This window comes from Miniopterus schreibersii (genome assembly GCF_964146895.1).
Source record: "Miniopterus schreibersii genome assembly, chromosome: 6".
Taxonomy (NCBI): domain Eukaryota; kingdom Metazoa; phylum Chordata; class Mammalia; order Chiroptera; family Miniopteridae; genus Miniopterus; species Miniopterus schreibersii.
In genome coordinates, this window is record NC_138107.1 from 12,447,297 (window position 1) to 12,516,816 (window position 69,520).

The 69,520-nt window shown below is 55.0% G+C and overlaps 1 protein-coding gene across 4 annotated transcripts; it reads left to right on the forward strand.

The window, feature by feature from the left end:
• The first annotated feature begins 5,925 nt into the window (after positions 1 to 5,925).
• FOXP4 (forkhead box P4) lies at positions 5,926 to 57,323 on the forward strand. 4 transcript variants are annotated; one of them, XM_081140306.1, is made up of 17 exons: positions 5,926 to 6,431; positions 24,116 to 24,335; positions 36,881 to 36,976; positions 42,998 to 43,120; positions 43,630 to 43,716; positions 45,231 to 45,378; positions 45,521 to 45,734; positions 45,998 to 46,102; positions 46,850 to 46,937; positions 47,988 to 48,071; positions 48,179 to 48,386; positions 48,467 to 48,543; positions 49,324 to 49,425; positions 52,854 to 52,975; positions 54,300 to 54,366; positions 54,904 to 55,073; positions 55,459 to 57,323. In XM_081140306.1, the coding sequence occupies exons 2-17, from the start codon at positions 24,132 to 24,134 to the stop codon at positions 55,604 to 55,606; spliced, it is 2,043 nt and encodes a 680-aa protein (XP_080996432.1). In that variant the 5' UTR covers positions 5,926 to 6,431; positions 24,116 to 24,131; the 3' UTR covers positions 55,607 to 57,323. The 4 variants fall into 4 exon arrangements, with proteins under 4 accessions (XP_080996432.1, XP_080996434.1, XP_080996433.1 ...); XM_081140308.1 differs by having other exon boundaries at positions 5,927 to 6,431; positions 48,215 to 48,386; XM_081140307.1 differs by having other exon boundaries at positions 5,927 to 6,431; positions 45,524 to 45,734.
• Positions 57,324 to 69,520: the final 12,197 nt, after the last annotated feature.

Here is a 69,520-nt window from a genome sequence, read left to right on the forward strand (position 1 = left end):
CCTCTGGTGGGAGGAGATGGCTCCAGGGAGGGAGGCTGCCGCCTTGTCCCATTTTCTATCCAAGTTCCCCTCCCCTTGACCCCCAACTCTTTCCATCCAATCACTGAAGACGCAGTTATTACATAATTAAGTCCTACGCCCCCCAGCTGATACCTGCAGGGCACCAACTTTGCTATTATTTTTAAACTTTGCTCTAAATTATCAAGTCATAAATCAAATCAACATGCATTAACTGTGCACTTACTATGCAAAACGCACAATGCTGCGTGCAACAGAAAATCCCAAAATGACTAAAATTGTGGGCCCCTGTCTCAGTTTATTATCTAGTTAGAGGGACGAGGCATAGATGGGTTAACAGTTAACAATACAATGTATATAAAGTTAGAGGTGCTTATTAAAGAAAGGTCAGCTAACAAAACATTGTAGCGGCAACGTGTGTGCTAAAGGAGAGGGAAAGAGGTGGGAGTGGGCTCAGGTGACCAAGAAATAATGACAGCAGCCCGACTGAGGTCTCCTCCTACTCACCGCCTCTCCGCCAGACCCTTATTTTTCTCCCCATTCTGTAGTTGAAGGAACTGAGATTAAGCCCCTTGCTACAGGATTTCAGGTGTGAGAGCGACAGAATTGGGATTTAAATCCAGGAGTCTTCACGAGGGAGGAAGACCTGGGGTAACTCTCAGAGGAGCAACTCCGCCGAGGCAGGAGGGGTCTCTCCCTGAGCCTGCTGGATCCCTGGCCTTTCCCTGCCGCCCGCCGCCCCTTCCTCAGGGGATGGCTGGGCGAGCTGCAGGGAGGGGGAAGGGTGCTGGGCCTGCTGTGTGTGTCCTGCTCTCTCCCTGCATGGAAATCCCTCCACGGAGGGGTCCCGTTTGACCCAAAGACGCAGTGTTCTAATTAATGAAAAACTGTCCACTGCTTGTCAGGTTATTGTTCATTTCCTGATCCTTAATGACTGATTTTCCACCAATCAGCCCAGAGTTCTGTGCCCACAACCCTGAGGATAAGGGCTGGGTCTCTCTCTGAGTCCCTAAAAGGGATGGGGGGGGGGGCATGCAAACAGGGCTGGGGCACCCGGAAGGGCAACGGGGACACCTCCCCCCGCTGGTGCCCTCCCCTCCACTGCCCCCTGGGCCAGCACCCCGCACTGCATGGTCCTCTATTCAGGGCAATGTGGTAAGCTGATAAGCCTCCCCGCTAGGAGTCAGGGCCCCCCTTAAAAAGGGGGAGTCTGGAGAGTGCCTTGAAGGTTCCTGGCACAGTTCATTAAGATATCAACCCTTAATGAAATATTTCTTTGTCTAAATCGTCATTTATCTTGGGGAACAGGGGCCTTTGTGGCAAAGGAAAAAGCTGCCCCTTTCTACCCCTCCCCCACCTTCCCCCTGCGCAGACCCTGGGTCTTTCTGAGTCAGAAAGATTGGGAAGCAGGCTGGGGAGGAACAGCTGGGAGATATGGGGAGGGCAGAAGATTCCAGAATAGGGGGACCGCAGGGGAAAGGGGGGACAACTTGGCTGAACACTAGGCAATAGAGAGTGAAACGAAAAGCCCTTGAAGCCCTCCCCCCTCAAGGAAACCCACTATGGCAGTGTGACCACAATGGCCAAACATCACCGGGAGGCGGGTAAAGAAACCGGGGCACACTGTGTGATGCATGGCTCTCCAGAAGCCTCTTCAATTCACGCCCTAGAGATACATGTAGCAAACCTGAATTAACCTCAGCAACATGAAGTTGAGTAAAAAAAACAACAAAAAGTAAAAGCAAGGAGCAGAATGATATCTTTCATTTAAAATTTCAAGATGGCCAAGCCATACTAAATAAGAGCATAAAACTTACTTGGGAAGGCTACCTACCAACTTCAGGAAACTGGCTACCTCTGGAAGGGAAGGGTGGAGAAAGAGAGGGGGGGATAGGAAAGGTCCTCAACAAGATCAGCAACCATTTTCAAGCCTTTTATTTTTGTATTTATGCATAAAGATGCACAAATCATAAGTGTACATACAGCTCAATTAATTTCCACAAAGTACGCACACCCATGTAACCAAATTTTAAAAAACCCACATTCCCAGCCACCCAGGAAACCCCCCATGCCCCTCCCAGTCACTCCCCCACCCAGAGTAGCCACTCTCCTGAGTTGTAAGGCCATCAATTAGTTTGACTGATTTTTGAATTTCAGATAAATGAAATCATACTGTGTGTTTTCTCAGGTGTCTGGCTTTTATGCTCAACATTCTGAGATTTCTCCATGTTGATGTGTGTGGTAATCGTTCGTTCATTCTCATTGCCAAGTACTAGCTCATGTATGCGAATACCATGATTTATTCAGAAAATTCCACTGTTGATGGCTATTGGTCATAGTGCTGCTAAGAACAGTCTAATGTATGTCTTTGGGTGAACACATATATGTATGCATTTCTGTCGGTACATACGTAGGAGTGGAGCTGCTGTGTTATACTGATAAAGTTTTATTCCTTAATAATTAAAAAAAGGCTTTGGGCCTGGCCAGACGTGGCTCAGTGGTTGAGCGTTGACCTAGGATCCAGGCGATCGGGGTTCGACTCCCGGTCAGAGCACATGCCTGGGGTTGTGGGCTCGATCAATGGCTCTCTCATCATTGATGTTTCTGTCTCTGTCTCTCCCTCTCCTTTCCTCTCTCTGAAATCAATAAAGATACATTAAAAAAAAAAAAAGGCTTTGAGGGTTGGGGGAAAGGTAAAATTCAAACAGCCAGATGAATGGAAACAAAATATCTGTGTAGGGACTGTGGGAATGAGGAGATTAATGTTTCAGAACACATAGCCCCGAGTGCCCAGTGCCGGGCCTGGTGCTCCGAACAAGCTCGCCCATTAGCCCACTTCATCCCCATCGCAGGGAGGCAGCTGACCCTCGGAAAGGGCATCTGCTTCAGAGCAAGAAGACCAGGAACAAGTCCTTGCTGCACCACCTCTTAGCTGTGTGACCCGGGGTTAGTTGCTTGACCTCTCTGAGCCTCAAGTTCCTCACCTACAAGATGAGAAGAGCCACCACGCTGAACAGCACATGAATGAAGTGCCCGGCACACAGCAGGCGTTTAATAAGTATAAACTGTAGTTGTATGCATAATTTGCAGTTTTGTGAGTCTTTGTTCCTCATTTTGGGTGAGGAGACTGGGGCTCACGAAAGGGAAAGTGAATTTATGGAAAGCACTCGATGAACAGGCCAAGGAGCCAGACTTTGCGCATACTTTTTCAGGCTATCTTCCAACCACCCTGGGACACACCCTCCTAATTTTTGTAGATGAAGAAACTGAGGCTCAGATATCATGTAACTTGTCCAAGTCACACAGCTGGAAAGTCACGGAGGCTGAAGTTCAAACCCAGGATACCTCACCCTAGCCCCTGTGCTCTTAACCATGGCCTCCTAGTAGGGTCCTGGTTGCTGCCACAGCCAAAGCCCCTGACCCTGGGCCCTTTGAAGGAACAAGAACAGAAAGGGAACCTCCTGACAGTTCCCGTCCCTCTGCCTGGGGAACCGAGGGCTATTCTTTTGAAGCTTCAGACAGAGCTCCTGCTCCAGAAGAAAGACCTTTGGACTGGCTGCTTTGATTTGGGGGTGTTTGCTCTGTGCCTTTCTTTGGTGAGGCCTTGTTTTCTTACGAAAATGCCCTTTAGGTGAAGACAAGATAGGGTCTTTTGCAGCCCTTGGGCTCCCCCCACCCCCACCGTGACTCACAGGGTGCTGGGAAGTGAGCTGGCCTGGAGGTGAGGAGTAAAGGAAATGAGAGCCAAAGCATTCCCAGGAAATCCCTTTGGGCAAGTAGGCCCACATGTGAGGTAAGGAGGGCTGCTGCAGGAAGGTGATGGAAAAGAAAAGAGCCAGAAAAGAGCTGGAGAAGCCCACTGGAGGTCACCTCACTCTATCTCCCCTGCAGAAACCCACCCACCTCAAGCCTCTGCAGGAAGGGCGGGGAGAGGTGATAGTCCAGCTGGGTTTACACAAGGGCCTGCCAACTCCAGGCCTGGCCCAGGCCTGGCCCCACAACCTGACTCCCACCGGGGCTGGTTCTCCATAGAAGATAAATCTGATTACATGACTGAGGGCTTCCTTCCCCCAAACTGTACTCCTCGGGGAGCCCAGCACAGCCCTCCCCCTGTAGGGCGTTAGAGATCTCTGTGAGCTCTTCCCTGTCCCCACTGATGTGGCTCTGGTTAGAATCCTGCTTCATCACTTACCAGCTGTGTAAGCCTGGGAAAGTGATTTCATCTTTCAGTTTCCACCTTTGTAAATGCAGATAATAGTACTATCTACATCCTAGGGTTATTGTGCGGATGAAACGAGTCCTCGGCCTGGCAGGTGCTACGACTCCAAAGTTAGCTGCTATTTTGTTCTTACTGCTACTGCTATCGCAAATACATAGAATCTGGACCTGGGCAGGTATCACCAACATTACAACTACTTCTGGCTATTTGCACCCACAGAAAAGAGATGGAATAAGTGATGGAAAGGACATTTTCCAATAATAGTATCCAAATAAATGGTACTTAGGGTCCTTCCCCCAACAGTTTCACATATAGATATCTGAAAGGTTCCAGCAGGACCTAAGTATGCCTGTGACACCCACCCAAGAGGGCAAATACATAGAATCTGGACCTGGACAGGTATCACCGTTACAACTACTTCTGGCTATTTGCACCCACAGAAAAGAAATGGAGTAAGTGATGGAGAACAACCCAAGAGGGAGCCTCCTCTCCCAAGACCCTTTCCTTCCAAGCCCCATTGGAAAGGCCTTCTGGAACAAGGAATCCTCTCCCCAGGCCATAGCACTGACACACCCTGAGCACCAATCCCTGAAGCCCCCCCCCCCCAGCTCACATTCCACAGGAGCAACAAGTGCCTGCCCGTCCCCCGCCGGGCTCCGGTGATCTGGGCCAGGACAGCCTTCAAGAGCCACTGCCTTCTTGCCCCCACCCCACAGTGGGGTCCCCCCTTGGTCCCGGGCACTCCTCTGGGATCCCTGAGGCCTCCCCCAGCTCTCCCCGCCCCAACACACAGCGCCGGATGGGAGGTGTTTGGGTGGCGGAGGGTGGCACGGGTCACTAAGTGGGGCATCTGTTACCAGCACAGCCCGCCCCCTGGGATCCTGGGCCTTTCCTCACCCGGACTTCCCCCTCCCAACCCAAACACACACCACTGCCGCCACCACAATCCCCTCCGTTCTCGGGGCAAATGACGTTGAGTTCTGTTTACAGTCTAACTGACTCTACTTTGCACTTCTCTAGGCCGCGTGGATCCGGCTTTGGGCCCCTTCTTCGCCGGTTCGCAGAGCACTTCAAGGGAAATTCCCCTTCCGGAGACGGAGGCAGCGATCGCCGGGGGTGACCGTGCACAAAGCCCTGAAGAAGCCTCCTCATAACCCCCCACACCCCGGCTCGAAACCCCACCCCCAACCGCGCGCAATGGAGAACAGGAGCGAGGCGAGGAAGGGCACGGACCCGGCGCCGGCTCCGGGGCCCCGGCCACTCCCCGCGTCGAGCGCAGCCCGCCGGGAGCCAGCGAACCATGTGGGAGCAGGGCTTGGCCGTGCCTCCAGGCTCCAGAGAAGGGCTGGGGTTTGCCAAGCACGTCATAGCATTCAAGAGGCCAGGGTGAATTCCTGGGGTCTCTCCACCTCCCCCCTTTTTCAGATCCGCAGTCCCACGTCTTTTCCCGGTGTGCCCACTTTTCTTCCCCTAAAGTTTGGTCCACGTGGTCTTCTCTCGCTCCCGGCCCGCAGCCTAGCCTGGTGAAAGTTGCTGCACCTGCTTTAGGCGAATTATGGTAGCGCTAGAAGTTGGTCTCCCCTCCCTCCCTCCGCCGCTAGCTCGCTCGCTCCCTCCCTCCGCCCAGGCTCTCGGCGCGCTCCCTCCTTCCCCCTCCACCCGCCTCCCCGCCTCCGCCCGCCCCGCCTGCGCACCGCCCGCTCGCAGCCACTCGCAGCCCGGGCTCAGTCGCAGCCCCTCGGAGTCCGGAGCCGGTCGCCCCTGCGGACCGGACAGTGCGACCGGCGGCCCGGACGGAGCCCCCATCCTGCGAGGAGGGCGCGGCGCAGGCGGCGGCGGCGCGGCGGGGAGGAGCCCGGGCCGGAACCAGGGCTGGGCCGGGGGCGGGGACGCCGGGGTCCGGGAGCCCCGGAGCCGGAGCGAGCGAACCAGCGTCGCGGGAAGACCGGGAAGGAGGAGCACGGCCGGAGCCAGCCGAGCTGCCCACAAAGTGCGATGCCCCGGCGGGGCTAGGGCGCGCGGCGGCAGGCGCGGCGCGGCGCGGAGGGAGGACGCTCCGGAGCTGCGCGGCGCTGGGCGGCGCGGAGGGGCAGCCCCAGCGGGCGGCGGCGGGCCCGGGCTGCGACCCGAGCGAGCCCCATGCCCCGCGCGGGCTGACGGGCCGGAGCCCGCACGGAGCGGCCGGGCCGGACAGGTAGGTGGCGGGCTGAGCCTGGGGACGAGGGGTGGGGGCTGGGCCGGCGACCAGACCAACTCCCGAGCTCGCGCACTCTCTCGCCCGCTCCCTGGCTCACTTTGTGTTTGCAAACTGCCCGCCGGAGCCGCGCCGGGAGGAGCCGGGCCCAGGCCGGCACACTTTGTTCCAGCCAGGGCCGGCTGCTGCGCCCTGACCCCGCGCAGCCGCGACACCCCGCCCGGGGCCGGGCCCTCGCGGCCCCAAGCCGCGTTGGGAACAGGTGGGGGCTCCGGCGCGGCGGCGGCGGCGGCGGCGGGGGGGGGGGGCAGCCGGAGGTCGGCCGGAGGGGGTGCTGGAAAGGGCTACCGAGGCCCGCCCTTCCCCAAGAATCCGGGCTCCGCCCCCTCCCGGCCTGACCGCTGGGAATGGGGTGTAAGGGGGCGCGACACCCCCGCCCGCCCCGAGTCAGACAAAGAATACTTCCCGGCCCCGACTTTCCTGAGCTGGGGAGGGAAGTGGGGAAGTGAGTTTCCCCAGCCCCAGTCTGCCCAGGACTCCCCACGACTGGCCGAGGCAGATGGGGGGCTGCGGTCCTAACGGCCGCGTCGCCTCGGGTGCGGAGCGGGACTCGTTTTGCTGGGGTCGCGCCTGGGAGGTTGCGGGGCCAGTCTCTTTCCTCCCCCCCGTTCCTCCGTCAGCTCGGAGACAGAGGGGAAAACTTCTGGGGGACTTGAGAGCCCTTGGAACCCACCCCTGTGATTTTGTGCGCTCTTTGTGGAGCCGGGGACCGATCAGGCCGATACCTTTATTCACCCCATCCGAGGAGAGCCCCTGCCTCACCGCGTGTGGGGGCGGCAGGGCTCGGAGGCCACCGGGAAAGTGCCCCGGAGTGACCAGCGGGACCTCCATCCGGGCTGAGGACTGTAGTGTCTCCTTCGGACAGCCCCCCACAGGCACCTCTCTCTGACCCGCAGTCAGCCCCGCTCCAGCCTGGGGCTCCCCTTTCACACCAAACAAACTAACTTGGACTGAGCCCCGGCAGAGCCTGTTACGTTAGAAGGTGGGGCGCCCTGAGCGACATGGGGTCCCGGCCTCCCCGGCGAAGGACCGTGTGATTTCGTGGGACGCGGATTCTGAGGCTGCGGCCCTGAGGGTTGCAGATTCCTTCTCTCCAACTGGGGCGACCTCGTGAACACTCAGGCACCCCACTCGGACGCTCTGGGTTGGGAGAAGAGGGTAGGGGATCGCGGAGGAGCGCCCGAGCTCGGGGAGCACCTGGCCCGGCCCCCGCACCTTCGTCTCTCCAACCCCGGCTTGGCCGATTTCCTCCCTCGCTCGGCGCCTGGGCTTTAGGGCGTCTGGAGATCACCGCGCGTCTGGCACCCCAGCCCCGGGTCTCCCCGCTGGTTGACCTCGGAGCCTGGAGCTGGACTTGGGGGTGGGGGACGGCTGAGCAAGCTGGAGTCTGAAACTGGCCTCCCCATGATTCCTAAAAAAGCCCAGGAGCATTTTGGCCAATGCGGGTTTTTACTTGGACTTCAGCATCTTCACACGTTTTAAAGCCCCTGCCTGGACTGTCCCACAGTGAGCTGTGTTGGGTCTGGGATTGAGGGCCGTGGGAGTGAAGCTTGAGGGGCAACCGAGGTTGGGGCCTGAGGCTGGGCCGGGTGCCCGCTGCTCCCACACCGAAAGCAGCAGCAGTGGGGTGCTCTATGCGGCCTGCAGCCTCCCGAGGGTCTAACCAGTCCCATGGAACTTGGTAATGGAAACCAGCACACTGAGAATTGGAACCCAGAAACTCACTTTCCTTGGAGAGTGGGGACTGAACCCTGTGGATGGTGGGCATTTCAAGCCCCTCACGGTCCTATTGAGCCGTTGTGCGGGTGTAGGGGCCCCAAAGGGCAGAAGGCAGGGCCGTCCCTGCCCAGGTTGGGGAAGGAGAGTCACTTGCCTCAGACAACCCCTGCCCAACCCAGGCCACTGCTGGGAAGGGGAAGTTTGGAGGCTTGTGTTTTTTTGTTTGTTTGTTTGTTTTAAACTTGAGAAACTTTGTCTTGCCGGGGCTCTGGGGCTCTTTGTCACCTGGCAGACAGGAGGAAGGGCTGAGAACTGCTGTGAGCAACCTGGACAGCTTGCTCTGCACCGCACAGTAGATTTAAGTCTCCCAAAAGCAGGGCTGTGCCTGGTGGGGGGCTCCCCATCTGGTATCACTCCCACTCTGGTCAGTGGGACAAAGTGGCATGGGGAGGAAGTGGTACTGTGGGTGCCCTGTCCCCCATGCATACCAAGGACCCCACCAAGATCTGAATCATTCCTTCTGGACCCTTCAATCACTAGATCACTACTTTGCCCTGGCCCCAGCCTTGGTCCTAAGTTGTGGGAGACCATGGGAGCCTTCTCTCCTGGCACTGAGGGCTGGGCCCCTGGGTGGGGTTTTCTGTCCTCCCAGTCCTGGGCAGGCTTCCCAGGAGTTATGGAGTTGGGGAACCCCTGAGCCCTAGGGAGAGAAAGGCCTGACAGCAATGCTGGGGAATGCCCGGGCAGGGCAGGTTGGGCCCAACTTACAGAAGGACCTGCCGCTGTATTTTTTTTTTCTGTGTAGGTGCCTTTCTTACACCTGGACACCCCCACCCCCTTTCCTCCGCCTCTGGCCAGAAACTTCCTTTCTGGCTGCTGGCAGGTAGGTCCCTTCTTGCCAGGAATGTGCATATCCTGCTGGGCTCCTACTCCAAACATACCTCTTCCTTAGTGGGGGAGAAAAGCAGGGGGACTTGGGGGGGCTTCCTTTGATCCAGTGATTCCCCAAATGTTTGCTGAGCCCCTACTCTGTTTGGGCAAGTACCAGGCTGGGCACTAGAGTGCCCAAGCAGTGAAGGCTAGGGTCTGCTCTCTGGACCTCGCATTGTCAGGGTAGGAGAGACACATAAGATATCACATAGGGAGAGGAAGGTGGGAGCAGGGTGCCTGTCTTGTGTATTTATTTATTTATGATTAATCCTCACCTGAGGATATTTTTTTTCCCCATTGATTTTTTAGAGAGAGTGGAGGGGCGGGAGAGAGAGAGAGAAAGAAACATGATGTTAGAGAGACACATTGATTGGTTGTTTCCTGCACCCCTCCCACCCGGGGCTGGGGATCGCACCTGCAACCCAGGCATGTGTCCTTGACCAGAATTCAAACCTGCGACCCTTTGGTGTATGGACCGACACTCTAACCACTGAACCACCGAGCCAACCAAGCCAAGGCAGGGTGTCTGTTTTAGAAGAGAGGTGTGAGGTGCAAGGGGAGGAAGGGGTCATCTCCCCAAGAAGGCTTCCCTGCTCTGCCATACCTGGAGCTGCACTCTCCTTACCTACATCCTAACTCATCAAAGCCCCACTGCCTTGGTGGTTTTTCTCTCTCCAGCCTAAATGCAGGCCCCTCCACTCTTTATCCCACGCAGGCACAATGTCTTTACTTTTCTAATAGTCCAAACTGCAAAATAAGCATTTCTTTACCCAAGGAGCTTGGCATAGTTCCCCTTCATGATCTTACAACTAACTCTCGGAGCTTCCCAGACCAAGGCAGGGCAGGTAACATTTGTAATAGGATTCCGAGGCTCCTTTGGCTGAAATGCCTTACTCTCGCTAGGTTCCAGAACTCTGGAACCCAGGGCCAGGAACTCGGGCCTCCCCAAGGCAGAACATGGGTCAGAATGGAAAAGGCTTTGGAACTTGCTGGTAGTGATGGGACTCTGGGGAACTTAATTAAGCTCTTGGAACCTCAGTCTTCTTACATGTAAAGTAGGTCAATAATACCCATTTAGAGCCCATTTGGGAGTTGAATGGGAGAGCAGATGTAAAGTACCTAGCACAGTGCCTGGCACATGGTAGTGCTGACCAAGAGGTAGCTTTTATTATTAGAGTCCCAGCACTGCCAAGGCCACATGATGGACTGAATACTCCATTTTATGGTGTGTGAAGATGTAGCCCCGAGAGAAGCAACTTGACTGAGGGTGCACAGCTAGTCAGTGTTAGAGCAGGGACTAAAACGTGGCACTCCTAACTCCCAGTGCAACAGTGGGGCTTGAGACTTTGCTGGCGGGGGAGGGAGAAAGGGAAGGGGAGGACCCCTTCCCCCTCCCTTCACAAGCTCAGATATAGGCCACCCCTCTGGCCATGACCCTGGAATGTGCAGTTGTCCCCTCTCTCCCAGGCCTAAGGTGTTTGTGGAGAAAAATAAAAGTGGGAGGGATAGTTCCCCAGAACACAGAGGAGAGAAAATGGCTGGCTGGCAGCACCACCTCTCCAAAAAGAGAGACTACTCTGGTTTGAAACCCTAGCGTCACAACCTCATGGAATACAAGTCTGGCAGCCAGTCTCAGATCAGTTTGGTACCTGCCTTTGGATGGATCATCTCAAAAGAGCAAAAAGAAACTTCCCTTAAGCCTGAACTTGCTGGCTCTTTCAGGATTGCCTTCCTGGATTCTCTTCGGAAAGGAAAATGCATACCTCTTTCCACTGCCAGTCCCGCCATGCTGGGATCAGAGCTGGAAACTACTCCAAACCTTGTGGCTTGCTGTGCAGTGGTGATGCAGTGGGTGGCCCTGAGGGGGCCCCATGTGGAGCCTGGACTCAGGGCACACTTGAGCTAGACGTCAAGAGCCCTTAGCACAATAGGTGCACATTTGGAAAGGGCCGCAGGAGCTGGGCCACGGAGTCAAAGCTTCCAGTGCCTCTAGGAAGCCATCCTGGCCTGAGCCCCAGGACGCCCTCCCTTCCCTTGATTCCTGTCCCAGGACTCCCTCCTAACTTTCGGGGGGGGGGGTCTTTGCCTTTGCTGGGCTGTCCCTCCCTCCAGTGCAGCCTTGCATCTTTCCTCTCCCTAGCCCTGGCCATATTCATTCGACCTGTGCTCCCAATCTCAGCAGCTCTGCCAACCTCCCTGGGGGCCCCACCCTCTGCCCAACTGGAGCCTCCGAGCGGGACCTGAGGGTGAGTGGGACCATTGGTCCTGCAGGACAGGGGTAAATACTGTCTCTCCCTCTTGTAGTTTCTTATGGCACCTGGGCTACCGTGCAAAGGCAGGTGGGTGGGGGCCCGAGATGGTGGGTTTTCCTCAGACATTTAACAAAGTGGGGTGTGTGGAATAGTGACTCTGGCATTTGTCCAAGGTATGCAGGGTGGGCAGGAAGAACTTACCCAGAATTCCCACCACAGTGAAGGAGAGACAAGTGATGGCCTCTGGACCTCAGGGTGGCGCAGGGAATGGGACAGGGTCTCCTCTTCATTCCACAAACATTGTGGAGCTTAGTGTGCGCAGTGGCCCTGTGAGCTTTGGGCGAAGAGCTTTACCACGGGGTGGCTGGCTAAAACTTGGAGAAATTAGAGATGGAGCAGGTGCCCCAGTGCGCCACTGGAGTCGGGCTCTGGTGCGGACCCTCCCCAGCCGGGACAGGACGCCCGCGCTGCCCCTGGGGGCCCTCTGGAGGGCTGGGCTGTGGGAGGGAACACGGGCGCGTGGGCGGGTGAGGGGGAGGTCTCTGTTCTTGTTTCCTTGACCGGGAGGTTCCCCAGCGAAGCCCACACTTCCAGGAGACCCATCCCTAAAAGAAGTTGGTCCAGAAGAGGGACCGGTATATTTCTTCAAGGGTTCCTCAGGCAGATGTACGTCTGCACCCTGGAAGGAAAGGGCACTTGCGGCTGGGCAGAAATTTTGGGAGATGGGAATGTGGGGGTTTGCAGGGGACGGAGGGAGTGGCGGCGGCCGTGACCGGTCGGGGAGCAAAGCCCTGAGCGGAGAGACCCCCGTAGCTCCCGGAGGCTTGCGCGTCTCTAGAGGAGCGTCGGAAGGTCGGCGGGAGGTGTTGAGGGTGCGGAGTCGGCGGCACCGGAGAACCCCTCCTTTCGGAAGCCTCCGGGTTCCCCCGAGAGCCGGGGCGGCGGTTCTCCCCGAGCTGAGCGCTCGCTGCGGGCTGCTGGCCCGCCCCGGTTCCCTGCGCCTCCGCGAGCGCAGCGGCGACGGGCGCGAGGCTCCTGGATCCTGACACCTGAACCCACAGAGGCCGTGAGAAAATGCCACGGACGACCCTGCCGGGGGGGGGGGGGGGGCGCGGGGCCGCTGGAAGAGGGGCGGCGGGACTGCGTGGCCTCTGCCCTTGGCCGCGCGCAGGGTCCCCCGCGCCGTCGGCTGCCCGCTGCGCTGGGGGTCCCTGCGCGAGTCTGGGCTTCGGGTGACCCGGGAGGGGCACGGTCGGCGCCGCACCCACTTCCCCATTCGCTCCGCGACCTTAGGCACGTCCGTCCCCTCTCGGGGCCTGGGTTTTCCTTTCTGCACAGTTGGCGACGGAGCAGCCACTCGCCCCCTCCCCGGCCCCTTCCTGCGGCCCAGCCCCGGGCGTCGCCGTCGCGAAGGTCTGGGCGCGCGTCCCCTTTGTCCCGCCGCGGCCGGAGCCCTCGGCCTCCGCGACGTATCTGGAAAGGGGCTCGGGGCGCGTGACCCCGTGGCCCACGCAAGTCTCCTCCTCCCCAATTAGGCAGCGCAGCCTGATTAAAGGGGCGCTAGCCGACCCCTCCCGCCGGATCCCCATCGAAGAGATTTCCCTTCATCAGGATCTCACATCCTCCAGAAATTAATTTGATGCCTCTTGTTATCAATTAATTGAATCTCGTTGGGAGAGAGAGCTCAGCCAGGCGGCTTCGCTTGGCCCTTGTGTGCCGCTGTTCCGCCCTCCCCCCTCACACCAGGACGGCCTCTCCCCCTCCCCATTTCTCTCTTTCTGCCTTGCTTTTAATTTCACATATTTTCTAATATAAAAACCACTGCTATTGGGCCCCTTTTCCCAATCGATTTGGATGAAGACCCATGGGCTGGGCACTGCCTGCGATTCACCCTTCCTCTCCCCTGGGCCCTGTTTGATCCTTAAGTCAACAAAACCTCACCCCTGGGAATTTAGCCCTGACCCTGACCCTGACCCTGACCCTGACCCTGACCCTGACCCTGTGTGCTGCAGGGGCCGCTGCTCAGAAACTTGAAGAGCAAGACTGGGGGAAGCAGGTCTGGGGACAGACTCCAAAGAGCCCCCCCCCTTCACACACGCACACACCCTAGCTGGGGAAAGGGGACACTGAAGGACCAGGCTAGGGACCTGTCCGCCGTCAGGATTTTTGTGAAAGTCCTATGTTTTCTAGACGAGACATTTAGGAGCTGTTGCCCTTGCCAGGGCTAATCGGTTAAATGTTGGGGAGAGGGCACAGGTGTGTGGTACCTCCTAGCTGCCTAGCAGCCAGGTCAGGCATCGGCAGAGTCAAGCCCTCAGCATTTCCAAGGACACTTGGGAGCCCAGATTCTGCCTCCTGCATGGAAGACGGAGGAGGAAGGTTCTAGAAGACATTCCAGTCTGGGAGGAGATTGTGGCAGGTATAGAGTAGAACTAGGTGGTCACCAGTCCCTGAATGAGGAACTGTGCTTTCCCAGTTCACATACCTCCTTGTTCCAATAGTGTTATTTATTACTCTCATTTGATAGGTGAAGGACCCAGGCCCAAAGAGGTGATATAACTTGTCCAGGGTCACACAGGTAACTGGATCCCTCTGGAATGCTGGCCGTAAGGGCTGAGGTCACAAATTGACTAAGTTCACCCCTTATGAGTTTTGTTGACCCACACAAAATTTATTACAATGGTAAATTTCACATAAACATCCCCACTTGGCTCCTTTTTAAAAATCCACACACTGAGCCTACATTTCTACGTGGTTAAGGATAGACTGGGATCGAGTGCCCCCCATTTCTCCCTTGGCCTCCTAGGGGACCAGCCTAGCCTCTGGGGGCATTTTGGTTAGCAACTCTGTCATGGAGATTGCACCTGTCGAATGTGGGGCCTGTACAGGAGCTCAGAGGAGACCTTTAAATACTCCGAAACCTAAGCATATACATTCTTTTTTACAGGCAAAAGGAAAGAAACCATTATTTGTATAGTTGATCCTGGAAAATATATGGAGTTTGTATGATGCTGTCTTTTAAATGCCGTCTTTTAAAGGTTAAGGACATTTCCTGACCCAACCTGATTCTCACACAGCTTCTTAAGAACGGGTGGTGGTCTATAGTTGTTTTTCTTTCTTTTTACCATGGAGAGAATTATAGGGGCCTGTTCCATGCTGAAACCAGCCCATCCCTGTCCAAGTGAATCAATCCCTCTAGCCTGTCCCAAATTTACGTACTTTTTGTTGTGGGTTGGGGAGACTTTCTTCTAAGAATAGAAGCACAGGTTGGGGCTCTGTAAGAACTGGGCAGAGGTCACCCTTTCGGAACTCATCTTGGAACAGGCAGAAAGAGATGTGGGAGGATGCTGAAGCTTGCATATTCAGATGTGGATGCGTTTTGGATTGCCCTAAGTTGGTACCCAAGATCTCTGTGAAAACCGCACCTAGATATCATTGCAGAGACAAAGGGAAGGGCCAGGGCATGTCAGGCAGGCTGGCCAGAGCAGCCAGGGCCCCAGGGAGGGCCAGTCCCAGTGATCTGGCCCAAGCTGGCTGGAGCCCCTCCTGTGTCCGCAGGAGCCCCCCCCCTCCGTTCCAAGGGCACTATCAGAACCAGGCTCCAGATGGCTACTCAAGCCATGGGTGAGTAGCCCCCATCCCTTAACCAGCAGCCCCCCCACAAAAGACGGCACTATTTAATTAGCCATCTCTGATTAACCAAACTTGGCATTCGGCTCCTCTTGCCCTCATCTTTCCCAGCTCCGAATCAATGGCTTTGATATGCTAATTAGGGAGTAATTTAATTTCAAAAGGCCGCAATTAACAAGGGTGTTGTGGACATGCTGTAGTTAAGCGGAGTAATCTAATTTGCATTAGTAACAAGCAGGGACTAATTAGAAGCTTAATTAGACACTTAGATGGCTCTTATGTTTACTTTCTTAACGAGATGGAGTGGGGTCTTTGGTTCTTTTTCTTTTTTTTCTTATTGTTAATTTTTCCTTTTGGTCATTGTACTAGGAAGGAGTGTTGAGGAGGCCACCTTGCTAGGGCCCGGTGGGAGGATTTTGGGGCTGGAGCCAGTGAAAGTGAACTGAGGGATGGAGGTGGTGAGGAAAGGTTCAGATTCCAGGGACATTCCAGAGTCACCACCCTCAGGGCTTTGCCACCTCTTGGGGGGGAGGGGGAGGCCGGAGCACTGGTTTGGGAATTGGAAGAACCCGAGTTTCAGTTTGGCTCAGCCTCTTAGCAGCCAGGTGGCTTTGTCAAGACATCTTCAAAGGGTAGTTCCTTCTTCATCTGTCAAAGTGAGTGCTAGGCTGTGTGAAGAGAGGAGGGGATAGGGTATGGGAAAGGACTATCAAGGACTCTCTGAGTGGAATGGTTATTATTAGGAATAAAATATATTCACAAATTGTGTGCTTGGGCTTCACTTCCTAATGACTCAGCTCAGAAGTTACCTCCTACAGGAAGCCTTCCCAGAGCATCCCCATTCCCTCTACACACCCATAGCTCCCCAAAGTCTATTGAACAGAACACTTATAAAGTCTGTATGTTGTGTAGGAAAGAGTTCTCAACCCTGGCTGCACTTGAGGTTTGGAATACTTTGAAAGCTTTTTAAATTATCCACTCCTGGGTCCCACTCCTCAAACAGTCCAATTTAATTGACCCAGGTTGGAGCGAAGGTCTGGATATTTTTGCTAACGCTTGTTTTTGCCCATGTGTCTCTCTCCTCCACCAAAGTGTAAGCACCCAAGAGCAAGGACTGTGTTTTACTCACCTTAGTATGCCCCAGACCTCAGTAATCAGTATCCGTTGCAGGCAAAGGCCCACCGCCCAGCTGTGTGCCTTGTAAACCTGTCCAGATCTGAAAGGGTCTATAGTGTTGGATTTTGAATGCCTTATGCAGGATCTGAGAATCTTCTGAGGATGAGAATGGAGGTGAATCTCTAAAAAGCCGGGTGACTTTTGAGTCTTCTGGGACATGGCACATTGCCGAAGGGAGAGCAAAACTGGTACAACTTTTATGACATCAATTAGGGAATAAATGTATCAAGAGCCTTAACAATATGCAATTCTGCCTTTCAAACGCATACGCTAAGTAAATAATCGGAAATGTAGTGTGTTCTGTTCGCATAGGGTGTTTATTGCAGAGTCATAGTAAAGACCTAGGGAACGGTCTGGATGTCCAGCTCTCGGGGATTGGCTAAATCAATTCTGGAACACGCAGCCCATTCGAGCAACTATGTGACCACTAAAAACTGTTGCTTAAAATATTTGATGTCATGTGGAAATGGTTATGATAGTAAGTGGTGAGTGGAAAAATAGGAAAATTCAAACCACGTACAGATTATGACCCCAGTTTCACTTTTTAAATGTTTATAAGCTGAAAGAGAGTGAAAGTGGACTGACTGGAAGGGGCGGAGCCACAGGGCTAGCTCCCTGGGTGGTAGAATTATGGGCACTGTTTCTTTTATTTTTTCTTCGAAAATTTCTACCAAGATGTTTTTACTTTTATGATTAGCAAATAGTTATTTGAAACTTGGGAGAGAACCTGGAACCGACAGCACAGGATGTGGCCCACCTTCCAAAGCCGCCTGTTGCAGCCTTTGAGAGAGACTGTCCTCACCTGCCACCTGCACTGAGCTCCTCACGCCCTGACATTTTGTGCTAAGAAGACTCCTTAGATGGGCCCTAGAGTTGAGACAGGTAGCTCCTAGGGTGTCATTTAGGGAGAATGTCAGGAGAAGTGGGAGTAGAGAGGAAGCTTAGGGTGCTAGCCTCCAACCCACACAAGGGAGAGTCCCCAAGTACCAAGGCAGGCAGGGGTTGGAGAGGGATAAGCTGCTTCTGGGACTCAGGGGGCCCCATCTGCTTGGGGAGAGCCACTGGCCTGCTCAGAAAGCTAAATAGTCCTGTCACTCATGACCCTGCTCTGGTTTGGGGTCCTCTTTTGGAGCCGTAGAGACATTCTAACCCTCGGGTCCTGCTTCATTTTCCTCAAGTGCTGAACCAAGGGCTGGGGTCAGTTTTAAACCATAGCCCACTGAGACTTGGGTTGTAGCAGGATCTCCTGAGCCCCCATAATTATAGTAACCATGCTTTCCTGAACACCGTCACACAATGTGTTTTGACACCAGAGCTCCCCTGAAAGGAAGGTTTATTGGTATTAGCCCCATATGACAAATAAGGAACCCAAGGCTCCGACTGGTGACCTCACTGCTCAGTGCTCTCATTACAAAGGTAATGAGAGACCAGAGAAGGGGCAGCAGGTAGGATGGCAAATGAGTGGCTGGCTAAGGAAGGCCAAGAGAGGCTGCTTCCTGAGCCCTCCCCTCACCTGGCAGCCTGCAGGCAGTGGGCCTTTGGGGCCTGAGCTGAATGGGGGTGCCTGGGACTTTGGATGACAGATTGGGAGGCATCGTTCAGTTACTTGTAAGGCCAGTACTTACTGTTCTGAAAAGCCCTCTGCTTTATGTCCCTTCACACAAGATCTGATCGCAGGATAGCTAGAAAGAAAGGAAAAGGAAAAGAGAAAGAAAATATGTGACAAATTCATGCTCTGTTCTATGTGTGCCCACATGTGTGCCCTGAAAAAGTCTTAAAACTGGCAAGCTTGTGTAAAGTAAGGGCTTTTGCATATGCAGTTTCTCCTGTGTTGAGTGGACACTGCCTGGCCAATACCTTCTTACCCTTCATTTCTAAGCATAAATGCCATTTCCTCAAAAAGAAGGCCTGCCCTGCCCTCTCCGTTTAAATTAGAACCCTCTGTTTATTCTCTGTACTCACATTTAATAGAATTTATTTTATTTGAGCTTATCTACTTACTGGTGTCCTTATTTGTCACCAACCCCTGGAAGCATAAGCTTCAGGAGAGCAGGGCCTATGTCCTGGTCTGTTCAGGTCTGCATACACAGAGCCTGGCACACTGTAGGTGCTTAAAGATTTGTGAACCAATGAATGGATGAAGGGTCATTGCTGGTGAAATATGCTCCTGGCCAGCCATTGGAAGAGAGTAAAATGACTTTGTTCACAGCCCAAACTACTAGTGGCTAAACTTTAAAATGCTAGATTTACTCAGAGAAAAAAAAAGGAGGGGGAATAGACCCCCATTATTACCAGTTGCCCTCAAAGCATTTAGGATACTACTGCACTGGGTTTTTTGGGGGGGGGGTACTTGATTTTAGGGAAAGAGAAACATCAATTTGTTCCACTAATTTATGCATCATTTGTTGGTTCTTGTATGTGCCCTGACCAGGGATCGAACCCACAACCTTGGTGTATTGGGTCGATACTCTAACAAACTGAACTACCGGCCAGGGCTGTACTGGCTTCTTTGAGTTTTGTAAGCCTGTATAAGGCAGGGGTCCCTTTTCAATTTCCTGTAAATAGATCCTCAAGGCTTGGCTTAATTAGGCACCCAATCCATGTTGAATAAATGAGTAGCCTTGGAGATGGATCACCTGGTTTTGGCCATCCGGAGGCCCGTAACTAGTCAGTACTGGTCCTTGGAGCCCCGTTGCCTTGGGCAAGCAGTATCAGCATCACCTGGGAACTTTTTAAAATGACAGTTCTCAGGCCCACTCCAGACCTGTTGAATCAAACTCCAGGCCTGGGGCCCAGCAGTCTGTGTTTTAACAAGCTCTCCAAGGTGATTCTGATGCGCTCAAGTTTGACATTCTCTGGCTTAAGGTTTTAGTCCATTTACTCTCCCTTCCTACCACCCCATGGTAATATATTTTAAGAATCTTTATCTGTCTTTTATGGCAGTCTGCTGCCCAGTCTTTTTTTGGCAGTTGATAGGGGTATACATTATAAATAGCTACATCTAGTCCAGTTTTCCCCAATATCCAGAGGAGAGAAGCAGGGAGTTAACTTGGCCCAAGTCGCACAGCAAGTTGGTGATAAAGCTGGGGCTGCTAGATGCCAGGTTTTCCAACTTCTAGTCTCGCCTGGGCTTTCAACTAGCTCCACAGCTAGATCATAGGTTTCTTTTCTGGAGGGCTCCTAATTTCAACTCAAACCACCACCATTGCTCTGGGTACAGGTTACCTGTAGTCACACCCTCATCCTCCATGCTTCCCAAAGAACTGGGGGTGCGCCCCTTGCAGCTGCGCGCGTGCACGTGCGCGCCTGGCTCCACTCGCCCCGAGAGCGCGCTGTGGGCTGCCCCGCCCCTCCCTTCCCCCCCTCCACGGGTGAACTCCAGGCATCCATCAGTCTGTTAATTGCACTAATTAGAGATCGCGGAGGTGTTAATTGGAAAACCCTGGTATTGTGCCTGTTTGGGGAAGAAAACGTCAATAAAAATTAATTGATGAGTTAGCAGGGCGGGCGGCGCGGGTTCGCGGTGAGGCGCAGGGTGTCGTGGCAAATGTTATGGCTCAGATTAAGCGATTGTTAATTAAAAAGCTACGGTAATTAATATCTCTTAACACCATATGGGCCGCGGAAAAGGCACAAAGGTTTCTCCATGTGTAGGACTCCCCATCTTTTTTCCCCTCCCCCGAAAGCACCCTAGCCCTTGGGTCGTCCCTTTGGTCCCAAGGTAAGTGGAACTCATCACTTAGGGCCAGGGAGGGGACTAGGAGGACCAGAGGAGTTCCGAGGGGCCCCCTACTGCGCGCCCTGCGGGGTTCTTAGAAGGGCCAGGAGCCTCTGGGGAAGTGGGAGCCCCAGCGCCCGCAGACTCCCCCAGGGCGGAAGAGGCGGCTGTGGCTTTGACCCAGCTTCCTTCCCTCTGAAGGCCAGGGCGTCTGCAGGAGCTTCGGGGCCAGGCCCAAGGCTCTGAGGTGCCCTGGCTCCCTAAGGGGAACCCTGCACGGAAGGGAGACTAGGACCTGTCTAAGGGCGGGGTCAGAGACCCAGACAGAAATCCTAGACCACCTGAAATAACTCCCCAACAGGTGGTAGCAGAGGGATCTGGGAAGACTGGAGTGGGGGGGGCGAGGGCCTCAATTTATTGAATCCTAGAAAAACCTAATCCCCCCTATACTTTTTGTATAACGGCAGCAAAGAACAACCCATTAACTTGGGTAAAGGATAGTGACTTGAAACCAGGTAGTCTAATTCCCAGAGCTTCTCTCCTTGTCTTCTGTGAATGTTCAGCTGCTCCTTGCTGAGGATATGGGTGGCTGGGTGCGGAGCATAAGGAGAGAGGTGGAAGGGCAGAATGAAGGGACCCCCCCCCCAAGTGCCTGAAGGAAGCTCAAGCCTACATTGAGTAGAGCCCTTTGAGAAAGGAACCACAGCTGTGACTCAAGTGGACCCTCGCTGGCTCCTTCCAGCCACTAGAACAGTGTGGCTTCATGTCCACATGCTGGACCAGGGAATTTCACTCCTGGAGCTTCCAAGTCAGAAGAGGCCTTCAAGACCATCTCTCCATGGAGAGTGGGGAAGCTGAGACTCAGAAAAGGAGGAAGGCCAAGTATTCACAGCTGGCTGTGGCTGAGCTATGGCTGCCTGACACCCAGGCCACTTCCTTCTCCTCTAGACGGTCAACATTCTCATGGACACCAGCTTCCTCTGCTACGCCCCACACCCTTGGACTTACAGGGCACTGATATCAAGGCCTACCTCCAGCACCCTATCCCATCCCAACCCTGGCAGGCAGGGCCCAGGCACCCAGAGCATGCTCACCCACAGTGCAGGGAACACCCCAGTGCTATTGCAACACCCTGTGGAGAGGTGGGCAGGAGGTCTGAGGCCGCCGATGTGCTCATCCTCAGAGGGCCTGTGTCCCAGGACATAGGTGAGGGTTCGGAGATTGCCTGGGAGCATCAGCCATGCAGGTTTCAGTGGGTGTTGGTGGGCTGGCTGGAGCACGGAAGGAGGTAAAATTCCTAGGAGGGGGCAGAGCGTGCCACAGGGGAATTAATGCCATTCATACACCCTGCGGAAATGACTTTTCAAATGCATATAATCTCAAGCATGCAAATGAGAGGCTTGCTTCACCCTGTTTAATATGAATGATCGGCCCTTGAATAGCTATTATTACACGCCACATTGCAGCAATTATGTTGTTCACTGGGTGTCGCTATGTACCCCCCCATTAAAAAAAGTAAAGAAAGGGACATCTCTGTTTCCATGCTACTTTTTTCTCCCTTTCTCCAAACTTGCTGTCTGAGCTACAACTTTATGGTGTGTGTATGTGTGTGAGTGTTGGAAGCGGGGCACTCATTCTTACCCCAGGAAAGTAACTGCTGGATTCTCTTTCCTTTCTCCTGTGCACACACACCCCTGAGGCTCTGGTCTTTGTCCCCTGGGGCCCAGAGTTCTCAGATCTCTGAGAAGCTAGACTTGGAATCAGGGCAGGCAGCTGCTCTCCACCCCCAGCAGGGCCAGTGTTGGGGGAGAGGGAGACTAGAGAGGGCCCCTGCTGTCTCCCCATCCCCCTCTTGTAGCTGGGGCCCAGGCTGGAGTGGGGGAAGGTGCTCTGTCGGCTGCTGGGAGGGATCGGGGTGGGTGGTTGGGGGAAGGGGGTTTGGAGCCCTGTGCTCGGGCGGGTGGAGGATGGCGCCCACCCCATCCATCATGTGGCAGCCACTGGCCCTCTGGCTGACACAGCCATTAAGGCCTGAGACCGAGTGCTCAATCTCTTCCGAACCATCGCCTCCAACCTCGCCCTCGCCCTCGCCCCTGGCCCAGCTCCTCAGGACCCAGGAGTGGGAGCTGCAGCTGGGGTGGGGGAACAGAGAGAAATGCGCAAACATGGGACACTCCAGCAGCACAGGTTCACGTGGGCAGCCACACAGGTCCACTAAGAGACACCCAAAGTCACCGATGGAGAGGGGCCTTAAGAGAAGGAATGTGGCACACATGTGAATTGGTGGGCTCCTCATGGACTCTTAGCAGCTCTTTGTCCCACCCCCCAATACCTTCACTTCCACTGGTTCTGCTTCCAGCAGGGAGAAAACAGCATGTGGCCCAGTGAGTGAGGGGAAAGAGTTCTCCCTGTGGTGCAAGGAGAGAATTTGGGGGCAGGAGAGAGGTACTCTTGGGAGCTGCCATTTTGAGGAGGAAGCAGAGAAATAATCCAGTCTCTTCCAGCAGATTCTCTAATCTGCTACCTGCAAGGCCCTTGTTCACGTTTTGGGTCAGGGAAACCATGTGTTTGTGGGGTCTGCTTAGGCCAAAAGGGAATCAAGAAGGGAGGAAAAAACACTGGCTGACTTCCCCGGACGCCACTAGCTGCTCCCGTGGCTTCTGCCCCTTGACCTCTGTGTGACCTGGGCCGTCTTTGACCTCTCTGAGCCTCAGTCTTCTCCCTTACAAATTCCACAGACGAAAAAGGGCTAGATTGAAGCTTACTCTCCTAGGTGGTTTGTATGTGTTGTTTTATTTACTCCTTACAGGACTCTAGGAGGCATGTGTTGAAGGCCTGGCCGTTGTGGTTCAGTTGGTTCCACACCGTATTGTGCACCGAAAGATCACCGGTTCAGTTCCCCGTCGGGGCACATGCCCAGGTTGCGGGTTCAGTCCCCAGATCGGGGTGTGTGTGGGAGGCAGCCGATGGACCCTTCTCTCTCTCATTGATGTGTGTGTGTGTCTCTCTCTTCTTCCTCTTCCTTTCTTTCTCTCTCAAGTCAATAAAAACATATATATTTTAAAAAGACATGTTGAAGATCAGTGATGGATACCAGCCATGTCCTGTTTTCCTGACATCCATGTGTCTCTCAAGGGACTTAGGAGGATAGTTGGAGACGTCTCCGACTTTGAGAACAGCTCATGCTAAGGTTGCCCCATCACAGTGTGTATAGAAGCCCCGGAGATAGTGGGACCTCCATAAGGTGTAGAAGAAGGAAGCTCAGGCCTGCTCAGGCCTCATGACCCTTCACACGGCCCAACAGCCCCCCTCTCTTTCTGCGGGGATGTTTCCACCGCTCCTTGGGAGGCAGGTGGGAGGGAGACGGCATGGGATTCAGGTCTTGACTCTGCCCCTGTAAATCCCCCAACTCTGGACCCTCAGCTGTCCCATCTGTTAAATCAGGGTGATAAAAAAAACCCTCACAATTCCTGTGATTAGGAATCATGTAGAGACAAAAGATAATCGAGTGTCTACTTTTGGCCACCCTGTAGACTGCAGCTTTGAACGGCAGGTCAGAGGCGGACCACTCCGCCTTCAATGCACAGCTCCACCGAGCTGTGTCTGGCTCCCGGTGGGTGCTGGGCAAATGGCAACCATTTTTGCTGTGGAACAAACATTGATTGAAGCCTCTGGGCCCTGGGGAAAGACTAAGGAGGCCCCTGCCCTGGGGAACTCCCCATCTATAGGCGCAGTGGCCATTACAGGTATTTGTGCCAAAGGGGAAGAGGCGATATAGTGAGTCCCAGTGAAGAGCTCATCTGCTTTTAAGTCCTTGCAGAACCCTCGCCCCTCCCCTCTCACGTCCCCGCGCCCCCCCATGCCCTGGCCTGGAGGGAGAGGCCAGAACAGATTTGGGGGGGGGGGGGAAGGCAGCACTTCGCCCCATTTGCCCTGCAGAGGTCGTCTTGAAATCAAGTTGAGGAAAAGTTGGGGGAGGGAGCAGCTGCAGTCTGGAGGTGCCCCTTACCTGGGCCTTGGGGGAGGCTGTACCCCAAGAGGGGTCCCAGGAGCAGTCCCCAGGAAGTTGAAGGGAAGACACCCCAGGACTGGGGTGGGGGTATTGGTGTGGGTAGGGGTGTTGAGGGGCATTGGTTGCTGGCACCTGCCCTGCCCATTCTGGAGCCTCAGCCCCTCCCCATGTCTCTCCTCCCCTCCAGGTCCCAGTAGAGCGACATGATGGTGGAATCTGCCTCGGAGACAATCAGGTCAGCCCCCTCTGGTCAGAACGGCGTGGGCAGCCTCTCAGGGCAGGCTGATGGCGGCGGTGCTGGGGCTGCAGGCACTGCTGGAGGCAGTGCGGGCAGGGACACAGTGGCGGGCGCAGACAGCAACGGCGAGATGAGCCCTGCGGATCTGCTGCACTTCCAGCAGCAACAGGTAGGAGCTGGCGCCCCTCCTCCTCTGCTGGGGACAGGGAGAGGGGCACACCACTCCACCCTGGTCACCAGCTTTACTTTAACATTCTTGGGAAGGTCCAGCCTCTAGGGACTCCCTCTGCGCCTTCCCATTCTAGGGGCCACCTTAACACAGGGGGAGAGCTGTGCTTTCAAGAGAAAGAAATGAGACTGGGGTCCTCCTGAGATCATGGAGCTTTGAACAGTTTCAGAAATGCCCACCAGGACAGACAGACCAGGGAGGCAGGCCTGAGGGGTGTATGCCTTGGATGGACTGGCGCCTGGCTCTCCTGTACACAGGGTTGGGGGAAGGAGACCCTCCCTTTAGAAGTGTGTTCATTAGGGCAATGGGGCCATGCACATAGGGTATGTCCACTTTACTTGTATTGTAAAATACCCCCGTCCCCAATCTCTACCTGGGCCCTCTGGCCCAAGCTGCAGAGAGATTAAACTTCCAGCCACCAGAGGCCAAAGCTGCTGGGAAAAGACCAAGAGCTAGAGGCAAAGGCAGGCCTCCATTTTTAGGGCTCAGACTGGGAACCCCTGTCCGCATCCATTTTTCAGTCTTCCCCTCCATCCTTCCCACCCTTCAGTGCAGAGTTCAGGAGTTCAAGATGAGCCTTTCTGCTGATCAAGGGGCCCTAGGGTGGGGAGCCTGGTTGGGTGATGACAGAACAGGGGCCCCAGGCCCCAGCCCCACTTTGGAGACAGTAAGAATCGTGCTTGACAAGTTCAGGAGAACCAGCCCAGCCAGCCCTGGCCTTGAGATTCTCCTTTGCTTATTTGACTCCCTGCTCCTTGAACCACGGCTGGCGGCACTAGCCCTTGGGGGCTCTGCTGGGAATAAGGAAAATTCAGGTCCTGCCTGCCCCTCCCGCCCGCATCCCCACCCCTGCCTTATGCACACGGGCTGACATGTGTACATCGCAGTCATGCTTTCTCCCAGATTTACTCTGGGGCTCCTCCCCCCACTCCATAGCCCCTAGGGGGCCCTTTCCCACCACTTGCCTTGGAGCCGGAGGTCAGACTGGAAGGATCCTGGTCAGAAGCTGGGCACCCTGCCCTGAGCTGGTCAGCCAGTACTAACACAGGGATGGAACAAACCCCGGTTAGTCCTAGCCTGCCCCTTCGTGTGACCTTGGCCAAGTCTGGGGCCTTGCTGAGCCTTGGCCTCCTTGGTGCCTGAAGTGCAGGGTTGTTAGAATCAGATGCAGTTTGGGTGTGAAACCCCTGTGCACTTGGGGTGTGGGTGTGAACGGAACCAAGGCCTTTAAAAATCACTTCCTCTTAGAAGCAGTGGCGGCTTGGGTGGAAAGGGACTGTCTCCGTTCCCCAGGAGATGGTCCTTGGGAGTTTTCTGGCATCTCCCAAGCCTTCCTAAGCAGGATCTCTGGGGGAGAGACTCACAGCGCCTGTGCCATCTACTGGGGACAGAGGTCAAAGGGCAAAATCCTACCCTTTATCAAAATAATGACAAAGCACACCCCACCAGAGGGCTCTAAGGCCACCCATTTTGCATGGCCAGCTTTCTCTCCCACACTTCCATGCAGACAGCAGTGAGAAATTTTGAATTGGGGGTGGTGCGAGAGGTGGGCAGGAGAAATACTGAAACGGAATGTCTTTTAAAATTGTTTAAAGTGAAGACTGAACACATATCTGGATGTAGGGGAGATGCGTGGGGGGCACTGTCTGTACTGATCAGGTTACTCCATTCTGCACACACGCTGTGCTTTACCATCTATATTCCATGTTCCAGTAATTCCTGTTTGTTTTGGGGAATATCCCAAAGTCCTGGAAAATCCTATATCTGTTTCACAAATAAACTGGGGTGGAGATTTGGAGGCAGGCGCAGGGCTGTTTTATCCATTTGGGCTCACTATGGGCGTAGTGCCTGAGGCCAAGGAAAATATTTGAGACTTAAAAAGGTTTTGTTGGCTCCAAACTATGAAAAGAGCCCTGCAAAATTAAAAATACAAAATTTTCAATTAAAAATGAAACCTGCCTGCAGGCCCTCCTTCCACCCCCCAATATATGTGAGTGAAGTTTGGGGGGACGTTTCAGGGGTAACACTTTCTGGCCCCCCAACAACAAATGTTCCTAACTATTCGTGGGCTAAACCAACTATAGGAAAGAAAGCCTGGCTCGTTGGGCTCCCCTCCCTCTCAATCCCAACCAGGAAGTCCTTCAAACAAACAAATGCCCGTGTCTGTTTGGTGCTTTGGGTCTTTCACATAGGTTGTGTCATTTAATTGTGGATATTATCCCCATTTCACAAGTGAGGGGGCAGCAAGAGGTGGCACTGACTTGTCCATGTGACATGGTAAAGGCTGCAGCTAGACCTCAGGTCTCCCAGTTCCTAGTTCAGGGCTCAGCACAGCCTCCTTTTTGCTCCTGCCACTCACGCAGTCCCCTGCAGGAAATGGAGGGAGCGAGGCCTGCAACATAGTAGGTGCTAAATAAACGTCTGTTGATGGGTGATTGAGAGCACTCCATTCCCAAGCTAAAAGTCTCTTAAAACAAACAAACAGAAGCAGCACTGTCCACTGGCCCTAAGTAGCCACTCCAGAGGAAGGAGGTTGAGGTCGGGGAGTCTGGGCGGTGCACTGGTCCTTCCTCTAGTGCCTCCAAGCCCCTCTCCCTCTGTCCTCTGTCTGTTGGTCCCTGTCCCTCTGCTCTGGGTAAACAAATCCTGGAAATGCAAGCTTGGCCTTTGGGAGTAATGAGTTGACAGAGGGGAGAGAGAGAGATAAACAGGGCGAGTCAGAAGTCAGACTGGTGACAGGACTTTAGGCTGAAACAAACAGTGCTGAAGAGGGCAGCCACGTCACTTCGGAGTAAGAGCAGGCGCCTGTTTCCATGCAACAGCAGGCCCGAGCTTGTTTAGACAGGCTGGGGTGGGGGCGGGGGTGACATAGCTTGGCTGCCAGGCCCCTCTGATGGAGAGAGGGTCCCTGGCTGGCTGCCCCATTGCAGCAGTCAAGGCCCCAGCTTCCCACTCCCCGCTCCCCGCTCCCAGCACCCTCATCGGTGAGTGACAGAGCCATGCCACGTCCACTCTGCCCCTGGGCTTTCACTGAGTCTCCAGTCTCACTCTCACGGAGAATCCACCCTGAGAAACAGGCGGGGGGCGGGGGGCAGGCCTTGGCGCGCGTTCATTCAGCAGGCAGGCACTGCACCTTAGTTTGCTGGGGGACCCTGTGGGCCAGCTGGAGTTGGTGATTCCCTAGCTGCTGTTAAAGGATACCCTGGACCCAGCACACATGCCAGCTGCCCATCAGTCCCCTTCCTCCATCAAGGCAGAGTCCTTCCTCATCTCCCCCCCACCATAGTTCCCCACTGATGGCTTTTTCTTTGCAGGTTGCTCTTGCATTTTATCCTAATCTGATTTCACCCGTGTGAAAATGTTCATATAGGAACTGCATGAAGACCCTTTGGGCTCTCTGTTAGGGGGCAGTAAGAGCCCGGAAAAGTGTGACAGGTTTTGAGAAGTAGAGGGCCTGGGCAGGTCTTGGGGGCCAGACTGGGCACTCTGGCCCAGGAGAGCTGGACTTGGGGCAGGAGGGCTGAGCAGGCCCAGTGGGGGCCGGCGGAGCTGCTGGCCGCTGCGCTGAAAGGCGTCCTGGGCCTCCTGGGCCTCCAGAGCCGTGAGCCGCACTCCTATTGTCCTCAGGTTGTGGGGGTGACAGGTCAGCGAGGGTCACAGGAGGGTTGCTTAGCGTCTGGGAACTCCTACTGCAGTTGCTGTGGCAACCGGGCCAAATCCCACCCTGTCACATCCTGTGAGGAGATTCAAAAGGGTTGGGGGGGGGCTCTGTACTTTAATGGGCTTTTAACTCACCCCCCTCCAAAGAGATGGGGGGGTCAGGGAATTGGGTGAGTGGGAAAAGAATGGAAGAGATTTTTGTTTTCCTTCCCCATCTGGCTCTCCTCTGCCCAAGCTACTTAGGGGGATGGGGTGGAAAGGGGAGGCCTCAAAGGTGATTTAGCACCCCCCCACACACATTGTCTGCAGTTGTCTTTAGTTTTAGGTCTGGGCCCACTTCTTCAGTCTGTGGGACTCCCACCCTCATGCCCCAGATTCTGCTCTTTCATATGTGGTTCTACACCTTCTTTCCTTTTCTCTCCTTCCCATAGAACGAGTCCCTTTTCCAGGACGTGCTGGGGGCCTGGAGGGAGCTTTGGGGCCCGGACTCCCCAGAGGGGAGACTTAGAAACTTCATATCAGTGAATTCCCCTCTCTCCTGCAGCTGCAGGGTGGTGCTTAGAAAGTTCTCTCCCTGCTCTGCCTGGGAAGGGGGGTAGGTGAGTGGGGGGCTGGGTGTGAGAGGACCAGCTGGGGAGAGGGCCTTAACTACCCCCTTTTTGTACCCATCCTGGGTTACTCAGGCAAAGACCACTGTTTCCTGTGTCTACCTCCCAGTGCAAGGGAAAGGGAAGTTTCCCTGGGAGGGAGTTCCAGGAAGAGGGAGGGGAAGGTAGAAGAGAGGGCCCAAGGCTGGCAAAGGGTTCCCAGGCCCCTGCTCTTTTGGGACCAGAAAGGAGTCAACCCATTCTATTACCAGCCTTCCTCCCGATACGAAATTCTGAGACCTCTGAGTTTTCTCTCCTCTCTAATCCCCCTTTTATGCCAAAGTTTTTAACCTTACTACTCAGGAGTGTGGAGACTGGGGAAAGGGAGGGTTGAATGTGTCCTCTCCGGAGGGTGAAGGATTGAAGTGGGGAGGGCTGCATCCCAGGGCAGCCCCTCTGTGCGTGAGCTGGTATTTCTCCTAGGGGAGCACCTTTATTCTGAGAAGGGCAGGGCATGCCCCGCCGCCCCATGCTAAATCCTACCCCCTGCAGAGGTGACTAGTGTGAGAGTAGCAGCTGGGCTCCTGGCGGCTCTGAACCCAGACATCCTTAAGCCCGCTTCCTGAGGACTCCACAGATAGGAGCACCCATCTGGGAGGTGGAGAGCAGCCAGGGAGGTCACGGGGAAGTGCAGGGCTGCCACCCTGCCACCACCACTCCCCGCACCATTCCAGCCTCTTCCCACACACCCAGACTCTCAGGCCTTGCCTCCCCCAGCACCCCTACTCAGCTGGTCTGGGCCAGAGGGGCTGCATGGGCCACGCTGGCTCACCCTGGGTGCTAAGGCTGCCCCTCGGGGCGCAGGGGAGGGAGAGCACGGAGGAGCCTCTGAGGAGCGCCTGTCCCTTTTTGGTGCTGTTGAGTCCATTGGTCTGTTCCCATCTCCAGGCAGCAGAGGCCTGGTCCTTTGAGGCGAGGCATTTCCAAGATGCTTGGCGGGTAAGGGGCCCCGAAAGCAGGCTGTGCACCCAGGCCTTGCCTCTCCCACCCACGTGGGCCTGTCGGTATCTATGCGTTGCTGGTTTTCATTTTAATGGTTCTAATTTGAGAATGCGCCAATGTCATTTTTACGAGGTTGGTGTAAAAAAAATTTACAGCCTTTTCCAAAAAGCTTTTTTTTTTTCCAAGGGAAAAAGGTGTAGAATCACTTCAGGGGTTTTATGGTCTCCACTCCCCCACCCTCTTTGCCCCCCTCCTCTGCGTAATTTCATTTTTATGTCTGTGCTGTAGGACAAAGCCTGGCTGGTGGAGAACCTAGATCTCCCGTGGTCAGTACCCCTTATGGTTGGGACCACTGACCTCTGACCTCTCCCTGTGCACCGTCCCTTCACTCTGGTTTCCTGGAGGAGTTGCATTTTGAAGAGTGGATGGGGAGATGTTTTTTTGTTTAATTCAAATCAACAAGTACTTATTAGGCACCGACTGTTTACTACTGCAGGTTAGGAATTTACATCAGTTCCTTAATTCCTTATATTTACTTATTTAAAATCCTCTAGCATTTTTTCCTCAAGTGTAGAATGAAATTAAAGAACATTGTCCCTGCCCGGCCAGAGTGGCTCAGTTGGTTGAGCTTCGTCCTGTGCGCCCAAAGGTTGCCAGTTTGATTCCTGATCAGGGCACCCACCTGGGCTTCGGGTTCAGTACCCAGCTGAGGCACATGCGGAGGGCAGCTAATCAATGTTTCTCTCTCACATTGATGTTTCTCTCCTCGCTCCCCCACTTGCTCTCTATAGGTATGTCCTTGGGTGAGGATCAGTAAAAAACAAACACCACTGTCCCTGTGTGGTTTGGTCCCTGCTCACCTCTGGGACTCTGTCCAGGCCACTGACCATGCGTGAGGCATCTCCAGGCTTATTCCACCGCAGGGCTCCCGCACCAGCTCTTTCCTCCACCAAGCACACTCTCCCCCGGAAGAACTGCTTCCTCATTCTAAACGTCTCAGAAAGGATCCCCCAGCCACACAGCCCGAGTAGCTAGCCAGCCTCTGTAACGCTCACCACCATCTCATAGCTTACTGGTTTCTGTTTTAGTGTCTATCTCATCTGAGAGAATGTGAGCCCATTAAACAAATACACTGAGCCCACAGAGTCTAGGATTGAGCCAGTGCCCTTTGGGGCTTCATAAATACTTGCCGAATGACTGATAAGTGAATAGAAAGTCATACTGTGGCCCTGGGGGGACAAGCGATTTGCTTTTCTGGGCCTGCTCTTCAGATTTGGGATGGGCCAGTACCTCCAAACACCTTTCTAGTGCCCTCTCCCCTAAATCTAGCCAGACTTCAGTTGAAATTATCAAGATAATTTAGACCCCAATTTTGCCGAAGTTAGCTAGGTACAGACAAAAGAACTTTGGAGTTTGTTTATTTTGACTACGCCTCACCACAATCCAAATTAAACCGGAATTTGCTAGGGAGTCCTCCATTCTGTCTGGCCAGCTCCTGGCTGCAGAGCCCCACATCAGACCCAAGGGATTCTGGGTCTGTTTCTGCCACTGGGCATGTTTCTGACTCTGGGCATGTCACTGCCCTGGATATTCATTTCCTCGTCTATAACATGAACTAGATCAGCGCTTTGTAACCCTTTTTGCTTGAGATCTACAGTGAAAAATACATTTTACTCAGAGCCCCAGCACACGTGATTTCATGAAACAATGCTTGTGCTCACCTAGTAACTCTAATTTAAAAAAAATATGTGTATTTTTTCGTATTTTTTCAACCCACTAAATTGACATGATGACCCACCATTAGATCATGACCAGCAGTTTGGAAAACACTAGACCCGATTCCCTCTTAACTTCCAGCCTCCAGGCCACGGTCTGTGTTTCTGTCTCTGCATTCTCAAAGCTCAGCCCTTCAGGCTTGTCTCCCTGAGCACCAGTCACATCTCCGCCCTCCTAAACGCACGCAGCGACTGGGAACCCAGCACAGAGCTGGAACCCTGCAGCCTGCTAAACAGCCCTGCACCTGGCTTCCACAGCGAGGATGCCTGCCCTCCCCACGGAATTCTCAGAAATGAGGGGGTGGTCTCCTACTGGAGATGACAGACCCTCCTGCTTCAAGACTTGTTTTTCTTTTCATAGCAGCTCCCTGTTGCCCTCAAAGCTCTAGCTTCATTCCCCTCCATCCCAGCCGCCCTCCCTGGATGCCATCCGTTATAAGCCATTTGTTCCTAATTGTGGAGATCCTGCTAATGACTTCTGAATGGGTGATGGGGGGGAGGAGAGTTCAGCTTCATTAGCGAGATGAGACGAGTTCTTAGGCTTGAGGGGAAATGGGGGTGGGTATAGGATGGAAGAGAGTTTTGTTAGCAAGTCCTTCTGGGTGGCATAGGACAAATGACCAGGAACTGCCTGGTAGGCGAAAGATAAATTAAGTGACACTAGTTAACGTCCATTCGGGCCCCAATGGGTGCCAGGCACTGTGCTCAGTACTCCATATATGTTGTCTCATATACTCTTCATAACAACCCTGCGAGCTAAGTACAGGGTCATTCCTATTTTGCAGAGGAAGAAATGGGAGCTCAGAGAGGTCTAGTGACTTACCCAAAGTCACTCAGTATATTGTGGAGCGAGGATTTGGATGCAGATCTCTGACCAGGGTCCATGAAATGGATAGACCCAACCTCCCTTAGAGGAAAACGGGACCTCACTCCCCAAACCACAGAGCTGGGCATTTGGTTCTCAGGCCACGGGGTGGAGGGAGGAGAAAATGAGGTTTAAGAAGCCAAATGGTTCCCAGTTTCTGCCCTGAGTGTCTTCCTCTTCCTCCCCAGATCTTCCATGACGGCTTCTCCCCAGTGTGGGATTCTAAATGCCCCCCCCCCACAAGGCTGTATTTGGGTATCTGTGGCCCCCAGGGAAGGGAAACTGAACCCACCTTTCTCTTAAAGATTTCTTTCTGGTCTTCTCTCCCCACCTCAACCAGCTTCACCCCCCTTCACCCCCAGACCGCTGAAACACTAGACTGGCCGGGGGAGGGGGAGGCAGATCCACAGGCCTCGCCAGACTGTGCGTGAGATCACGGCAGCCCCTCTGGGTGTGGGGGCTGGGCAGTCAGAGGTGTTTGGACTCTCCTTCCTGGTGGTGGGACCTTAGGTTTCAGTTTCCTTGTCTGTACAGTGGGGACAGTGACACCTGCCCTGCCTAGCTCAAGGTTGTGAAGCTTCAGCTAAATGTTCGTAGACATGCTTTGAAAACCGCCAGGCACTATCCAGATGCCAGCTGTAGGCTCCACGTCAGCCTGTGCCTGCCTCCCACGTTCAGCCTAGACTAAAGTGACTTTCCCCAGTGTGTCTGCCGTGTGCTGGTGGCTGGGGCTCACAGATGCATCTGACAGCTGTGTTTCAAGGAGACTACAACCTGGTTGGCATCAGAGAAAGTGGGGCCGGATCTGTCAGAGTGGGGGGCCTTCGTTTCCCACATCCCTGGGAGGTGGGCAGTCTAGTGATGTATCAGATTCCAGTGCCAACAGCCAGCGTGGACACCATCACCTGTGCCTAAGAGTGGTGGATGCGACTCTCGTGGGGCTTTATATAATCCCAGTCCTACTCCTGGGTGACCACCTGGAGGAGGGCCTCCTGGGTGGAGGTCTGTGTGTGTAGTGAGGACAGTGACAGGAGTGGAGGGTGGAGCAGCAGTGTGGTGCCCTGATCCATCAGTGGCACGTCCAGGCCACCCAGGGAGGGCAGTTGGACCCCAAGCCCAGGATCTGCCCATTGCCCCCACCCCTGGGACCTGCTGGGTGATTTGTAGGTGGTGCCCAAATCGCCCTAAATTGGGTCATGGCAAATAACACAAAACTACCTTGTGTGGGTCGCCATCTCCTCACCACCTCCAAGTGCAGCCACCTGGAGGGTGACTGTGAATATGAGTGAGCAAAATGCCTGGAGGAGTTCCGACCCTGATGACCTGAGGGCCCGTCAGCTCTCCTGCTGCCCCCAGAACAGCCATTTCCTGCCCCTGGGGATGGTTAGGTCCCCCAGCTCACTGGGCTGTTTCACTCCTCTGCAGTGTGTAGGTCACTGTGCTTGGAACACCCTTCAGGACCCTAGCTAGTGCTGCCACCTCCTCTGGAGGCCTTCCTAGACTTCCCCAGGCAGAGGAGGCCCTTCTCTGGGCTCTGGTGCCTGGTGCCCACCTCCACTTTAGTTTCTGACAGGCAGCTGTCATCATGGCATCCAGCTGTGAGCCCTGAGCAGGGCCATGTGCTGTGTCTCTGTCTCCAGCATTCAGTGTTGTCCCTGGCGCCTGCTGGCATGGTCCCTGGCACACAGCAAGCGCTCAGTAAATGTGAAGAAAGAGTGAGTAGGAAGAGGGAGAAGTCAGAGGAGGGACAGCCTTGGCCAGGCCTAGGTCTCACCTGGCTCTTTGATCTGGTCTAAAGGGAAAGGCCCAGAGTAGGAGGGGGCAGAAGGGAGAGTGAAGGGCCTGTCACAGGGACGTCTCACAGGAATGAGATTGTAAACCCATGTCATTTTTTCCTGTAAATCTTGTAATTTCATGCTCCAGGGGACCACAGAGTAAGAGAGTCAGTGGGAAGTGAATCCAACTCCCAGGCCACTCCCCCACCAGGAGACTGTGTGGGGCTCCCCCCAGCTTCCCCTGGAAACCTCTCTGCTGCCCACGTCCCCCTACAGGGGAGCTGGGTGCTATCTCCCCACCCTGACCCGTGTCCCCCCTGGCTTGCCTGAGCTGATCAGCTCCTCTGAGCCACCCTCTTCCCCTGACCCCTCTACCTTCCACCTTTAGGGGACAAAGAGCATTTGTTTAACTGTGTCATTAGACCTGGAGGGGTCACTAAAAGCAAGGCCGGCAGGGCCAGGGGCTCCTTCCTGATGATCCCCCGGCCACCTCCCTTCCTCTCCTCACCCTGCCCTTACCCCCTTTCCACAGCCTTTCAGAGCCTTTTGCCTCAGGAAGGTCAGACGTACACTTTCTGAAGTGAATCTTGAAGAAACCCCAGGCCACAAATCCTGGTGTGAGGTCCAGGGGAAGGGGCGGGGTGGGGGAGGCGCGGATCTGGGGGGCTGCTGAGGAGCACGCCTGCCTGAACTCCAGATTTACTGGGAGACACGTTCCCATAGATACACCAGTGTGTATTTAGATCCCATCCTAAGGTAAACTGGCTTTCAGCCTCAGGGGAGGCTCCGCTGCTGCTCGGTGTGGGATGAAAGGGCGGGGGGGGGGGGGGGGGTGGCGGGGGGGTGCTATATGCTTGGTACACGGTGGCTGCTCAGAAGTGTTTGCGGAGGGCCAGTGCGTGTGACGTATGAGAGCCACCACATTCCCCCTACAGGGTCTTGTCTGCTGGTGCTGTGGTGGGGTAGGAGAGTAGAAGTCCTTGTGAGGACAGGTGTGTGTGTGTGTGTGTGTACATGTGTACAGAGGTGAGTGGCCACAGGTGGGCATGTGTCCATGAAGAGGTGTGCAGGGCACGAGGCTGTGTCAGGAGAGGCTGAAGGAGGTGAGGGAGAGAACTGGGAGACATTTATGAGAAGGAAAGGGACCGACACTTCGAGAATGCCAACAAAGGAAAGCATCGGTCCCTTAATTCCCCTAGTATTTCGGAGTTGGGTAGTGCCCCAGTTTTGCAGACCAGGAGACTGAAACTCAGAAATGGAACAACTTGTCCCAGATCGCACAGCTGGTAATCACAGTGGGATTCAAACTCAGGTCTGCCTGACACCAGAGGCCCGAGTTAAAGGCCTGGACATAGCGGCTCTGGCTCCCAAGGAGGTCTCTGAGAAACCTGGAGGCAAATAGGCTTTGTGCTCCAGGAATGTGGATTCAGGACTGGTCCCCACATCCCTTGCCTCTGAGCCCCCACTGACTTTATGAACTTCCCGGGCCTCCCTGACCCCTCACTCTCTACCCGACCTCTCACAGCCTATCCACCCATGTCCCAGGTCCACTGTCTGGCCAAGCTGCTCCTCCTGTAAATTCCATACACTTCCCAAGGCTGTGACTCTGGTGACTCAGAGTCCATCCAAGCTGCCGTGGCCTCCAAGTATTAGTGTAACTCACACTTCACACCCCACTTCAGGACTTGAATACCCTTAGTGCCACGAGGTCCTGCACCCCGACCCCCTGGATTCAGAAAGCCCCCAGCGTGTGTTCTGATTCCGAGTGTACTCCCTTAGCCCCTAGATGCAGCACAGGGAAGGCAGTTGGACTCAGAGCCAGGCTTCCTGGGCTCCAGTCCTGTCTCTGACACCTCCAAGCTGTGTGATCTTGGGCAAGTTACTTAACCTCCTGGAGACTGTTTTCCTCATCTGCAAAATAGGGCTGACAATCCTTACCTCACAGACTCACGGGAGAATTAAATGCGATCTTGCCTATGAAGGGGAGCAGAGTTTGCCACCCCAAGATATGCCACTTTGAGATATTGATTATTATAGGCTGGTTAATTTTAAGAAACAGCAGACCTGGGAGAAGCTCTGAAAACCAGATACAGTAGAAGGTACCCTTTATAAAGGACATACACATCTGCGAGGGAGATCTCCATCTGTAAGGGCGTTTCCTTCATGTGCCCAGCCTGCCATCCCTGTCAGTGGAGAAGGCAGAGGCTTAAGTCTACACAGCCACCTTCCCCTATTCACTGTGTTTTTCCTGGTAACCTCATAACTGACTCTTCACCGCCAACGTCACCTTAAGTCTTTAGCTGAAGGAGGTATTTAAAGTGACGGTGAGTTACTCTACAGGAAGTATACATATTATTAAACTTTAATGTTTTTCTCCTGCCAATCTGCCTTGTGTTAATTTATTAGTCCAGCCAGAAGAACTTGAAGGGAGGAGAATAGCTTTGCCTCCCAGACACCTGTGAAGTGCCTGACACATAGTAGATGCTCAACTCTGAAACAGCACCTATGATTAATGCCAAGCCCACCCCCTTGTTTGACCTTCAACCCTCCCATTTGCCGCCCCCATGGGGGCCGCAAACCTCACCAGGTTCCGGAGTGAGTCCCTGCAGGCTCTGATCCCTCAATGACTCCTATCTTTATAATAACCCCCGAGCCCAAGTGCACCCCATGAACCTCTCACTCGCCCTCAAGACCTTCCACCTTACCCTGACTTCCTCCCCTTCTGTCCCCCAAGCTCTCCCTGAATCCTGGGTCCGCGCTGACGGCACTGCCCTGCAGCCCGCAGCACGGGGCAGACACACTGACTCGCCCTGTTTTGCAGGCTCTCCAGGTAGCCCGGCAGTTCCTGCTGCAGCAGGCCTCAGGCCTGAGCTCCCCGGGAAACAATGACAGCAAGCAGTCAGCCTCTGCCGTCCAGGTGAGGAGGAGGGCATCCCTCTGGGCTGGGCTGGGCCGGGGCCAGGTCCGAGGGTAGGCTTGGCAATACAAGGGAGAGGAAGAGCCGGTTGGAGGATTGCTCTGGCCAGTCCCCAGTGCCACAAAGCTGGCAGCTGTCCAGAGGGAGATGCTGGGCAGGGTGAAGAAACTTCACTTTCTCTCTCATCTCCACCTGATGCCCCAGGCCTTCCTCTGCTTGGCCTCTCTGCGTCTGAGCCTGCGCTCAGATCTCCGTCCCTGTCCCTCTCTGCAGGCTTCGTCTTCCTTAGCCTCGGGGTTACTTCTCAGGTTTCTGTTTCTCCATCCCCGTGTGGTCACTTGGCCTGTTCTCACCCGCCCGTCCCTGCTACACCCTTCCCAGGCTCTGTCAGTTGTTGAGGTCATCACATCCCCCCCCCCCCCCGAATTTCTTACCCACCATTTCTCTCTGTCTCCCCCTGTTTCCTGTCTCTTGACGTCTCTCTGTCTCTTTTGTTTTCCTTTGCACAATCTGCCCTTTCTCCCCCTCTCCCTTCCCCCAACCTGCTGGCCCATCTGGCTGGATGGGGGAGGGGAGATGTGGAGGGGTGGGCGGGGGTAAGCCAGGCCTTCTGTTTACCTTTTGTGTCACAAAGAACTTGGGAGAATCACGTCTGAGTCCTGGGTGGGTCACTACTCCGGCAGCCCGGTCTCCTCCCCCTCAGCCCTGCAACTGGGCTTGTTCGCTTCCCCCCACTCTCCCCACAGCAGCGGGGGAGGCTTGGAATTGGGGAGAGGATTAAGCCGGGCTTTGAAAGGAAGTTTATCTAAGGGAGGAAGGCTGAACCCGAGCCTGAGCACGAAGCTCTGGACGCTGGGGGGCGGGGTGCTGAGGGAAGGAGGGAAGTGAGGAGGGTGGGGTGGGGGATGGGGTGCAGGGTGCCTTGAGAAGTACCCAGAACTGGGTTTTATGTTAAACAAAGTTATGTTCAGAAAGGGCTCTGAAGAAGTTCAAGGTGCCTGACCTTTGTGGGGCCTGAGCTGGAGCCCTGTTTTAAACTCGTGAACCTGATGAGACAGTGCCCAAGGGGAAGGAGTTGGACAAAGGGGTACTGGCCTGGGAGGGGAGGACACCACCTGGGAAGCCAGTATTGGGCAGAAGAGAAAGTTCTAAGGCCTGGGGGTGTCAGGATTAAGTCTCTTAGAATTAGAGACACCCCCCTCCCACTCCCTGGTCTGAGGTGGCCTTCAGGCTACTGTTCTTAATCCCTCCCTACCTTGGGCCCAGCCTAGTACCCCCTTTCTAAGAAGAGGGAGAGGTAGGCTGGGGCACAGGAATATTCCCCAACCCAGAAAGGGCCACTGATCCGAGGCAAGAAAGAAGGAGCTTGGTGGGAGTTGGAGGCCCTGAGGTCAGGCACAGGGAGGACTTCGCAGCCGGCTGTGAGGGGTAGGAGATCTGAAGTAAAGAGAAAGGAAGGGGGGTATGGAATTTTCCTTGGGAGACCCCCTCTCCTGAAATAGGAGAGGTCCCTGGATGGCCTAGAATGAGAATGAGAAGCAGAGGTTTTGGTCAGAGGGACAGATAAAATGATTCTTAGACCTCTCTCCTTGCCTCCTCACTCCCAATGATTGATCAGGTTATTCATTCAACAAGTACTTACTCAGCTAACAGCTGCCGTTTACAGAGGCTTCCCCTGGGACAGATGCTAAGTGCTTTATACGTATCATCTCATTTATCCTCACAATCCTATGAGGTAGATGCTGTTATTAGCCTTATCTTGCAGCTGAGGAAACTGAGGCCCAGAGAGGTTAACCTGTCCCAAGTCACACAGCTAATGAAGGGTAGAGCCAGGGTTTGAACCCACACAGCTAGCTCCAGGACCCACACTTTCATGCCCACACAGTGACGCTGCCATTTGCTTAGCACAGTAGTGACACTACCAGTGCATAGGGACAGCCCTTGCCAGAGGTTTCTCTTCTGCTCAGGGCGGTGGCAGTTCTTGGGCCACGTCTGAACTTCCCCAGGAGCCTGGAGCCCTGGCTGTTGATTCTTCCCTTCCACCCTGGCATTCCTCCCTTGCCTTTCAAATTCACAGTCTCTAAGGAGATGGGGCTTCTGTTCCCAAGTGGGGTCCGGGGCCTAGAAATAGCTTTTCTGTGTGTGCAAGGCTGGTGGGGGAATGGGGAGAGCAAGCAGAAACATGCATTTTGTTGATTTGGAGCTTGAATGAAAGAAAGGGTAATGATGGGAGGTCGATGGCAGCCCCTTCCCCAGCAGCCCCCACAGGACACTGTCCTGCTCCTCAGCTCAAGGTGGGTTTCCTGCGCACACTCACCACCCAGCCGTGTTCCCAGCCCTCTCCCAGAGCCAGCTGCAGGCGAGTTTCTAAAACCGTATTAGGTCTCCAGCTCCAGCAGAGTTGCCTGGTTCGTACCCAGGCCTGGACCCCGGGGCAGGGAGAGGTGAGTCTCAGGAGGTAGCACTGGTAGCTGGGAGTTTGGGCAGATGGGCGGCTAAGGCCAGGCCCCTCAGCTCTGCCCACCTTGGTCTCATCTCCGCAGCTCCTCTGAGGCTTACCCTTCTTTCATTTCTAGGAGTTCTTCTTTGTGTCCCACCACAATCTTTTTTTGTTCATCTTCAGCCCCAAACTAGTATTAGGCCTTCCCTCTTGTCATGTGCAGGGGAATTTAACCTAAACTAAGCTCTGGCCTAGTCCCTGAAATCACCCAGGGACCCCAAGCCTCATACTTCAGAGGTTGAGTTTGGGTCCTTGATTGGCACCAAATTGCATCCATCCCAACCCTCAGCCCCTGAACAAGCTCCTTCTCTGTCAGGCACCATCCCTCTTCCTCCGGGTTGTGTCATCCAGCTCAGCACACTGTAATCATGGTGGGCGGAGGGCTCCGGCCTGAGCAGGGCTCCTCGGGGAGGGGCTGGAGGCAGCTGTCAGCATTTAGCCCCGAGCTCACTCTGCCAGGGCTTTAGTAAGCGTGTAGCTGCCCTGGCTACCCTCCAGATGGTGACTCACAGGCTTCGCTGAGCTGACTAGCCCACGGTGCCCATCCTGACACATTCTGGCCTGGTGAGTGGTCAGTGGGGACCCAGGGGAGCTCCAACTCATTGCTCAGAACCCCAAGGAGCTTGAGGGGAGGTGGATGGGTTAGCCAGCTCAGGAGATGTGTATGTGGCTGCCACCTTCCTGACCTTTCTTGACCCATTGGGCCACCTTAGAGACAAGTACACAGAAGGTAATCCATCCCGATCTGTCTCTGCAGCTCCCTTTCCAGCCGGCAGCTCAGACACGTGGCAGGAATGGCAGGGCTGGAGAGGCCTTCCAAGGTCATCTCTTCCATTCCCCTGCCTCCATGTAGGAAAGCCCCAAGGAAGGAAATGCCACATCCTTTCTTGCATGCCGCTCACAGTGACTCACTCCTGGTGCCTGGAAAGATCTGGGTGTCTGCTCCCAGGCTCCCCTGCTGTGGGCCTGTCCATCTCTGGCACAGCTCTTGCTGTGATGAGAATGGGAGGCCCATTGCTTTTGTCCTAAGGGACCCTTGCCACACAGTGTCCTTGAGTACCTACGGTGCCATAGCAGAGGAGGAGAGGGAAAGGAGACCAGAAAAGAGGGGAAAAGGAAAAGTCAGAATGTTTTTTAAAAAGTAGTTGTTTTTACACTCCTATAGAATTTAATGACACACGAATCACTTTCACTCCCCTTTCTGCCCTTGTCCCTTTGAGGCAGGACAGGTTGTTTAACTTCTCCAGGCCTCAGTTTTCTCATCTGTAAAATGGTAAGAATAATGGTACCCTCCTCCCAGGGTCACTGTGAAGATTCAGGGAGATCTTACTCATTTAGGCCTTAGCCGAGTGCCTGGCACCTAATCTGCTGTCAACCACAGCCTCTTGTGTAGTCCTGTGAGGCTGGGCGGGCAGGTGTTCCAAATCCCAGTTAGAGGACAGAGAAAGTGAGGATTGGTGATTTCAAAGAAGAGTCAGTGTCAAACAGGAACCTAGGTCACCTGACTCAGAACTTCGGGCTCTGAGCTCAATACCACCGTGCTGGGTGCCCCTATGGGAGGAGGAAAGGAAGGATAGGTGAGCAGCCCAGCTGCTTTGGGGGTTACATGGGCTGGCTCTGCAAGGGGCGCGGGTCTGGGCCACTGTCTGCCCCATCTCCCAGGGCCCTCTGAGAGTGAGGACCAGGACACCCCTGCAGTGTGGCTTTGCAGAGTCTCCTCTGATACAGTGTAAAGCGGGAGGTTGACCTTTGGGATCTCCAGCCGTCTATCCTTCAGCTCCCTGGATGGTTCAGTTTTCACACGTTCTGGGTAACACTTATCAAGACCTGCTCCAGGGTGGGGCAGGCAGTGTGGGAAGTGGAAACACCAGGAACCATGGAGTTCACAGACCCGGGCTTGAATCCCAGCCCTGCCACTTAAAGCTCCTTTGTAGAGGCCCCTTGGAGCCTTCCTTCCTGCGGGATGTCCATGGCTAAAGAGCCAGGTGGTGCCCCTCCCGGGATGTATGCAGAGATGCCTGGGGGAAAGGGGAAAGCCCAGGGCTGGGCTCAGCCACTTGTTACGGGGCAAGAAGAGATGGGGGCAGTGGGACTTCCCACGTCCCCTGATTCACCTCCCCTCCCTGGCTGCTCCTCTGCTTGGGGATTCCCTGATTGGTGGCTTGAGGCTGAGTCTCACCCCTGATGCACCCATGGGACTGAGGAGAGGTGACAGGGGCCATGAGTCCCCTGTAGACCTAACCCATCACGTGTTGCCCAAGACAAGTCCCTGCAGTACACTCCTCCCTGACTGGGCCACCCTGTACCCCTCCCTCCCTGCACCAGGGCTGGCAGAGGGGCCTCCAATCTACTGGGATAGGTATTTCAGCTCAGGGGAGCAAACACTGAGTGAGTACCTGCTGTGTGCTGGCCCTCTGCTAGGGCCTGGGAGTGAGGGGGAAAGTAGAGAGTAGTCTTGTGCACTTTCCCAGTGATGCGGGTGGCAGATCGCCCCACAGAGCACCCATCCTGCTGAAACAGCATTAAGACAGTATTGCAGCTTGGGCCTCCCGGGGTAGGATTCCACAAGCCTGGGGGTTTCAGGGAAGGTAGGGCTGGGGAAAAAATGACATGACTGCTCTTCCCTGCACGTTTGGCCTGTAGATAGATTCTCTGGGCCTCCTGTAGAGGCCTCATCCAGGGCAGGGGACAGAAAGCTGCTCTATTCTGAAAATCCACCATGTTGCAGCTGGATTATTATCGGTTATAATCCAATCCCTGTTTGGCTTTTGAGGAAATTGATCAGAGAGGACAAGTGGCTTGCTGGGGAGTCACACAGCAAGTTCAGTGCAGAGCTAGGAGTAGAAGCCTGCCTTCTAACTCCCTGCCTGGGGTTCTTTTCACCCGGCTGAAGACATAACTACCCCTACACATGCGTGCACACACACACACACACACACACGATGGCACCCTTGGTGCTCTCTGGGCCTCTGCGTGTCCTCTAGACATGTGTGCTGGAGTATGTGACATGCATGTGACAGAGCCAGAGTCCAGGGCTCCTGCCATGTGGGCCACTTTCTGAATCCTCCCCATGGCTACAGCCTGCCCTCCTGGCCAGGCCCACCACATAGTGTCCCAGAAGAGAGAGCAAGAGATGGGAGTGGCTCACTCTGCCCTCCCATCACATGGGTTCTACCCAGCGTGTCACTAGAGTCTCATCTTCCTGCACGTAAGTCAGCACATCCCAAGTAATAGGCAGCCTTCATGAGCACTTGCTGTATGCCAGGCATTGTTCTGAGCGTTAACTCATTAGTCCTATGACAACCTTAAGAGGTAGGCACTGTTGCTGCTTCCATTTCACAAACAAAACTGGGAGCCAGTCACTTGTCCAAAGATACCCAGCTAGTAGATGGCAGAGTCAGAATTTGAACCCAGGCCGTCTCACTCTGGAGCCCCTCTGCCATACTGGGGTGGGGCCTTGGGCACATGCCCTCTGTGGGGTAGGGTGGAGGTGAGCAGACTAACAGGGCCAAACCCCACAGGTGCCCGTGTCGGTGGCCATGATGTCGCCGCAGATGCTTACCCCCCAACAGATGCAACAGATCCTGTCGCCCCCACAGCTGCAGGCCTTGCTCCAGCAGCAGCAAGCGCTCATGCTCCAGCAGGTGAGTCTGGCCCCAGGGCAACTGAGAAGTGGGGGTGGGGGGAGGCACTGGCGTCCCACCTCCCAGCCTGTTTACTACCAACATCACTGAGTGGCAGAAACCAGAGAGACTGCTCTGGCCGGACTGATCTGCATTCCTCCAGGGCAGTAGGGGGATGTCAGAGATCAGGCCTCTCCCATAGCAGCGCCCCTCACCCACATGTCTCCAGAACCCCTGGGAAAGGCAAAGTACTGGAACATCCTGGCTCCTAGCACCCTGACCTCTTTAGGGGATCCACCAAGAGGCAGGGAGGGCTGGGTGGTGGGGGATGAACCTCCCTTCTCCCTTCTCTATTCACGGAGCCTCTCTCAGAGCAGAAGTGTCTCTGCCAGGCCATGTGTCCCACTGCGCCAGTGAGGCTCTCCACTCCTGCCTCCAGGAGCTGGGTCACCACAGGGCTGGGGTGGCTCTGGGGTCAGCAGCCCGCTGCCCATAGTAACCCACTCTCCCCCCTGCCTCCTGCCGCCCAGCTGCAGGAATATTACAAGAAACAGCAAGAGCAGCTCCACTTGCAGCTCCTCACCCAACAGCAGGCTGGGAAGCAGCAACCCAAAGAGGTAAGGGGCTCAGGCAGGGCCCCGTCCCACCACCTGCAGCCCCAGCCCTCTCCTGGCCTGAGGCGGGGAGTCCCAAGGTGGTCAGAGAGAATTACCTGGTGGGCATCGTGGAAAAGTCAGGAAAAGCCTGGGGGAGGGGATCAGGGATGGTGGGGGAGACTGGATGGAGGCTCACATTTCTCCATCTCCCCTCATCCCCACTCAGTCCTCTCCTTGCCTTGTGGTGTTGGTTAACGAGAGCAGGAAGACAGCCCTGTGTGTCTCTGCACAAGCATGTAGACATGTGTGTATGAGCGTCACACGGTCCACACTCATGACCAGCTTCCTCGCTCTCATGCCCTCTTCCTGCCACTTGTCTCTTAGTGACCCAGCACCTCAGTCCTCCACTCTGGTCCTAAGAATCAGCAAACCACTTGCCCCCACCCCCCAGCCCTGCCCCAACTTCTGTCCCTTCTTATAATATCTGGCTCTGCCCTCTCCAGAGAAGTCTCCAGCCTATACCCCCTGCCCCGTCTGGGCCCCACTGCCTTTTGAGCTTCCATGCCAGGCCCTGCTGCCCAGCCCTCCTTGTCCCAGACATGTGCCTCCCTCCTGCTGGCCAAACCACAACCAAGTTCTGAGTTGCTTCTTCCCGGAAGGCTACCTTGCTGACGCCCAGTCATTCCCCAGTGCCAGCCTCCCCCTCAGGGGGCTTGTAATTGCTGCATTCTCTGCTTTATCTCCAGGCTGGGTTTATAGATTAGCCAGCCCCCACCCCTAGGGCAGGCAGGCAGGCAGGCAGGCAGGCCGGCAGGCAGAGGTCCCTGCCTCCCCAGCACCCAGGACAGGCTGGGAAAGACTTGCTGACAGCCTGGCTTGTCAGTGCCTGTGAAAAACTGAATCTTGGGTGGGGGGAGGCAGACCTAGAGAACGAGAAAGCACTTGCGTGTGCCCCCCAGCAGCAGGGATGTGACTTCTCCCTGAGCCTGGGTCCTAATGAACAGCTGATGCTGATCTTTCAAAGTCCCGTCAGATTCCGTGATTCTCTGTATCTAAGAAGCAAGAGAGGAGCTGGAGGGGAGAAGGCCCCCTCCTCATGATCAGAAGGGGGGCACCCCGGGCATGTGGGAAGGGTGCCTGCCAGGCAGAAGTGGCCCCCAGAGTCTGACAGGCTCATCGATCATTGTGATGAGAGCGCCCCCCCCCCCCAGGCGTGCACAGCTGCGGTTCGGGAGCTAGAGCAGGCTCTAAGCAGCAGAAGGAGGGAGGCGGGAGCAGGGAGGCGTCGTGCTGCGCGTCTGGGTCTGGCTGTGTGTTTGTGAGCGCGCGTGCGTGCATGCGTGTGTTTACTGCGAGGAGGCATGCAGCCCTATGGAAGCTGGGCCGGGAGCAGAGAAGCTGCAGCTTCGGACACGGCCCCCACAGCTCCGGGGGCTGAGAGGCCCTGGGAGGGGGTGACCACAGGGTGGGGGCCAGATGGGGCACCTGAGGCTGATGGTACCCCTCTTTGCCCACCCCCTCGGGCTCCCCACCAGGCACTGGGGAACAAGCAGCTGGCCTTCCAGCAGCAGCTCCTGCAAATGCAACAGCTGCAGCAGCAGCACCTGCTCAACCTGCAGAGACAGGGGCTGGTCAGCCTGCAGCCCAACCAAGCCTCGGGGCCCCTCCAGACCCTTCCACAAGGTGAGTAGCTCACCCCCCCCTCAGCCCAGCCCCACATCCCTCACTGTACCCAAGGGCTGTCATCCTCTGCTCCCAGGGGTGAGATGGGAAGGCTCCCTGTGTTCCTGGGCCCCTGCCAGACTCTCCCCTCTCTCTCCCGAAGCAGCTGTGTGCCCCACGGACCTGCCCCAGCTATGGAAAGGCGAGGGTGCCCCCGGGCAGCCCGCTGAGGACAGTGTCAAGCAGGAGGGGCTGGACCTCACTGGCACGGCCACCACCGCTACCTCGTTTGCCGCCCCCCCCAAAGTCTCACCCCCGCTCTCCCACCACACCTTGCCCAATGGACAGCCCACTGTGCTCACACCTCGGAGAGACAGGTACGGGGCCCAGTCAGGGAAGGGGTGCTGCAGACCTGCCCAAGGACACACCTGGGCCCCTAGGGGTGGCATACAGAGTGGGGGCTGGGAGGGAGGGGTGGAGCTCAGGGACCTGCAAGTGTACCCCTCTCCCAGAGCACACAAAATTGTGCTAGGTTTCTGGGAAACCTGTGTTAGGGACAGAGACGTCACCAGTAGGGAAGCTGAGCTGAGCTGTTGGGGTCTTCAGGGTCCCTGACCACCACCTCCGTTCCCTCTCCTAGCTCCTCCCATGAGGAGACCCCTGGTTCCCACCCTCTCTATGGACACGGAGAATGCAAGTGGCCTGGCTGTGAGACCCTGTGTGAAGATCTGGGCCAGTTTATCAAGTAGGTATCACCCCTACTCTCCTTTCCTCCCACCCTTCCCCGCCCCAAGAAGCCTCTCTGTAGGGTCCCTCACCCCGCAGCCTGCCACCTAGCTTGTCCTTCTTGGGCCTTCAGCCACCAGCTGTCCTGCTGTGCTCCTCCAGGGAGACCTAGTTCCCTCTCTGCCCTGATCAGATATCTCCCATCCCTCCTACCTGCCTGCCCAGCCTGCATTCCCCAGCCTCCCCACCCTGTCCCCAGGCTGCACAGCCAAGCAGGGTAGGGGTGTGAGAAGAAGAGGACTCCCTCCACTGCCTCCCCCCAGCCTCAGCCCCCAAGAGTGATGGCCTGGTGACAGGCCTGGCCGGTGGACAGGCAGGGCAGGAGGCAGACAGGCGGCTGGCAGCAGGCGGCCAGCTGCCACAGCCGTGCCAGGCTCTGTCACTGACTGATTAACTCTGCCGTCTCCCAGACCCTTGCAGCATCAGGGTCAAACAAATTGTTTTCACGCTTCGTCAGAGGTTTACTTAATTAGTTCATTTGCAATTAGATCTCTCTGTAGCTAGGATTTTAGCAAAGACATCAAAGGAGGGTGAGGAGAAGGCTGCTTCCTCCTTTGCCCCATTTTTCCCCACCCCTTTCCCTTTGTATCGCCTAGTCTGTCTGCTTTCCAGGCTGTGGGCGGGCTTAGAGGATGGGATGGGAGGGTGGTGATAGCAGGAAACCCAGGGCCAACTTTCTCTTCTCTGCCCCCTCCTCCGCCTGAAGACACCTCAACACAGAGCATGCCCTGGATGACCGGAGCACGGCCCAGTGCCGGGTGCAGATGCAGGTGGTGCAGCAGCTGGAGATCCAGGTGTGGCCGAAGTTGCGGAGGGACACGGGCATGGGGGCTCCAGCCCCGGCCCCTCCCACAGCACTGACTTTCCAGGAAGGGTTTGGGGAGTCTTACAGAAGGGTCATATGGTCACAGTCAGCATCTTTTATTTTCTAGGTCCTAATTACCATGGTTTTGAGGTGAGGGCAGCTGGATTTTAAAGGGTAAACCAGGGTCAGGGTTGTCTCTGCTGGGAGGTCCAGAAAAGAGACTCATGCTGGTAAAAACAAAAATAGTATTCCTAGCTAACACGTTGAGAGCTTACTTTATGCTGTCCTAAAGAGTTTACCTCTATAACTCAAGGAATCCTCTAAACAACCTTGTGTGGTGGGTACTGTTATTATCTCCACTTTACAGAAAGCAGGCACAGAGAGGTGAAGTAACTTGCCTCTGGTCACCCAGCTAGCAGGTAGCACCGCTGGGATTAGCACCTAGGCAGCCTGGCTCCTGGGTCTGGGTTCTATAGCCCAGGAGTACTCGGGAGGCCCCTCAGGACAGACCGTCAGGCAGCCAATCAATATTTACCCGTTTCCCACTGGCACATAGCAGAGGGCCCTGCCGGGAGATGCTGGTTGTGAAAGATCTATTGAATTTATGAATGGGGGTGAATGAATCATTCATCCATTCCTGTGTCTCCATTCAGTGCATGAGGACCCTCTCACACACAAGTGCCACTGAACTTGGGTGTTGTTCAGCCACAGCCTCTGCCCTTATTGGGGAGAAAAGGCGTGTGCTGTTAGGGCGAGCCCCCCCCACACTGTTTATGAGCCGGAGCCCAGGACATGCAGTCTGGAGGAGAAGCAAGGAGGGCTTCATGGAGCAGGCAGGCCCTGTCCTGGCCTTGAGGGTTGAGGGTGTGAGGGGCCAGAGGGGCAGGGGAAGGAGGGAGCTGGGATGCTGAGGCTGGGAGGTGAGTGGTGGTGGGAATGGGGGCTTCCTGGGAAGTCTGGTGGAACATGGCGGGGAAGAGGACCTGGCTGCCTCCAGGCGCAGACCCTGCTCACCCTCCAGCCTCCCCACCCTCCACAGCTTGCCAAGGAGAGCGAGCGGCTGCAAGCCATGATGGCCCATCTGCACATGCGGCCCTCTGAGCCCAAGCCCTTCAGCCAGCCAGTGAGTGACTCTCCCCTTCTTTTGGCCACCCCGTAACCCTCCAGCCCCCGGCCCCTCTGGACCCCCACCCTCCAAGCTGGTCTCAGCACCTGCCCCATTGCTCACAGCTGAACCCAGTGTCCGGCTCCTCCTCATTCTCCAAGGTGACGGTCTCTGCAGCAGACTCATTCCCGGACGGCCTCGTGCACCCCCCCACCTCAGCTGCTGCCCCCGTCACCCCCCTAAGGCCTCCAGGCCTAGGTTCTGCCTCCCTGCACAGCGGGGGCCCTGCCCGCCGGAGGAGCAGTGACAAGTTCTGCTCCCCCATCTCCTCAGGTAAGGGCCCAGGGAGGAGCACTTTTTCCCCCAAGCTGGGCCCCCCAAACAGCTACCTTAACCTCTGCCTGTCTCCCCAGAGCTGGCCCAGAATCACGAGTTCTACAAGAACGCAGACGTCAGACCCCCCTTCACCTATGCCTCCCTCATCCGTCAGGTGAGCACAGAAGGTAGCTGGAGGGGGTGGGAATGGCCTCGGGTCGCAGCCTCCAGGGGGATCCTGGGCCAGGGGACATAACTTTCCCTCTCAGGGCTGTTCCCTCCTGGGTACACACATTTCCCTCCTCAGCTGTAGGTCTCATGTAGGCATCAGCTGGTCACGTGGCCATCTCTCTGGAAGCACACACTTTTTTTTGCTACTCATACCCACTGTGTTCATTCTCTCATTTCCAGGTACACACACTCCCTCCCATGAGACTATTTTCTGATGGACTGTGGTCACTCTTAGTTGGCTTCCTGTCTCTTCTCTCCCTCTCCCCCTTTCTCCCTCCCTCCCCCCCCTCTTTCACACACACACACACACACACACACACACACACACCCATCTCAGAGGGTGCCCTTTGCAAAAATCTGGATAAATTCCAAGCAGGTCGTGTCCCGTCCCCCCTCCCCCCCCATATCGCTCTCAAGAATACTGCTTTTGTTCCCACTCCAGGACAGGGGCCCTTGGAGCCATTTTTCCTCCAGAGAAATTCATGTGCTCCTCGCACAAGTGTATAGCTCTTGAGGCTTATGTTCTCTTTGTGTCTGGGCTGTAACCAGCCTGCTCTGCTCAGGCCCCATGAGTATCACCAGTCCCATCCACAGGCTTCTACACCCAGTCTCCTCTGCTCTGGGTGAGTTAGCAGCCAGGTAGACGAGAGAGATCCTGGGGGAGAGAACACAGCCTGGGACCCTTTAAGGCCCGACTGAGGGTCCTTTGCTTCTTTGTCTGCAGGCAATTCTGGAAACTCCCGACAGGCAGCTGACCCTGAACGAGATCTATAACTGGTTCACCAGGATGTTTGCCTATTTCCGGAGAAACACTGCCACCTGGAAGGTGAGGCATGCCCCTCTCACCTGGCCCAGGGCCCCAGTCACCCTTGGACATCACATCCCTTTGAGACCAAGGCTGCCTAACAGTCCCCTCAGAGAAGCGACTGAACAGAATGGCCCCACCAGAGCTCAGGCTGGGCTATGTGCCCCCTACCTCTTCAGAGGCCATGGAATGTTCTTTAACTGCCTCTTAATGACCCCTCCCTTCTAACCTGTGCTGCCTTCTTTCTGGGAAGAAACCTTCTTCTTCTCTAGAGCGCTTCCCTATGGGCCCCAGAGACTCCAGCCCCATGAAGTAGGGCCCCCAGGAGTCGGTAATGCTTGAGCCTGGTAGGGAGGTCTGGGTTACATTCACAGGAGACCCTAAGGGTCCAGATTCCTTGGCTAAAGGCGCATGCTCTGAAGCTCAGGATGGAGTGGGGGTGGGAGGAGTGCAGGTCCAGACACGTGGGTGGAGCGAGACCCATGGACTGTATACACTGGGGCACAAACACAGGCAGTCACACACTCCCCAACTCTGCCATCGGCTGCAGGAAGATAATTGTCTCCATCCAATTAGTCATTTCAACACCTCCAGCCCATAAGAGTTTTCCTGAGGGACCAGAAACAGGCAAGGGAGGAACCCTAGAAAAATAGGACATTGAGATTTGGGCTGAGCTGCTAAGCCATTTGTTTCTCTATGGCAAAGGTGGTCTGTGTGTCTGTGAGCCTGTGTCTGTCTATCTGATGGGTGAGAAAATTAGTGTCTTTTTAGTAGAGTGGTGGGAGGGGTGGGGGAAAAGAGAGGGGAGTGTTGGACCCTATGGGAAGTTTAGATACCTGAGGAGGAGTCCCTATCTCAGAACCTTACTTGGATCCCTGGCTCTTGGGTCCCCCTGCTGGCCAGTGCAGAAACTGCAGCTAAGCTGGCTACCCCCCCATCCCACCAGGTTTCAACAAGTGTCACTGAGGCCCCCTCCTCACCAGTGGCCAGGCCTGGGTGGAGTCTGCACGGGGCCCAGCCTTCTCTGCTCTGGGTGTGTGCTAAGTGCAACAGGAGAGACTGCTCCATGATCTTCTATATCCCCATGTCCTATTTCCAAAGCTTGGGTGAGAAGCTATGAGGCTCTGATTGGCTGCGAGTGATGTCATTTCCTGCCAACCACAGTCCTGCCTTCTCTCAGCCGGCAGGGCCTTCCTGGGGCCCTCCTGGTGCTGTCTCCAGCCTCCAGGCCAGTTGGATATTAGCTTTTGTAAACGGTAGAGTCCTGTATGAATCATTATGATTATTATCTAATGTTTACTTTAATGTTGCACATTAATCCTTTGCCTTTAGGGGTGACAGTGTAGAGCCTCGGTTCCGTAAGATAATCTCTTCCTTGGGGGCAGAGTACCATTCACCCCCCTACCCTCCTTCTCCTGTTCTCTCTTAACTGTACCACCTCACTGCAGTTTTTACTCTCCTTTCTTGAGATCAGGGGGAACTGGTTTAGGTGGCTTTCTTAAACCACTTGATGATTGTCATGAGGCCACCCTCCCCCATAGCCCAACTCCCTCAGCCTCTTCATGCCACCTTCAACTGGTTGCCCGGCCTTGGTCACCTCAGTGGCTCTTGCCAGAGTCTTCACCTCCATCTCCCTCACCTGGCCTAAGTCCCAATAGGAAGCTGGCTCAATGACTGGATGGGTGGCCCTCCCAGTCAGCAGTGCTCTGCTGCTGCTCCTGCCTCCTCATGGCACAGCGGGCTCCATCTCAGCTTGAGGTCTACTTTGACCTTTGGGAGTTTTGCAGCTTCATTCATGGTACTTGGTAAATGCATCCTGTCTACACCCAGCTCTCCCTGCCACCTCCCCTTTCCACCCATTTATCTCCCCTTGAGGTCCCTCCTCAACTATTTCAGCTTCCCTTCCTCCCTCCTCCTTCACCCCTCTGGCCCCCACCCTGAGGTGCTATCTGCTTCAGACCAGGGCAGAAGGATTGGGAGCCGGTGTTGGCCAGGCCAGCTGCCGTTCATCCGGGGACAGAGCTGCCATCTGCCAAGCTGATGGTCCTCAATAGCCCTCTCCCTGTGTCCGTCCCCTTCCAGGGCCCATGTTGTGGGCCCATCCTTTTGTTTACGCAGCCCCCGCCAGACCCCTTAAATTGCCGTTAATGTTTCAGCGTAACGAATTAGTCTCTCATCACGAATCAGGCTTCGAAATGAGGGAAAAAAGCCCCGGTGAGGCCATCCTCGGAAATTGGGGTCATTCTCATTTGCAAAGCGGAGGATCGGAGCCCCGTAATGCGGGCAAATTTATTCCGAGGCAGGAGCCCCGGCGTGATTAGGCCCTTTGTAATTATCGCTCCAAGAGATTCCACTCCAGCCGCCCGCCTCCCTCGTGGATTAGCAAGCGAGTCGGAAAAATACACAGGATTTAATTAGAGGCAAATTAAAATTGGTAATGAAATCGGGCCAGTTGCAAGTGGCAAGAGTTGGAAGGGAGAGAGGGAGAGGGGATCTCCAGGGGCGCAGGCTGCCCGCCCTGCCTGCTTTCTTCCCCATTTAGAAATGTAAAGAGGAGACAAGATGGGGACAAGGGGGGGGTGAAGGAGGACAGGTAACAGGGACAGGGACGGCTGGGGAGTGAAGCTGAGAGAGAAGAGAGCAGGGACAGAACTGAGAGACATGGGTGGGGGAGTGGGTAGATTAGGGCCCTAGCCCAGGCTCCCAGGGAGGGGGGCAGAAAATGGGGCCAGGCACCCCCACCTTCACCCAAGTGTCCTACAAACCAGATGACCTCAATTCCAGAAGTTATCCTGCCAGGCGGAGGTGGGAGCGCCAAGGTGACTTTTCCTCTTTTCTCTCTTCCTCCTGCCTTCCAGCTGCTAAACCCACGCTCCTTCTCCCAGTTTATTTCAGCAAGTGTGCATTAGGCCTCTGCTGTGTACCTCCGGCTGTCAACACGCTGTCTGTTCCGAGGCACAGCTCCAAGCCGTGGCTCCCACCTTCCCAGTTGCTGCGGCAGACTTCCCGAGTTACTCCCAAAACTTGTAAAAGCTTAATGGAAATTCTGGGGGCACCTGAGCTAAGGTGTTCCAGGCTCACTGAGGTGCCAAGGCCTGAGCGTGACCTCTTGGCAATCAGAGGCCCCGAGTAACAGCTACATGTCTGATTAATGATGACAAAACAGTTTTGCTAACTAGGTATCATTTAGTTGGTAGACAGTTTTACAGAATTTGGTGGGAAGAAGAGGGGCAGACAATAGTAGTGAAGACACTGGGGGCCCCTGGCCCTAAGGGCTGGAGAGGGGCCTTCCGTCCCTTGAGGCCAGGTCTCCTCTCGCCCCTCCCCTCCCCTGCTGGTCCCTGGGGGAGGGGAGGTGGGACAAGGACTCTCCTGCATGTGCTCACCTGAGCAGAGGTGGGGCCCAGGAGGCTGCCTCTGAGCACCTGCCCCTGTCACTGCACCCCCAGAACGCCGTGCGGCACAACCTCAGCCTGCACAAGTGCTTCGTGCGTGTGGAGAACGTCAAGGGCGCCGTGTGGACTGTGGACGAGCGGGAATATCAGAAGCGGAGACCGCCAAAGATGACTGGGTATGTGGGCCTGGACCTGGGCAGGGTGCACCCACCAGGGCGTGTGCCAGGTCACCCCCTGGCCTCCCCAGTGCACCCAATCCTTCCCACTTTGGGAATGAGGTGAGAAAAGGGTTGCAGGGCCTCAGGGGAGACTGGAATCTAGAAATGACTGATGATTAGAGAGAGGATGTTTATGTCTTATTCTATCTACCCTTACCTCTGACTGAGAGAAGGAGTCGAGGGGTACCTGGCACTAGAAGGTGACAGAGGCCCCAAGGAGGCATGGCCGGAGGTGGGACATGGGCAAATGCCAACCAGTGTGGCCTTGGTAAGGGGGCTGCCATCCCAGAGCCACTCTCCCCCATCTTATCACAGGAGGAGCCCACCAAAATCCCTGAGCCCCACCTCTTCATTTGACAGTAGAGGAGACCCAGAGAGGGCAAGGGGCTGGAGGGAGGTCACATAGCAGATTCATGGCAGAGCTGTCTCTGACCTCCCATCTTTTGTGATCTGCTCCACCGCACAGCATTTTCAGTGGAAACTGAGGAACCTGGGGGGAAGAGTCAGAACGTCCTCTTTGGGCTTCCCTTCCAGCACCAAAGGCCTTCTCAAGATTCCTTCTCCCTGGACAAGAGCCTCTCTACCCTCAGGCAGTTGTGGGGCCTGGAGCAGGGTCAGGACCTAGAGAAGGGAAGGAAAGCCATACCCTTCTGAGTGCCCACATGCCAGCCACGCTTGGTATCTTCATGTCTCATTACCAACGTGGAATCAGGAGACCTGGGTTCAAATTACTTCTCCCAGCTGTGTGACCTCGGGCCACCTCCTTAACCTCTCTGAGACACTCTTGTAAACTGGAGGTAATCATTGTGAAAGAGGCACAGCGTTGAGTCATTGCTTTCCCTCACCAACTCCGAACTCTGTCCTGTGCAGAAAAGCCTTTGGTTTGGAGTGTGTGGTGCCTGACCGAGTACATGACTTAGATGTCCCTAAATTCAGGATGGCAAGAAAGTGTATTTACAAATACGGGACTGTCGAGGCTATAGTTTGGGCCTTGCCGAACATTAAAAAATCCAGACTAGAGGGGAAAGGACTAGGATGGCATGGTGTGAAGACAGGCATTGGGAGGGGTTCCCGTGTTCCAGGGCCCTAGCTCCTCACCTGCTGTGCCAGGTCAGCGTGAGGACTGAGTAAAGTGGGGCACACAGGCTCAGAGACAGTGCCCACCCTGCCCCAGGATAATGAATAGGACCGTCCCTGGCACAGAGCACGCCCTTAGTGAGAGCCAAGGTGTGAGGGAGAGGACGTGAATGAATGGACCAAACCCTCCTTCTCTCTCCTCCAGGAGCCCCACCCTGGTGAAGAACATGATCTCTGGTCTCAGTTACGGAGCACTTAATGCCAGCTACCAGGTGACGGTCCGTCCCAGAGCCCACCAGCTGTGCCCCTGCCCCCTCCTGCCCCCTCCACACACACTGGCCTGGAGAGAGACCTCCCTCCGCCCTCCCTGCCAAGGGGCCCCTGTGGAGGAGGAGGGGAGGGGCCAGGAGAGAGGGGAAGACTACTCTGGGTGGCCAAAACCCCCCTCTGCCCACCCACCGCAGCTGCAGCAGGGTGGGGAGGGGTGCGGTGGACCTCTGCTTTCAGGACTAGGTCTGGGAGAGCAGGGCCCGTGGTGTCATCACAGGTCTCCCTCCCTGGCTCATCACCCCAGAGGTCCTCTGTCTCCTGGAAAGGGACCGAGTCAGGCCCAGATTCCCAGGAAAGCTGGGAGGGAGGAGGGCAGGGTCAGAGCCCCGGCCTTGGGAGGTGTGTGGTATTGGAAAGGCTGAGTCTGTGCTGGGGGTGCTGCCAGTGTGGACACGGGCATAGGAGGCTCTGCAGGGGTGGGGAGGGGACAAAACCCAACTGCGTACAGCCACTGACAGGGCCCACCCTGTGTCCTCCAGGCTGCCCTGGCCGAGAGCAGCTTCCCCCTCCTCAACAGCCCTGGCATGCTGAACCCCGGCTCTGCCAGCAGCCTCCTGCCCCTCAGCCACGACGACGTGGGTGCCCCGGGGGAGCCACTCCCCAGCAACGGCAGCAGCACCCCGCCTCGCCTCTCCCCACCCCAGTACAGGTGAGCACACGGCTTGGACACCCGCACCCCCCGTGCCCATAGGTGTCAGGGAGGGAGCCTCCTCCCGCTGCAGGTGGGATCACCCCCCACCCCAGACCTCTCCTCCAAGACAGGTGACCTCTCCCTTCTTGTTGGTCTCCTTTCCCTCTCTCCTCCTGCCTTTCCCCCCCTCTCCCTGTCTCCCCTTCCCCCCCCCTTCTCACTCCTCTCCTTTATTATCTTCTCTCCCCTTTCCTTTGACGAGAGCCCTGGGGGACATCCATCCCCAGTGGCTCAGAGGTGATGGGGTCCTGGGGAGGTGAGCTGTGGACAGCCCTCTGTGCCCCAAAATTCTGGGGAGCAGGGGAAGGTCACCAAGGTGCCCACATGATCCCTTCTGTCACAGCCACCAGGTGCAGGTGAAAGAGGAGCCTGCGGAGGCAGAGGAAGACAGAAGGCCCGGACCCCCCCTGGGGCCACCCAACCCCAGCACCACAGGGCCTGCAGAAGACAGGGACCTGGAGGAGGAGCTGCCTGGAGAGGAACTCTCCTAAGGGCCTCTAGGGGCAGGCAGGACAGGGGTGAGACCCCTCCTGGAACCCAGGCCCCACTTACCCCACTCCACAGCCCCGCCCAAACCTCAAGGCACTTCTGGGACTCAGATGGGGGCTGGGCCAGCAACTCCCAACGTGACCTGACTGACAGACGCTAAGGGCAGGGACGGTCCCGCCCCCAAGGGGAAACAGAACCCCTGGTCTGGGACCAGCAGAGGACACGGAGGGCCCAGACCCCTCCTCAAACCCTCCCCGCCACCAGCAGCAGCAGCAGCAGCAGGGCCCTCCTCCCCACCAGCTCTCCCGACAGGGCCCCGCAGTGCCATGGAGACCCGCGGGCGGGGCTAAGCCACCCCTCTCAGACCCAGGGCCCCTCGCACCTGGCTCTGGCGGTGTTTTTCTAGCCAGAGGCCCCCCACTTCCTCAATCTGTGCTCCCTTCCACCTTTTCCATACTGTGAAGAAAAAAATTCTCCACCCTTAACTCCCACCCCACCCTGGCCTGGGTGGAGGAACTGAGTTTTGAAACCAGCCCCCTCGCTGTGCCCACCAAAAGCCACAGCGGGGGTAGCACAAGTTGTGTGCCCTGTGGGGTCCCTGGGAGCAGGGCTACCTGGCTCCAGCCCCTCCTCCCCTCCTGAGATGGGACCCAGGCTGAGCTGGGCCTCCACCTCTTTGCTGGCCGCCCCTGCGGCTGCCCCGGGGGTCCAGGAGCACAGGAAGAGGCCCTGTGCCGCCACTAGGTCCAGAGAGTCCACGCCAGGCGACTTCTGCAGGTGGGGCGCATGAAGGGAGCCCAGCCATCCTTGAGGCTGGAGTCAGGGCAGAGGTGGTGCCTGGACTGCCGCAAACATCCTGCCTTTGTCACGGGACTGGTGGGATTAATTTGGCAGCTGCTGTGACCCACCAGGTCACCCCACCCCCAGCCTATAGGTCCCCTATTGCAGTCCTCCCTCCCCCTCCCTCAGCACCCCTTCCCTGTGCCCCCAGTTAAACGGATGACCAAAGACCTTTCTTATGCCAGAAGCAAAAACCAAAACTTTTTGTTGGCTTTTTCCTTTGTCGCCTCCGACACCCCCTCTCCTCCTGCTCCGTCCCCCGGCCCCAGGCTGGAAGCCCGCCCTCCACTTAAGTTATTGTTTTAAACCAAAGTTTACAGTGTCTGTTGGTGGCCAAGACCCTCTCTCCACCCCTTCTCCACCCCACCCTGAGGACCCTGGGACTCAGTAGGACCTGGGGGCCCTGCTCCCCTCCCCTCTGCTCTTGCCCAGCCTGGGAGAGGGAAAGAGCGCAAGGGAGGAGGTGGGCTGCCCGCAGCCCCGCGTCCCTGGGGCCCGTGGGCACAAAGCCCTAGTCCCACCCCTGGGCTGCTTCCCGGGGGCTCTCCAGACCCCTCTTTAGGACCAAGTCCCCCATCATGCTGGGAGTGTGGATTCCAGCCAAGGAGCTGGAAAAAAAGTGAAACTCTCCACAGACCCCCTATGGGGGATCCCGACTTGAGGCCACGGACTGGGTGTGCTGGATGCTCGTGACACCCCAGGCCAGGCCCCTTTGCTGAGAAGACTCCTTGGACTATTTCCCAAGAAACCCTCACATACACCCCTTCACAAGCCACCCCTCCCGAGAGGCAGGGGGCCAGCCGCCCCCTCCCCTGTGTATTCCCCACCTGTGTTTCGTTTGACCAGCACAGAAATATTAAACGTCCTCTATACACCGGGCCCTGCGTGTGTTGCCAGGTGGGGGGGCATTGAAGTGGAAGAGGTCTGCTCTGGGGAGCTGGGGCGCAGAAGGCACCAGCCAGGCACTGGGGGGGGGGGCTGTGTGTGCGAGGGCACCGGTCAGCGCCAGGCGTACAGCAGGGCGGTCCCCCTGCTCCTGCGCCCTCCTGCGCTCATCACCTGGGCACTCTGGTTCCTTTCAAGCCAGATGCTCTTTCATTCTTTTCTGCCAAAGTCACAGCTCACCCCAGTTCCTGCTCGGGTTTGAAATACAAGTCCCTGCCAGGCTGTTTTCAGCAGTGAGTCCTTTACCCGGGGCCCACCGCCCGTGTCTTTGTGGGGGCTGTCTGCATGGGGGGGGTGCGTGTGTGTGTGGGTGGCATCGAGCTGCCAGGTAGGGCTGTTGAATGCCCACGTGCCCACGTGTACAGTGTCAGTGCTGGTGGGCTCTGGGTCGGGAAGGTGGGTACTCTGACCTGTGTAAAGGGGACCCTGGACAGGTGGGGGAGAGAAGGAAAGGAGGAATCAGTCCAAGCTGTTGAAACCAAAGGTGAGTCCTGACACCTCCCAGGGTCGGGTCCCTCACACCTCTATCAGGCAGCGCCCCGGAAGGAGTGTGTACAGTTGACCCTTGGAAAATGGGGGTTAGTGGCGCTTACTCCCCACACAGTTGAAAGTCCATGTATGACTTTTGACTCCCCCAAACCTTCAGTCATCCTTAGGTGTCCACAGGTATCGGTTCCAGGATCCCCAACACTAAAGTCCACAGGTGCTCAAGTCCCTTATATAAAGGGACGCAGAGCAGTAACAGTGCACACAGCCAGCCCTCTGCACCTGAGGCTGGTTGAGCCCGCAGATGCATGCCGAGGACCAGAGGGCCAGCAGAATGTGGAAAATAAAACACATAAGCAAGTTCAAAACGGTGTCCCTCAGAGGTCAGCTGTACTTGGGGAAGTGGGGAGGGAGGGAACGGAGTTGAGAAAGCAAAACTGGAATCAGTCACCCTTCCCACCAATCACCAAACTGCTGGAACTTCCCAAAAGTCAAACTTGGAGAGAAGTAGGGCAGGAAAGGAGAGGTAGGATCAGGAGCTTGAGTCTGTGACGTCTCTGTCCCAGGCCTGTCTCATCCTTTCTACCACTGTTTCCTTCGGTCCCTCTCACACTCTCTTTTTCTCTGTCTCACCCCATCCACTCTGCCTCCTCCCCAGCCCTGATCCTTTGGACACTGGCTAGAGCCTGGGTGAATTCCCTGCCCCTCCTTAGAGAGGACATCTCTGACATGCGGCCAAAAGGAGCTCAGCCAGGGATCAGAGTCCCTCACCCCCTCCCGCAGTCCAGCCCACCAAACACTATAAAGAAGTAGCACTGCAGGGCTTCTGGTGTGGTCTCTGCCCCTCCCTGTCCTCTGTGGAGGCTGCCAGCCCTGTGCATACAACTAGCTGTGTGTAATCTCAACAAGGCATTCTCTACAATGCAATAAAACAATTACCCCCAATTGCACTGCAGCCACTTATTTCCTCCAGGACCCACCAGCTCCCTGGAAAGCCCCAGAGCGTCCAAAAGTGTTGACTATTAGGCTCCCAGCTCCCTTTCTCCACCCTGGAAGAAATAGGTCTGCTCTACAGGCTGGCCCAAGAGACTCTAAAGGTATGAAGCTACCCTCAGCCTCTCTGGGGACAGTTCTCCCAGCAGTCTAACTGCAGTTTCTCCTGCTTCAACTAGAGTTTTTGTTTTGATTTTTTTTTATTCCTCCCACAGAGATATGGGAAATGCATTTGGACATGGGTGAAGGTCTATCTTGGGCTTTGGCAGAGGAGAGGGTCCTGCAATATAAGAAACAGGAGGCTGCTGTGGACCACCACCTTCTGAGTGTATTGGGCTTACAATTTTCTTACTGATCTGACAGATTCTATGAAGGGAACCCCCACCCCCACCCCATTACCTTCTAAATAAGAGCCCCATAATCTTGCTTTGCTGTCAGGAAGTTCTGCATGCTGTCTAGCCTCTCTCCTTTCTGAAGCTATTGGGGGGCAGGTCCTTAGCTGTGGCTGGCAGCTTGTCCTGCTCTTAGTGTTTCTGCCCTGAGTGGGGGAGGGAAGCTATCTTTGGAAACTGTTCTTAGGTTGGCAAAAAAAAAGAGGGGTACTCCAAGCAGACATTTTGAGAGTGAGAAGGTAGCACTCTGGAGCTCTCTGGGCTCTGTATTGGGCAGAATCCCCGATTCCCTCACCTTCAGAAAGCTCTTCCCTCCTGCCATTAACTGGTGGCCACCTTTGCCCAAAGTCTTTTGCCAGCAGCCAGCAGAGGGCGCTGTAGACAAAGCGGACATTATGCTCCTCCTTGGGATAAACTGCCCAAGGGGAAGATGTGTGGGTGTGGGGTGTGGGAGGAGGGGCTCGACCGCCCTGGAGAAGGGCCATCCTGCCACCCCAGGCCCAGAGAGCAGCCTCTATCCCGGGGCAGAAACGGCGCCTGTTGGCGGGCTTCCCAAACCCCTCCAACTTGTGGCCTGTGAAGCATCCTAAACAGAAAAGGGAGCTGGGGGGAGAGGCGAGAGGGGCATCTGGAGGGAGGACGGATCTGTACACTGGGCACACCGAAGGGCTCCATAAAGATTTGTAATGGCAATAATTACATTTAATGAGCTTTTATGATGTACCAGACACTAGTCTAGAAGCTTTATAGTTCATATAATCCTCACAACTCTGAGTTAGATACAGTTATTATCCCCATTTTACAGATGATGAAACTGAGACGCAGGACATCAAAGAAGTTCACAGGTGAAGCATTAGGAATGAGGAACCACGGGTTTCCAGTGCAGAAAGAGACGAGGGAGGCTCAGTGGCTTACTCCCAGCTTTCTACTGGCACAGTTTCCTTTGGCTTTTCTCCCCATCTTTTGGAGACTCCCAATGGGGAAACCGAGGTACAGAGTGCCCCAGAGCCCGGCATTAGGCACTGGCTTCAGAGTTCCCCAGCTGCTGTTCTTGCCTAGGCAGGATGAGGTACGTTGGGGCTTGGAATAGTCACGGAGGGACAGAGGGAACTGGAGAAAAAAGCTGAGACACCCTATAAAAATAACCAAACAGGGGCCTTCTGATGGAAAAGGGAGTCAGAGCAGCGAAGACAAAGAGGCCCTTGTGTGAGGGGAGCTCACAGCGACCACACGCTCCCAAAAGCATACACCTGAGCATGGGCAGACACACCAGGGCGCACACAGGCCACTGCTCAGATATGTTTACACCGAGGGGTCCACCAAGGGCAGGGACACATACCACATGGTAGCCGCAGTAACACCCCATCGCACAGGCCCAGGCCCCCTCCACACCTGCAGCCTGTCTCCACCTCAGGATCAAAAGTTTAGAAAAACAGCCTCTCCTGAGAAGGTGATCATGGTGGCAGCCAAGGCTGAAAGGCCCTCTGTCCTAGGCAGGAGGGGCTGGGCGGGTGGGGGTGGTAGGCTGGCTGGCAACCTTTGGAAGAGGGGCCAGATTCACAGGATGGCACAGAGGTGGGCTGGGCATGAGCCTTCTGGAGCTCCTGGCCAGACTGGAAGGCTCCCACCCCGCTGTGGCTCAGTGGCCCTCCTGCTCCATGATCTGGAACTCGGACAGTTTGTCTCAGGGCTTGCGGTGGGCTGCGTGCAGGGCAGGCGGGCCCCAGAGAAGCACAGGACGGGGCTGTGTTCTCAGAGACTTTCTCTGGCTGGGAACCGGACAGAGATCCGCTGAGTGCCAAGTATCGCAGGGAGTCAACCCAGGCCCCACAGGAGTCAGCCCGTTGAGGGTCCAAACCCTGCCTCTGCTGCTTGCTAGCTCTGTGTTCCCGGGAAAGCCTCTTGACCTCTCCGGGCTTTGGTTTCCTGTCTGTAGACTGGAGTGGGGTGATCGTTACTGGCTTGTTGAGAAGATTAATGATATAACATATAAAAAGGTGTCTGGCACATTTTAAGCCCTCAGCACATAATAGCTGTTAATGAAGTATAGTCTTGGATTCCAAATACCATAGTGGTCAGGGGGACCAGAGTGATCCTGGAGGGCCCCTGGGAGAGAGGCTGCAGCTGGGGTGGGGAGATCTGGGTAGGAAGATGGGAGAGGAGGGATGCTCTAGGCCTGTAGAGGGGCTGAGGTGGAGCTTGGAGGAGGTCAGGGTGGCAGAAGACAAGGACTGAATAGAAGCAGGAGAGGCAGAGGCAGGACAGGGTGGCCAGTGGGCTGCAGAAGCCTGGCCTACCCGTCATTGCCAACCCACAGTTACATGCTCTGGCACTGGGCTAGGCCCTGGGCGAGTGAAGTGTGGTGCAGTTTCCTAATCTATAATATTGATAGGAATCCCTGCTCGGAAGATGGAAGGAGGGTGCGATGGACTAGTGTTTATGAAGCCAGCACACCAGGCACACTTCTGCTGGTACTCAGTAAGTGGTGATGCCGAGGAAGAAAAGATGTGGCCTGTTTCCTTGAGTTTACATCAGAGGGGGACAGCCGTGTACCTAAATACGCAGCAGGCTTGGCAGGGCCCAAGTCAGTGGTTCAACACTACGTGCTGTGGCCTTCGGAGGTGTCCAGAGCAGGCTTCTTAGAGAAGATGAAGCTTATAGAAAACCCTGGAAGGAAGATAAGACTTAGCAGGAGGGCTTGGCCAGTGGAGCAACAACTGAGAGAAGGCAGGGTGGGGCTGCTAGGACATTTGGGGGACAGCCAGGAAGGTCGGGGTTCTGGGAGATGACACTAGAGGGCCTGAAGGCTGGGCTGGGGACCAGGGGCAGTGTGCCCAGGAGAGGGTTTGCGCAGAGGAGTAATGGATCAGCATTAGGTTTGGGGAGAAAGTTGCTGCGGGGAGGATAGGCCAAGCGGCACACCGGGCCTGCGGGGCCAGTTGGGGGACTACTGGGGTCATCCAGGTGACAGGTGGTGAAGTCCTAGATAGGGAGGTTGCTTTGAAGAATGATGTCAGGAGCTGTTTTTTGAACAACCGCATAGAAGATGGGGCTAGGTGGCTTCATGAGAAAAGGGGGGGTCAAGAATGACAGCAACCGGAGATATCCTAGGTGCCTATTCCTGGGACAGCACATAGTTACCAAAGAAAAAATTTACAAAAACAGTTGTACCCCCCAAAGTCACAGTTTTACAATGGAGTATTATACTGCTGAGAAAACACATGAACAGGAGCTCCTTGTATCAGCAGAGTGAATGTGAGGGGGAAAAGCTAAGTGGAAGGAAGATACATAGAAAGCATTGCCATTTACACAGTGCTTGAAAACGTGCGCAATAACCCAAATATCATGTAAGGGCACCTACACATGTGGCAGAGGTTTAAAGAATTTGTAGGAATGGTCAACAACAAATTCAGGATAGTGGCTGCCTCTGGGGGAAGAGGGGATACAATAGGGAAGGGTACTCAGTGGGCTTCGAGTATATCAATAAGGGCTCATTCTTGAGCTGGGTGGTGGGAGCACTTGAAGTGGGGGATGGGAACACTTGAGCTGAGTGGTGGGGATGCTTTAGCTGAGTGGTGGGAACACTTGAGCTGGTTGGTGGCAATACTTGAGCTGAATGGTGGGAACACGCGCTGGGTGATGAGAACACTTGAACTGTGTGGTGGGAACACTTGAAGTGGGTGGTGGGAACAGTTTAGCTGGGTGATGGGAACACTTGAACTGTGTGGTGGGAACACTTGAACTGTGTGGTAAGAACACAGAGGTTCATTCTATTGTTCCCTGTACCTTTTGTTTGGCTGGAATATTTTATTTAAAAACAAAAGAATGATCCTAAGTTTTGGGTGCTGAGCCACTGGAAGAATTCCCACCCTTTAGCCCTTTGGGGTTCAAGATAGGACCAAGGAAGAGGTCAACTGTTAGACTGGATGTGCAGGGGGCAAGACATCAAGCTGCTCTGGGCCTACATCTGGTCATGGGTCAAGAGGCATGGCTATGAAGGAAGATGGAGATGGTCAGCGGGCAAGGAGGAAGGAGAACCAGAAGACGGTGGTCCCGAGGCCAAGGCCGGGGTCTGCAGCGACAGGGGCTGCACTGTTCAAAGAATTCAAGGCCTGGGAGACTCCACCACCAGCAGCAGCAGCAGGGATCTGACAATGGGAAGCCTCTGGCACCATAGGACAGGATAGTTTCTAAGGAGAGCAAGAGTGAAAGAGTGAAGAGCTGAGGAGTCAGTGTGTGGAGTGGAAGCAGAGGTGAACTTCTCTCCCCATGAGTTTAGTAGCAAAGGGAGAGAAAGGACCCCAGAAGTAGAGGGGAGGGGGGACACAGCCATGGAATATCAAGGAAAGGTTTTATTATTAATTTCCTCAGCTATGATGATTTTGTGTATTTTTAAAAACATACTTTTATTGATTTCAGAAAGAGGAAGGGAGAAAGAGAGAAACATCAATGATGAGAGAGTCCTTGGTCGGCTGCCTCCTGCACGCCCCCGACTGGGGATCGAGCCCACAACCTGTGCATGTGCCCTGACCAGGAGGCAAACCGTGATCTCCTAGATCCTAGGTCGATGCTCAACTGCTGAACCACACCAGCCAAGCTGATTTTGTGTATTTTTAATATATTTTTTTGGGGGGGGGAGAAGGCAGAGAGGCTCAAGCTATAAACTCCCAGGCATGTGTAGGTGTGTGAGCATGTCCTCTCTCCTCCATCAGACTAGGGTTTCTCACAACCCCTTCCCCTCGTTATTGACCCCAGGACTCAGGCCCCAGCTGCTTGGAAAAAGGGGTGAGGACCCCCTCTGGGAGGGGGAGTCTGGAAATGGTCACGGAACTCACATCTGGAGAAGTGGGGAGAAGAAAGGGGGTGAGAATGCCACCCAGGAGCAGAGACCCTCGGGGAGAAGGCAACACTAGCAGTGCAGACAGGCCGCTCTGACAGGCACCGCAGGGGGACCAGGAGAAGTGGGAGAGAGGCGGGGCTCCTCCGGTTCACACGCATTTCCTTCTCGCTCCACCTAACTCCTTTCCCATCCCCCTCCTGCTCCCTGCTTCCCGAAGAATCCTTGCCTGCGGTTGTCTGTCCCAGATGCCCTCGCCCATAGTCACTGGTCCTCCCTGTCACACCTTCACCACTGTCACCCAGGCCTGACCCCAGGCCCAGCTGGGATTCCTGATTTTGCTTCCATCCCAGAGAGTCACCCAAACTAGCCCTTGTGTGGTCCCCTGCTGGGAGTGTACGTGGCCAAGCCACAGATCTTTCTAGAGCACCTACTGTACACCCCGCGGTGCTGGGTGCTAAGGGGAATGCTGAAAGGAATTGCTCTGCACAGGCCTCGCCCTCGGGGGCCTACAGGACAGTTGGAGAGAGAACTCTGGTGTGTAAAGAATTAAAATAATCAATCAATCTATCAGTCAAGATAAGGCCATATGCAAAAGAACATCCCTTCCTTCAGCTGCACGCAATCCTTGATACAGAGAAGGTCCCTCTTATGACACTTCCAAGGGCTTTCAATTATTAAAAAGATCTTCCTAGAAAACCTGTCCGCATAGTGATAATGAAGGCCGCAGCATGGAGAGGACTGCACCCCCCCAAATAACGAAGTACAGTCAGCCCTCGAACAGCGCTGGGGCTGGGATGCCCACCCCTGAGCCGTTGAAAACCTGCGTACAACTTTTGACTCCCCCAAAAACCTAACTCCAATCACCCCTCTGTATCTGCCAGGGCATCGGCCCCAGGACCCCTTGCAAATACAAAACCCAAGGATTCGCAAGTCCCGTCCTCATGTAAAACGACACAAAACAATGCATTCAGTCGGCCCTTTGCGTCTGCGGTTGGTTGAGTCTGTGGCTATAAAACCTGAGGATATGAAGGTCCGGCTGTCCATTTATTGAAAAATCCAGACCCGCGCAGTTCCAGCCCGTGTTGGTCAAGGGTCAGCTGTGTAACTATAAAGTCGGTCATTCATACACCCAACCTTTACGGAGCACCTACCGCATAGACGTCCCCAAGCTAAGCCCTGAGTGTACGGATGGATAAGACACAGTCCCTGTCCTCAGAGAACCCCAAAGAGAGACAGGTATGTATGCGGAGATGTGACACACTCGATTCCCGGTTGGGAACCTAGATGAGGGTGTGGGCAGCCCCCCCCCCCCCCCGGGTAGCAGGGCAGAGGGAACCGTGGGAAAGGGCCAGTGTGTTCAGATGACTGTGCCCAGGAGTCGTGGCAGGATTGGAGGCAGGCTCTGGAAACTTGCCTGCAAACTCAGGAGTTTGAACATTTCACTCTAGACAAAATATTTTTGAGCAGTGAATGACATGTCCATGGCTGGTTTTGTTTTGTTTTTTATAAGATGTTTTGTAGCCCTGGCCGGTTTGGCTCAGTGGTTAGAATGTCGGCCTGCAGACTGAAGGGTCCCGGGTTCGATTCCCGCCTAAGGGCACACACCCTGCCCGGGTCAGAGCATGTGCGGTCAGGGCGCCTGCGGGAGGCAACCGATCAACAATGTTTCTCTCTCTCTCTCCCCCTTCCACTCTCTCTGAAAAGCGATGGAAAAAATATCCTCGGGTGAGGATTTTTTTTAAAAAAGACATTTTATAGGTTAGACGTGAAGCGGGGACACTTGAAGATCATTGACAGGCATCCCTTCAGGCCCGGGTATGGGAAGGGATCTGGGTGGGGGCTGTGAACAGAGAAAAAGGAAAATGGGAGGGGGACACAAAGAAAGAAAGAAAGAGAGAGAGAGAGAGAGAGAGAGAGAGAGAGAGAGAGAAGAAAGGGAGGGAGGGAGGGAGGGAGGGAGGGAGGGAGGGAGGGAGGGAGGGAGGGAGGAAGGAAGGAAGGAAGGAAGGAAGGAAGGAAGGAAGGAAGGAAGGAAGGAAGGAAGGAAGGAAGGAAGGAAGGAAGGAAGGAAGGAGAGGCTGGTTCCACAAACAGGAGGCAAGGGAAACGAAGGTGCTCAGGGGACCCCGTGGTTTCAAACCTTAGGTAAGGGAGCCCCGGGAGCCCCGGGCAGCAGCCAGGACGTACAGACGAGCTTATGTTGAGGTAGAAGAGGAGGGGGCTGGTCTAATCGAGTTGAATTTCAGTAACAGAAACCCAACTGGAGCAACTTCTAATTGAAGGTGGTGGGCTGAGCTCACACATTCCTTAATGCCCTCCCCAAGCCCTGCTCAACTGCAGGAGAGGGACTTTTTTTTTCTTTTTTAAGGTATAGGCCGAGAAACAGACAGAGCAAGGCAGAAGACATCAGCAACAGATTTGGGAAGCTGGGGAGAAGGTGGGCAGAGAAGTCCGGGTCCCCAGCCAGCCGCGCGGGGCGCTGAGAGGGGCCCACGCTATGTTCTGGGGTCCCCACCAAGCTCGGGGGCAGCGGCTGGCCGGCCCAGGCTACCTCCAGAAGCGGGGGTCAGGGTCAGTTTTAAAAAGTGAAAAGTAAGTGTTTGCCAGGGGTTGGGAGAGGGAGGGACGAATAGGCTGAGCGCGGAGGGTTTTTAGGGCAGTGAAACCCCTGTATGAAATCATAATGGTGGGTGCCTGCCTTTATTCTTTCCTTCAGGCTCACAGAACGTACAACACCGAGGGTGAACCCAACGTAAACCCTGGACTTTCAGGGACAATGGTGCGTCAGTCCAGGTTCACTGATTGTAACGAACGTACCTTTCCGGTCGGCGATGTTGATAGTGGGAGAGGTTTTGCGTGAAGGGCAGGGGGCGTAAGAGAACTCTCTGTACTTTCTGCTCAGTTTTGCTGTGAACTTAAAACTGCTTTTAAAAAATTTAGTGGTGGCCCGGCCAGCGTGGCTCAGCGGTTGAGCATCAACCTAGGATCCAGGAGATGGAGGTTCGATTCCCGGTCAGGGCACATGCCCGGGTTGTGGGCTCGATCCCCAGTCGGGGCGTTCAGGAGGCAGCCCATCAATGACTCTCATCATTGATGTTTCTATCTCTCTCCCTCTCCCTCTCCCTTCCTCTCTCTGAAATCAATAATTTTTTTTTAATTAAATGATTTTTTTTTCAAGTGAACTGGTTAAAAGTCAGTTTAAGGAGCAGTTAGTCCTCCAGATCCCCTCCCCTCCCCTGTGCAGGCAGGTCCCTTCCCCTGGAGTGGGTAAGACAGGGGCCTTAGGGCTGGGGGACACTGATGGAGTTGAGGCAGGGACACTCGGGGAGGATTAAGCGAGAGGCTCTTACATCAGGGTTTCTAAAGGCCAGGGCAGCAAAGGTCCACCACAGGTGCCGAAACCCAAGGATCAACAGACATATACCGAAAGCATCTAATATGATAAACAGATAAAAGACAAACAGGTGAGAACAAGTTGGAAGACACTATTATGGAGGTAGAAGCAAACTTCGTAAAAAATCATTTATTCACAGAGGAATATGTTACTGTAGCCATGAAATAAGAATAAGATGCTATAAAGTGAACATTCAGAGAACAAAATAAGGCCTCAGAAATGAAAAATGTAACAGAAATGAAAGTTAAACAGGAAGGCGAGAAGGTAAAGATATCTTTCCCAAATGACAGCTAACAAAAGAACAACACAGGAAAACAGAGAAGACAATGAAACTAGAGGGCCAGTGCAGGAGGACCAACATCTAAATAATAGGAGACTTAGAAAGAGAGAAAACAGAGAAGAGAAAGCCCCTAAAAAAGTAATTCAAGAGCATTTCCAGGACTGATGGACATGAATTTCCAAACTGAATGGGCCAAAGAGTGTATAAAAATGTATCCTCACCAAGCCATCCTGGAATTTCAGAGCACTGCAGACAAGGAGAAGATCCTACAGACTTCTAGATATTAAAAATAAGTCACATTAAAGGATCAGAACTCAAAATAGCATTGGTCGTTCAACAACACTGTCGTTGAAGATAATGGAGCATTGCCTTTGAAGTTCTAAGACAATTATTTTCAACCTAAAGTTCCATACCCTGCCAGACTATGAATTACATGTAGGATGAAAACATATTAAGACGTGAAAATTCTTCAAAACCTGCAACTGCGGTTCACCGTTTCTCACAGTAGAGATGTGTTCCCCAAAAAACAAAAAACATAAAAGGAAGCAGAAGATCAATGTAAGAGAGAGATTAGGGTCCTGCACCAGGAGTGGAGAGAGCAACCAGGTCTGCCCGGAGAAGTCAAGGCCTCTGGGAGAGATTTTTTCAAGAAGATGAAATGAGTAGAACGCCTAAAACTTGGGTGTTGAATCACTCATGGGTAAATGGAAAACTAAGCAAATAAAAAGAGGAAATAACAATTAACTCCAGAAAGAACAAAACGTTGAAAGAAAAGTAATAATAGCATACTACATGGCTTAGCTATAAGTAACATTTAGTCATAATAATGAAGACATTGAGTTCCCATCTAACCACGAGGGCCATGTAACCATATTGGAAGAATGGGGGATGAAAAGGGGTTGCGGGGGGGAAAAGTTATGATGGGGGGCAGGTGAAAGATGAATTTAACCTACATATTACAAGGTGAGAGCTTAAGTGGTGGCACATAAAACTGAAAAACCAAAAACGTAGTGATGCAAGTCTCTTTTCTGCAGGCGTGGTGCTAAAATTCAAAGGATTCGTCTACAAGAATTGTGAGTGGCTGTTCCCCGGGGAATGGGAAGCCTAGCAAGGAGGCGAGGAGAGACTGCTGCTTTCCTTACCCTGGCTGGCAGAACGCGTTCATTCTTTCCCTACACGCAGGTGGCCCTCTGTGTTCCATTTCTGTGCATCCATCTGCCTGTCTTCCTAGGACAGGGACCAGGCCCACTCACCTTATTTCCCCAGCACCTAGCCCTGTAGCTGTCAGACAGCAGCCCTCAATTACAAGTTTGGGGAATGAATCATTGTAGGTTCAAGCTGGGAGGGAGCTTCCATCCAACACTATCATTTTAGGGGTTAGCAAACTGAGGCCACAGAGAAGAAAGGACATGTTCCCTGTGCTCAGGTGGTGAGTGGCAGCTCCAGGGCTGTGCTGTCGACCTCTGGATCCTCTGTCTATTGCTCCTGCAACACCGGGGGCTGCCTTCTTATCTGCGTAGAAGTGACGGTTATGGGAGCTGAGCAGCTTTCTTGGGGAGAGGATTTAAAAATAGAGGAGAAGGCCCTGGCCAGTGTGGCTCGGTTGGTTGGGCATCGTTCTGGGCACAGAAGGGTTGCTGGTTCAATTCCCAGTCAGGGCACATGCCCTGGTTGTGGGCTCGAGCCCTGGCAGGAGGAGTGCAGGAGGCAGCCAATCAATGTTCAATCTCACATCCATGTTTCTCT

Excerpts from the sequence above, each read along its gene's own strand:
- FOXP4 (XM_081140306.1), top strand. The coding sequence starts at position 24,132 with ATGATGGTGGAATCTGCCTCGGAGACAATCAGGTCAGCCCCCTCTGGT. Across the intron at positions 36,977-42,997 it reads AGTCAGCCTCTGCCGTCCAG|GTGCCCGTGTCGGTGGCCAT; the intron begins GTGAGGAGGAGG and ends CAAACCCCACAG. Across the intron at positions 48,072-48,178 it reads CCAAGCCCTTCAGCCAGCCA|CTGAACCCAGTGTCCGGCTC; the intron begins GTGAGTGACTCT and ends CATTGCTCACAG.